The following is a 70310-nucleotide window of genomic DNA, read 5'->3' as shown; positions in this document are numbered from 1 at the left end:
AAACTTTTAGAAAAAAGGAAAATAAATAAATAAATAATCAAATAAAAATAATTTAAAAATAAAAAATATTTTTGAGAGCTAAGGCTAGGCAAAAATTTCTTAGATTTGACCAAAAGCATGATCCATAGAAAGAGAACTTCACACATTGGACCTGGAATAGAGAGATTACCCCAACCAGAGGTTTCTCCACCGTGAGAAAGCTGTGGGAGGGGTTAGGGGTGCAGGTAGGTCCCGTGTTCCATGTCCAGAGGGGCCTCGTCGCCTCTGGTTCTCAGCTCCGCCTTCTCGGTGAATGGCTCCCACCACAGGCTGGCAAGATGGCCAATGGAATTCCTGCTGTCATGTCCGAGTTCTAGAGAGTGGCACAGGGGAAGCAGAGGAAGACCAGATGTTCCCCGTCCCACCCCCAAATCAGCTTCCTTTAAGCAGTCTCCTGCAAAGCTGCACAAAACACTCTGCTTACATCGCACTGACCAGAAATCAGTTACCTGGCTAAATTTAGCAAGTGAAGCTAGAAAACATGTTTGTTTGTCTTTTTTAAATTCTAATGTCTGTGTTAGTAAGGTATTTGTAGCTTATTATTGGAAAGAAAAAACGATCCGTGGCTCAAACATGATATAAATTTATTTCTCCCTCTAAGTCCAAAATAGTATTCTTGATTGGCTGGTGATTCTTCCCTAGGCAGTGACTGAGCGCCCTAGGTGGCTTCTATCTTGGTCCTTTGCCATCTTCAACACTTATCTTCCCCCATTTTCTTACTTATCCACCCACATCAAACTGGAAAAGGGGAATGAGCATGGGGAATCGGCAAGGGAGGTCTCTGGGGGCCAGACCTGGGAGCAACACGTACTACCCCCATTCACCCACAGCCAGGACTGAAGCACGTGGCTGTGCATAACCACAGCGGGGGCTGGGAAATGATGTCCAGCACCACTTCCAGTGGTGCTCAAGAAGATGTGAGTTGGTCACCAGCCATCAGGGCTACGAGTCCAGCTGAAAACTAGGTTCTGTTATCAAGAAAGAAAAGAGGATGGACATTGGGAGACAGGGAGCAGTTTCTGTGACAAGAGACGAATTGCACTGAAGGGCTAGTAAGCAAATAGTTCATCTTCCAACAATGCGATGGCATGTTCTAGAGCTCTGAGTCGTGTCACAGGTCTTGTGTGCAACGATGACTTGCTGCAAATATCCCAAGGGTTTTTCAGCCCCCTCAAATGTCCTTCACATAAAATTACTATGTAGTTAAGCAATTTAATATTTTATTTTCTTAATGTTACAAAAGGCTTTTTAATGGTCTAGATATGCTCCACAGTCTGATGGTGAGGCTTTATAGAAACTGAGCAGCGAACAACAGAGACACACAGCATTAGTGACTTCACATAACTGTACAGCCAAATGAGGAGTTCCTGGCTGTGGACTTTCATATGTAAGTGTTCACTTTGAGATGCTACTTTTACATTCCTCATTTCGGTTTCCATTTTTAATTTTTTTAATCTTGCGTTTTAATTTACAAAATATTCGACTTTGCAAGAGAAAACAGTAAAGGCTGGGTGGGAACACTTGTGGGCTTGATGTATGAAACCATATACACACGCATCCCAAACAACCTAGTCTGATGGGCACTTCTGATGGGATTCTAGAAGGGTCTGATTTAAGAGCTTGAAGAATGGAATCACAGGCCTTTCAACTACAAAGGGAGAGAAGAAACCAAGCATAATTGACACTGAGAAAAGAATGAGTGGATGTTAATATTTACAAATCCACCCAAAAGTAGTTAATTTAACGAAGAGGTTGAGAGCATAGTTTTTGGATTATGTCTGGCCTAGACTTAAATTCCAGTGTAGCTATTTAATGACCACATAAACTTCGCCAAGTCACTCAATGTTTCCGAGCCTCAGTTTTCCTCCCTGTAAGAGTGGGACAGTAATGTCAGCCTCACAGAGTTAAGTGTATATAGAGTGTAGAACACAGTCAAGTGCCTGAATCATAGCATAGTAAGCACCTGAAAAATAGTGGTTATTATTGATGCCCAGCCTTGGGCTGGATGTTGGGTACAGCTGGGCGATAGGAAAGGTAGGTCATGACTTTCACAAAATTCTAGCAAGTAGCACACAGGACACAGTCAAGAAATCCCACGTGACACATGTAACCAAGTGCTGAGTTCTGAGACACCACCAACATGTACCCTGGGGGACCAGGGAGAGAGAGACCAGTGATCACAGGGCTATGTCATGAGCTTGGAAAGCAGTGCAGGACTGGCATGAGTCGTAACGGGCCATTTCGAGTGCATGGGACAGAGCAGTCCCTCAAGCTACGGAACACATTAGTGAGTGAAGGGAAGAACATGAGCAAAAAACAAAACCAGCAGATCGAGTGCCCAGGAGAGTGAAGGGAGTCCTCCCCTGTCACCTCTGGTGGGTGTTCATGGGCAAGGAGACACAGAGGCCGCAGTGGAGAGGCCCACCAGAGCCGGGCCTTAGAAACTGGGCTGTGAGGTGGAGTTTGGGAGCAGAGGAAGACCATGACGAAGCGGTGCTCAGACCCACCCTGGGGTGCTCAGGAGTCCTGCTGTGGGAGGAAGCTGGGATGCAGAGAAGGTGGCCAGGAGCCTCCCTCAGGACCTGACGAGGAGGGGAGAGGAAAGCGGGGCTGGCAGCGGATGGCCCGCAAGACTCAGCCAGGGACGTGGCGGGCGCGGGCCCTGGGGCTCCGCCGGGCCCTCAGAGAGGGAGTGAAGGGGGAGATGGTGGCTCTCTGATGACTACACAATTCGTGGTGATTTTGAGACAGAAATGGAGAGCTGACGAGCAGGGGGAGATGAGCTCCATTATGTCTTCTGGTTTTGAGCTGGTGATGAGACGCACAAGTGGAAACGAGTAATGGGCAGAGAAAAGGTCAAAGTTAGAATCCGACAGGCACAGAGATTTGGAAGTCATTATTATGAATACGGTGAACAAAAGCAACGGAATGGATGAGGTCTCTGAGGGAACAATATAAATAGAAAAAAAAACACTAGAAAACCAAAGACTAAGTCCGGGGCGATGTAGATGATTTAAAATACAGAAGCATTCCAGGAATACCCACCACGAGCGCATGAACCTCAGCGAAGTCAGCTTGGGGCCGTGGTCTGAATTCCGGGGTTCCTGGAACCCACAGGCATCCTCCCCCCCAGGCCGCTTCCTCCACTAAAAAATTCAAAATTACATCCTACTACTGCAGCAGTAGAAAGATGAATATAATCTAGAATGGATTATTATATATCCATTATTGTTATATAATTTCCTCCCTTCGGATTTTAAAATAAACTATTTTTATGGGTCCCTAAAAGTATCATGGGCCTTATCATGTCTAATGGTGTAAATAATCCAAAGTAGTGAGCGTTCTTTTAAAACATCAAGTACACTTGACTTCAGAAAATGTGTGTGTACAGAAAAGGCCACTCTTTCTTTTTTTAATGTTATAAGCTAATCTTTTAATTAACCTTGCCTTTCACAGGTGCCCAACCTTGTTCAGTCGGCGTGACCCCGAAGATGTGTTGCAGAGGGATTCGGGGCGAGAGAGAAGCAATCATCGCCACGGTTTGCTGTGTTTAAGGAAGGACTTCACTTTTCAGACGCGCATTTTTGGGTGCACATCTCAGAGAATGTGATTCCCTTGTTAAAGGGCCTCTTGTCCATCCCAGGAGGCGTGGTTTCCAGAATAACTGCGTGTGGTTTTGATGTTGCAGGGGCTTCATTCCTAAGCCTGTTTCCTGAATAAAGTGTCATTTAGACCTCAAAAAAATGACCCCCCTCAAAAAAAAAGTTGGAAACCTGAAACAGGTTAAATTTAACCACAGAGCATTTCAGCCCCAGATGAAGAAAAGCCGTACGGTAAGTCAGACACCCTTACAGGGTTTACCCCTGGGCAGCTGAGTCCAGGAGGAGCGGCGGCGACCCAGGGAAGCAGAAGCCCTTCGCCGCGTCGCCGTCTGAAGCAGGGCCCCCGATGTTTACTGAGCGTCTACTGCGTGCTGAGGGCGATGCCTCCAGCCTGGAGGGAAGGGGCTGGCGTGGGGGGTGATGGAGACAGAGCACACATTATTTATTAATAATGACAAAACACACAGAGGGAGTCCCGAAGTTCCGACTTCTTTGGGCTCAGTAGGCAGAGGGTATGACTTTCACAGCCCAAGGGAGGAAGAGGACCCATGGAGTGCTGTCAAAAGTGGTAGATGACGTAGGAAGGCCAGGAGAGATAAATCTCTCCCAGACGGTCAAAATGAGGGCTCTGGCCGCGCTGGTGGCAATGACTTCCTGGGGTAATGGGACACTCTGAGCATCAAGGGGTGCTCCTAAAGTGAGATCCCGGGTCTGGCCACGGACTAGGGCCTGCTTCAGCCCTGTCTGGAAAGACCGAATAGAACCAGAGCCAGTGTTAGCGGAGGGTGCTGGGCGTGCCTGGCAGTGTTCCAGGCACCTCGAATGTCATTCAGTCCTCCTCCCAAGCTCTGCAGTGACTACTCTCTCATACCCACTTCACGGAGAAGAAAACGGAGGCACAGAAAGTTGCAGTAACTTGCCTAGGATCACACAGCAGGCAAAAGCGGCATGAGAATCCTGGCGCTCTGCTCACAGGCCCTACGCTCGTAACTGCTGGGAGAGACGGAGCCACACTGCGTGGTCTCGGGAAGTTTTAGCAAGTCTCACGGGAATTTGGCACTTGCTTTTGATGTTGGTATGTATTAGTTTACAGAGGCAAATGAACAAAGCGCAGAAAAGCAATGTGCCTGGTTTACACAGTAACATGGCAGCAGAGAGAGCATGCACTGCTTTGCCACAACAGACACCTCGGAGGGACTTCCCTGGGGGACGCAGGAGGACCTGGAACACTCAGAAAAGGCTAACATTTAGGCACAGCCCAGCTCAGATCTATTTCTGCACTCCTGGCACCCCCCCAAGAGGAAAGCCTTACTTGAGAAGAGGTGACTTTGTTCTCTCTCTCTGACCATTAGAAAAGCCAGCTTTCAAAGCCTTTCTCCAACGGGCCCAGGTGGTCTTGGATACACAACCCCCTCTTCGGATAGATGGGATGGAAAACTCTTTATAAACAAGTAACGTATTACCTGACATTGTTTTAAACATATGTTTAAAAATATTATATGTTTAAATATGTAGTATAGGGATACTTAATAATAATATATTATTATATATAATATAGTAGCAATAAGAATGTGCACACATATATTCATACGCATTGGCCATCTCGGTTTTTGCTTTGAATTCCTAAGAGGAAAAACACAACCCAAACATAAAGGGCTGTAATTTGCTTCTTTTTTTTTTTTACCAAAAGCGAGTGGCAGCGCTTTGTCAGCATGGAGCGTGCATAACTGACCTCTTGGCCTCTTTCCGTCCAGCAACGAAAATTCGCACCTTGGAAATGTGAGCACACGACAGAGAGAACCGTTAGGATGATCGGGTGGGAAAGCGAGGCCCTGACTGCTGTGACCATGGTAACTGCTGCTTCTGTGATTGCCACAGCTGAAGGAAAACGGGGGCGGGGGGGGGTGCGGGTAGCCGGTCAGAAAAGTTGAAAGTGTGATGGTATTATCTGTTCAAGAAAAACAGTAATGTTAGCTAGCAATGGCTACACTGAACACAATGCACGCATCTTTAAAAAGTATATGCCTGGCTGGTGTAGTTCAGTGGATTGACCACAGACCTGAGAACCAGAGGATCGCGGTTCGCTTCCCAGTCAGGGCACATAGCTGGGTTGCAGGCCAGTTCCCGGCAGGGGACACACGAGAGGCAACCACACATTGATATTTCTCTCCCTCTCTCCTTCCCTTTCCCTCTAAAGATAAATAAATAAATTTAAAAGGAAAAAAAAGTATATGCTGGTTACATTTTTAAAAAACCTAATACTATTTAAACATTCTAGAGAAACTAGCATTTTTTTTTTACAATCCTTTGTTAAATTACAGACTTGATCAAGTGGTTTTTTTGTTGTTTTTTTTTACATTCTGAGTAACTTCTTCCTAATCTCTCTTTTCTAAGGGATACAGCATTCTCATAGTAGCAGATACAAATGGTTATGAGCAAAGAATGATGAGTAGTATAGAGAATTAACATGGGAAAATCAAATATTCCTTTCCACTATTTTGGAAGTGACTCTGGGTCGGGAGGAAGTGATGTAAAATCTCCAGGCTGTGCATTTACCGAGAAGTCTTCTCCTTGGGGGTCTGAAGCCAAAGCTGGGGGTGGGGGCGGGTCTGCGTTGCTCTGCAGCCCAGAAACGCTCTGAGTTCTCGACTGGCGAAGCAGAGAGCTGACCACAGCCATATTCCCTCCTGACCCATCTATTATAAAACACTGTCTACAGAGACTTGCAAACTGTTTTCCTTTCAGGACAACACAACACTCTGCCTCCGCCTGTGCTCCAGGGCCTGGGGTCGGGGTGGGAGGAGAAGGCGGCCCAGGCCCGGACTCCAGGCCCGGAGGTGGGACGTGGTGTGAGGCTGTCCCCGTGCTCGCCCCGCCCCGAGGGGCGCCTGAGGATGCTGGGCTGGCTGCGGTCCAGGTGAATTGGAGGCCGTCCTAGAAGTAAGAACATCCATCATGCTTAGTAAGATCTTAGGTTGTACCGGCTGCCTGGAGACTGCAGACATTTTTTATGAAGCTCCCGGTCATGAAGCGCTCCTTCCGCCTCTGCTGCCATATGTTTTTCCAGCTGGACCTCCACCAGTCTTCCGCTCTCCAGAAAGTTCTCATTCATTCAGCCCAAGGGTATCTCACTGGCTTTTCTGAAGGCTGCTGGAAGCTTCAGCAGGAGTCCTGGCCACATGGAAAATCAAGCCATCTGAGCTTATAGATGAAGGTCTCACATTGTGAGTCCCTGCCTTCAGAGGCTGCTCTTTCCTTAGTCAATTTAAATTCGGAGAAATGTAAACAAGCATACTTAACTATGTGAAACTGTGCAAGAAAAAGATTCTTATTAGCATGCGTTTTCTGTGCTTCAGACTTCCTCACCACATCCAACGGCAGGGAAATTTTACAACCGTTTTTTTTTTCCCAAAGACTGGAACCCACCCACTTATGTACTCCGATTAGCCAGCGACCTCCGAACCCTGCTCGTCTTCTATTCCCGTGGGGCACTGGGAAGGTTCAGCTTCTCCAGATGCTGTTTCTCGGGCTGGCCAGCACGGGGCTGGAGTCACAGCTCTCCAACACGTGTTAGAGATCTGGCCCGTGGGCCAAGGTCCGTGCTTCCAGTGCTAACCAACAGTTTGTGCTTTGTGACTCAGACTTGGTGGCTGCCCTGTTCTTCATTTTTCCTCTGGGTGAATCTGGGATTCAGTTCCTCGTCCTCAAAAGTCCTGACTGAGAAGAAAATGGGGTACATGTTCTCTGTGGTAAGCTCTCCTTGGAAAACCCTCCCGCAGAACTGGGCTGTGTATGTGTACAGGTCTCGCCTTATGGATACATTTGTATTTGGTTTATAGTAAACACTGAGCCCACTTCCGGATTTTAACAGTGTCCCCATTTCTTACTGGGAAGTCTTTGACTATACTCTCCCCACTGCTCCGCCAACTTATCACCCCTCCTCTCCACTACCATTTCTAGCTGTCCCCACTGGCTGTTGAGTGCGCCCAAATCCCTTCTGATCACCCTCACACTACAAAATCTGCAGGCAACATGATGTCTAGGATAATGTAAGGGGGTCTCAGATCAACTCACACTAGCAATGAGTGTAAGTTTGGGGAGACCAATTATATTCAGGCGTAGGTATGAAATTGTGCCATCTGAATTGGTAAAGCATTGTTCAAAGTAGGCAATGGAAAGCAGTATTATGAGGAGATTTTCACTTTCTTTCTGGTTTGCTGGTTTCACCAAATGCTTAAACAGGAATATAATTACAATATTTCTAAGCCGACTCTGTAACGGCTGTGAGTTTGACAATATACCTCCCAACACACACAATAATACAAATGGCATATATCAGGTAGGTTACCCATTAAACGACTGTGACAGATCGTATTTCTGGTTAATTGTTAGTTCCTTATGACCTTAGACTTTGCCTGTGTATTTAATAACACCACCTGCTGTCTCGGGTAGCAATACTACCTTTTACGTGAGGATTACTGTTCTTACTTCGTAAACAACAGTGCTCAGTCGGAGGTGTTGAAACTCTACCGTAGAATTGTTTAAATTATACCACTTATGGACAGCTTAAAGAAAGAAACCGACTTTCTTCCCTATGCCGGCTTTATTGGCTTCTCCCAAGATATCATAATTTATGTACCATAATAGAGGCATAAAAATGATTTACAAGTTGTAGTCTTGGTCTGCAAAATGCAATATTTCCAGAGAACTCTGACACTGTTGGGCCTGTCCTGTCTGTCTTCTTGCAGACTGGTTTCTCATGGTACAGACGCCTCTGGGAAAGTTCCCAATAAAACAGGCAAATAAAAAATAATTCCCACAAAGTGAAACGAGATGAGACCTTTCTTTTTTAACCATCACCCAAGATCATGCCTCTCTGGTGTGGGGCACGCTGAGAACACTGCTGGCGGTCAAGACATGCCGGAGAGGCTGCTCGCGTGCCCTCCACAGGCAGGCCTGTGCTGGCAGGTTTTTCGAGGGGGCTGCCTTTGGGTGGGACTCGAAGATAGTGGCGCCTGCACAGGGAACTCCTGGTGGTGGGAGGTCCGGGACAGAGTGTTTACTGCTAACCTAACCAGGCCTGTACTGTACAATCTAACTTGGGGCAACGCTCCAATCCATGAACTGCCTAACGACAGCGACCCTGGGCAGCGTGACACCGGCGTGCGTCAGACGCTCTCTCTCCTGCAGGAGGCAGAAGTGGCGTCCTTCGCAGTGAGGAGAAGGACCCCTGTTCACTTGCTCCTCCCCTTATCTGTCCCGTAATCCATAGCCTGCCTGTGATCAGTTTCCCCAGGCAAACGACAGCTCCAAAAACAGGAACGCTTTTTGCAATAACTGTAATGTTTCATTCCTTAGCATGGTGATACTGTTCACAAACAGAATGACACACTCGAGGTAACATCCGTCTGCCTTGGAACTGACTTTTGTCCTGAACTGTGGCAAGGCTCACAGACTTCACCCAGCACTCACACAAGCCGTAACTTTATGCTGAAATGTGGACACTGTGCAGAGTGCAGGGATTTTTTTTTTAATTACTTGGAACCGGAGAGGTTGGCCTGAACACCCACCACATGAAAATAATCAAGAGGTCGTCTGCCAACAGAAAGCAGTTTCAAAAGGACGGAATGCAGAATTCTGCGCCCAAGCCACTTGACAGCATCCCAGAAAGGCTTGTGTGGACACGTCTTCCGTCTGAGAGGACTCTGGCATTCCAGGCTTTGGAAAGAACGTCTCCTGTTACAGCTCGAAGGGGCTGCTGCCTGTCCTTCTCTTCCCTCCAAAATCAAGGAATCCGGAAGTCTTGCTCTGGAATACTCACTTAAAAATGAAGAGGAACCTTCACATGAAAAGTCATGAACATGGCTCTTTTTGGATTTTTATTTTTGAAGAATAGTTGAAATGACACATGACCAAAGTTCCCACCACCACTATTTTTGGAAAACATAGAATGTCACATACTCCATTGTTTCTTCATCATCAGACCCAAATAAACAAAAGTCAGAAGCTTATAAATATAAATTCACTGCAGTTAACAAAGTCACAACGAATTTTGAAACATTAGAATTCCTAGAACTTGCTCTCATAACATCCTTTGTAAACTCAGTATATAGCCAGCAAAGAAGCCACACAGCTATTAAGCAGTAGAATCCTGGGCGAGAATACCAAAAAAACCTCAAAACAAATTTCCACATCCTGCTGACCTATTCAGCCCAGTGCTTGTTAGTGTGTGGGACTGTTGCTTTTTCTCCTTCTTCTGCTGGGACTCTCTTAAGTAACAGGAAAGGCCTGTGCCTAGTATAGTGAGTCTTTACCCATGATACACACATATGTGTGTGTGTGTGTGTGTGTATAAAATAAGGTAATCTTCTTGTGGAAATATTTTCCATAAGCCTTGAAACACTTTACTTTGGCATATCAATGCTGATAACAAATGTTCCCACCCTGGCTAACTTGAACTCAGTATGGGCTGTGGTTCAGATATGCCAAGCCTATACTGAGCCCACGCCAAGCAGACACAGGGCTCTCAGAGAAGCTGACGATCTGGTAGCCATTTAACCTCATAAGGTGGCATGGTGCCCCCAAACAGTGGGCAGGCAGTTACTGGCCATTTTTCTGCATTGTTTTGTGATACCGTATATGTCAGAAGACTGTTGGGCTGGGTTCGTCAGCTTTTCCTGGTCTCCCACTGCCCCACACACCCCACCAAAGCTCACAGCAGAAATGGCGTCAAGCTCAGCCTCCCCCCACTCAAGGACACAGGTCCAGCCCTGAGCTGGGTAGCTCAGTTGGTTGAAGCATTATCCTGATATGCCAAGGTTGCAGGTTCAATTTCCTGTCAGGGCGCACACAAGAATCAACCAATGAATGGGTAAATAAGTAGAACAACAAATCAATCTCTCTCTCCTTCCCCTCGCCCTCTTTCCCTAAAGTCAATAAATTCAAAACATTAAAAAAGAAAAACAACACGGGCCAGAGTGTCCAAGGAACCTGCTTCAGGTCTCACACCAGGTGGGTGAAAAGAACCTCAGCTATCTCCTGTGCAGGTATTTATTTGCATGTGTGTTAAGAAGAACCTGCGAAGACACGAGAAATAGGAGGTAGCCCCCCCAGTGGGCTGAAGAAAGAACTGCAGCATGAGAAAAGTGAATTCTAGCTCTTAACTGCACATTTTCTTTGTCTGAAGGCGGAGTCCTTATTGTCTTGCCTCAGTTGACCAAACTCGTAAAGTAAGGCGACTGAGATGTTCTAAGTCATTGTTAAGAATAATGAATTGCTTTGATAATACAAATTAGATATGTTGGTGGAAACAATGAAAGCAATCTGAAAATGTTTGAAATCTAGCTCTCTCCTGAGTGCTAAGAGCCAATTGCCACTGCAAAGTTCACTGTGTGTAGTCAGTCCCCAGGCACGTTTCGGAACCAGCTTTCCTGAGTCAGGAATCTATCTGCTCGAAGGGCTGAGGGAGGAGGCTTGCCAGCACGTACATCCGAGTTCCTCTGTATTTGGATTTCAGCTGTCTGTGACAAGCTTTTTAGACATTTTAGGAAATCTATTTCTCTACCTCTATCCACCAGTAGTCTGGGCTGCGACTCAGACCCAGGCTGTCTGCCCCCATGTGCTTCGCTTCCTTCTTCCCTGTATGAACTTCAGTTCTGAGTGGGGACCTGCATTCTCTCAGTGGCTTTGCATTGCCTTTGGCTAAGGTATTACCATGTGGCTGTTGCATCCGGATATTCACTTCAATTAATACAGTACAGTCCACAATTAGTCTTTTCAACTTTCCTTCCTTTTCTCCTTCTGCAGGGAGCTCTCTGTTATATATAAAACTGACCCCCCCACACAAAAAGTTTAAAGAAAACATTTATTGTTAAAGGTTTAGATCTTTGGATATGATGGGAATACCACCTATACACATAATTGTTTTAAATGATAACACTACTTTATTTACTTATTTTGCTGGATTAGACTAGAGCAAATATGACCCCAGAACAGATTACTGAAATCTTACCGGTAAAGGCCAAATTTTCCTGCACATTGTCTTTTTATAAAACATACTTGCAAATAATGAAGCGAAAGTTAGCCCAGTTCACATTGGCTAATTTCTGTTTCATGAGAAATACAAACAATAACAATGAAAGTTTAAGAAGTCTTGACTGTTTTGCTTCTTAGAGCTCCATGAAGCTGTATCTGACTTCATGTGTTTTTCTCTTCGGTGCAGCCCATCCTGCTCACTCGTCTCCAGGCAAAGTAGCCAGGACCGGAGTCCTGCAGTAGCAATGAAATGATTTCATGAGAGTTTCCTCTTTGTTTTTAAGGAAATGGCTCATAAAGAGTTAGAGGTGTGGTATTCCAATTTGGTGAGTGCCCAAACCATTTTCTCCCCAGCCTACCGGTACATCCCAGAACTGACTCTTCGATCCCAGCAACAGCGTCGGGTCTTCTCTGAGGTCCATACAGACCAACACAGGATGGCTGTCACCGAAGGAGGGTGGTGTGGCAGCCACCGTCTCTCCCCTCCCTCTCTCCCTCAAATGCTGCAGACATTTCCTGGTCTTTGGATTGGTGCCCTACGACACACGCCAGGGGTTTCTTTTTTCCCTAGAAATATATTGATAGCCATATCTTCACACTCTTTTTATTAATACTCACAAATGTTAACACCCCTGTGCTAGGCCTCTATACTGTGCTTACATGATTTTTTGAAAATGCAAAATGCCAACAAAATGTTACTGTTAGACAATAGGACTCGCACCGAAATTTCAGTTCTGACACTCGCCTTTAGTGTTACCTTAGGCAAATCACTTAACCCTTTAATGCCTGCATTTTTAGTTCCTGAAGAAAGACGGCAAGATAAAAGAATTTATGCCTGAAATAGCTTTTTAAAATGTCCATATGGAAGATAACATAAATACAAAGGTATCATTTTATTTTTAACCTTTTAGAATTTTAACATCATTTTTTGCAGTTCCCTTGCTACTAAAAGTATAAGTAGGAAAGTTAAAATTTTAAGCTGAGAGAAAATGTACCACTTTAATATTTTCGAGTATGTGAAGTTAGTTCCCTATTTTGTCAGCATCTTCCTACTGATGTCTTTTAAAAGATTTTAGCAAGTGTCTTAAATATAAGTTAGACCCTAATCCAGATATTATTCCAGAAAAGTGCACTTCATCCTGCTCTTTCCAAAAAGTCAATTGGAGGCTTCTGGCATCAAATGGCTGTTGAATCCCTTCCAGTTCTGCTACAAATTTCCTTGCAGACCGAGCAAGTGTGTGACCTCAATCTCTCCTTTGTCGGTATTTTTTCCTCAGCTCTTTAAATTCTGACACAGTAAAGCAGTTAACTTACATCAAGACCCTGAATTTCACGGGGACCTGTACATATGTTTACACAGAGGCTGGTGACTAACAGCTTCTGTGTGTAACATGCGATGATCAGAGTTCCCTGGACTTTATTTGGCCTGATTCTTAGACCCTCCACAGAGAGTTCATCTCCTCCGTATGCGAACGTCTCTTTAACCCCTGAACACTTTCTGTGCATGGGGGGGGGGGGGGGCGGCAGGCTACAGGGAGAGGTCAGACAAAGGGAAAGCATTTCTAAAAAAGTATATATGCAATTTGAAAAACAGAATTATCTCATCAAACACTCTTAGTTAGAAGAAAGGCTTTCATACCTATTACATAAGGTTCATTTATGTCCTGACTCTCCATAGTATGTGTAGATGTATTCGTACAAACAAGTGTTCAAATACATATTTACTTTTATAAAGTGGAAAATCCCTGAATACCACACGTGTCCTTTTGGTCATATGGTACTTCGCTCAAGTACAAGGAGCCTAGGACGGTAGCCACAGAAATCCAAGGGCCGCGTCACTGCGTTTTTTTTCCTCCTTCAAATATGCCAAGGTCAGAGTTTAAGAAGCTTTAGCGTGGTTGCAACATCATGCTATTAATAGAGAGTGCTCTCTAAAGAATGAAGGTTGTGATCCCACATGTGGATATAGGGTAAAGGCATGAACTCAGCTGTCCCTGGAACACCACCTCCCACAAAGTAGCCGCCCACTCGTTGCGGGGGGCAGGGGGTGGCATCCTCCCCTGGCTGCATGTCCTCTAGTAAGAACCGTTTCTTCACAGGGCCTTGTCAACTGTCAGTACAGGAGGCCCTCGGCTGCAGTGAGCCTCGGGGAGCAGCAGGCTCAGATCTTAGACATGGAAGGTGCACATGGTGCAAAACCCATGGAAACCGGCTGGGAGGTCAGGCCTGTCCTTCCCATTGAGCTACTGCATAGAGCTGCTTCCTCTGGTTCACCTTCCCATCACTTCTCTTAACTCCTGCCTTATCGGTATCCTTCTGACTGGCTTTCCTTTTGTTTCTAGATTGTGGTTTTTACTTGTACTTTTAAAAATCTTAGACATTAGGGCTGGAAGAGGCTGTTGCTTCATCTAGACTTTCAGCGGGAAAGTTCCCCTTAGAACACTTCCTTTAGTTCTTAGGTCGAATTGCAGCATTTCAGCGTTCTGGTTAAAAGGCAGCCTCAGACCACTGTCCCATCACACCACACACGGCCTGGGCCTGCCTGTCTGTGTAAGAATAGGGGGGAGCTCACCGCAGCCACACTGGTAACCTTGACTGTGAACGGCAAAGATTATCATAATTCTCCTCTGAGAGGACCTGGGGCCTTAAGCAGGAGGGCAGAGTCTACGTGACTAAAACATACTGACTTCCTCTTTCATAAGTCATCACATGATGAACTACAATTACAATTACTGCCTTGTCTCTGCGAATTGCAGACGCATTGCCTCACCCTAGAAACCCCGCTCCTGTGCTCGGAGGAGGTGGTGACTGCTGCAGCCATGCTTTGGAAGGCATCCAGCTCCAGGCTGCGCTGGGCCGGGAGGGCGGGGGTGGGAGACAAAAACAAAGCTGTGTTTACTTAGCATACATCGATAAAGCTGCTTCAGAGCTACATGAAAGGCCAGGCAGCAGGAAAGGCCTGATACAATATAAGGTATTGCTGCTCTGGATCCCCCTTGTGCCTTAACCCCCTTGATGCCGGATCCTTTTATGGCCAGAGAGACCATCAACTAGCCTTTCCATTTTCCTGAGGGCATTTCATTAGGGAAGTTACATCAGCCCTGTTTCGACATTAAACTGGTAGTGTAGAATAAGAGGGAACTGCCCTCAATTTGGAGAAGAAAAGCTCTGTTCTACAGAAATCCTTACTTAATACCTCCCAAGGCAGAGTTTGCATGTCAGTATTTCTACTTTGGGCTTTCCCTGGAGGGTATTAGCACTGCTTGTAGGTAAATGAGTATAATTAGGCCATGGCTCTAACACCTAGTTTTGTAATGTTTCTGTTGCTGCCTTGTGGGGCCATCTCTTGGGGGTGGCCGAGATGGCTAATCTCTGCAGCACAAAGACTAGGCCTTATTCCCTTTGGGTCGGATGGGCCAAGTCACGTGGTAGAACGTGGCACACAGTCACCATGGAGAGTGACCAAAGGGACAGATCCCTGAAAGAGGTACTACCACAGGGACCACGAGTTACCAAACCCACTGTCTCCAGGTGCTTCCCCAGCTAGGAGGGCAGTGAGGCAGGATCGCAATTGCAAGGCAGGATCCGGAACAGGGGGTGACCTCTATGGCAGGCACACCTTCTCTGGAAATCCCCAAGAGGTTCAGCGTTAGCCTGAAAAATATTTAGGCCTGGCATTACGTTTTCTGTGCCATTGCGAACAGGTTTTTTCATGTGCTTTAAGCAGCTCCCTCCACTGTTTTTCTAAGGGTGTTTTTCCTCTTCCTTGTGGTTAATCCTTTGAAGCAACCTGGCATTTTCAACAGCAACAACTAGAGAGAAACGTCAGCAGGATTTTTTTTTCTCTCCACCTACCAATCCAGCGGTAGGAAAGATAATATAATTAGTACCCTGTTCTTCCCACTTAACCAGCTCATTCCAGTCTCAAGAAGCCATGTGGGCCGGTCTTCCAACAAAAGCGGCTGCAGAGGCTGCCCTAGTAGAGTTGAAGTGTCAAAGTCCCAACTGAGAGTGACTAAGCCTGCATCTATTAGTCAGTAAAACCAACGACCGGCCAAAAGTGATTTACTATAATACACACCAGCTCCTCCTCCCGATGCAAGTGTGAAACTCAAGTGCTCAGTTTAGCTGGGCAGAGCCTGGGGCTGCCAACTATGGCGGGCGCGTCGGGCTAGCTGTTCACGCCAGACGCGGACTCCCCCCACCGGCGCTGCGCCTGGCCCGGGCCGCGTGGTGCGCGCACATCCGTTCCGCCTCTGACAACGCCCGCGAGCGGCGGGCCCGGCCAGTAGCACACCCCACGGCCCGCGCCGCACGATCTCCGACCCACGCCGGGCTGGGGAGCTGGGCCTGCAGGAGCAAGGCCGCCGGGGGGCGGTGCTTCAGGGCGAGGAGCCGTCCGGGGTGGGGGGGCGGAGGCTGCGCAGTGACGCAACGCGCTGGCCGCAGACTCGGATCCCAGGAATGTGCGTTCACTCAATGAGGCCGCCAGCGCCAGCAGCGCCGAGTCACGTCCGCGTGGAGCGTGCGCACTCGGCAGCGGCGCACGCGGGCTTCGGCTCCGCGCCCACGTCACGCGCCCGCCTGAGCCCTACATAAGCGGCCTGGTGCTGGCGCTGTAAGCACTGCGCTTGCTGAAAAGGGGAAGCTGAGCGTTTTGGGGGCCTCGGTGTTGGGAGGTCGTTCTCCGCCCCCCCACCCATAAGGTCTCAGGCTTGGAAAGTCATTATTCAGTGTTAAAACTTCAGGGGGTTGGCGGCGCGTGCCTAGCTCCAAGACACACGAGTGTAAAGCACTATTGAACGGTCTAACTCCTAAAACCCTGTGAGCCACGTTGCTTTCAAGCAGTACAGTCGGAAACAAGTCACAAAGTGGCCCCGCTTTAAGAACACGAATATTAGCACGATTTTACCCCAACCAGGACGGAGGAATTCCGACTGGGTTGAGGTCGCCGGGCGAGTACAATAGAGCAGACTTGTAGCTCTTTTAGTTGCGACGCGCCATCAGCGCTGCGCAGAGCGGACTCTCCCGACTCTCCAAGGAGTCTCTGCGCGGGGGAGGGGCGCGCGCGCGCGCGGGGCTGGGCAGGCGGGCGCGCGCGCACGAGGGGAGGGAGCCCGCGCAGGCGCTGTGCGAGGCTGTCGAAGAATCAAGTCTGTAGAAGTGGAGCGGCGCGGCGGCGGCGGCAGCAGCAGCAGCGACGGCGGCGGCGGAGCTGAGGCGGGCTGGGCGCTGCTGACGCGCGCGCTGGAGAGCGGCGACGCCCGGAGCAGTGAGGGAGCAGCAGAGCGACGCGGGGTCCGTGCCGTGCCCCGGCTCCACGCCGCCCGGCCTCCGCCGCTCCGGCGCGGCATGCCCCACCGTTCCGGCTGAGCTTGCCTCGGCGGCCGCCCCCCGGCCCCCGCCCCCCGTCCTCCCCGCCCCCCGCCCCGCACTCCGCGCCCGCCGCGACCTGCTGCGCTCGCCCGCGCGGCCCATCTTCGCTCCGGTCTGGAGGCCCGCCGCGGCCCCGGCCGAGCCCCCGCCCTCGCGCCCGCCGCCCACCCGCGCTCGCCGGGGGGCCGTGCTGCCGCGCCTGCAGCCCCTCGCCCCGCGCCCGCCGCCCCTCGTGTCCCGGGGGCGCTGCGCGGGCGCCGAGCCCGCGCGGGCTCTGCCTTTGCCGCCGCCCCTGCCGCCCCTGCGGCCGCCGCCGCCGCTGGTGGGGGAGCCGCGGGGTTGGGGGGGCAGGAGGGCGCGCGCGGGGCCGGCGGCGAGCGGCGGCACCCCCTCCTCTGTGGGCTCCGCGGACATGGCTGCAGCGGTAGCGGTGGCGGCCGCGTCCCGGCGGCAGTCCTGCTACTTGTGTGACCTGCCCCGAATGCCCTGGGCGATGATCTGGGACTTCACGGAGCCCGTGTGCCGCGGCTGCGTCAACTACGAGGGTGCCGACCGCGTCGAGTTCGTCATCGAGACCGCGCGGCAGCTCAAGCGGGCGCACGGCTGCTTCCCGGAGGGCCGCTCCCCGCCCGGCGCCGCCGCCGCTCCGGCTGCTTCGAAGCCGCCGCCGCTCTCGGCCAAAGACCTCCTTCTGCAGCAGCAGCAGCAGCTCGGCCACGCCGGCCCGGAGGCGGCCCCGCGCGCCCCACAGGCGCTGGAGCGCTACCCGCTGGCCGCTGCGGAGCGGCCCCCACGCCTTGGCCCTGACTTTGGGGGCGCCCGGCCGGCCGCGGGCCTGGCTCAGCCGCCGACGCCGCAGCCCGTGAACGGCATTCTGGTGCCCAACGGCTTCTCCAAGCTGGAGGAGCCGCCGGAGCTGAACCGCCAGAGCCCGAACCCGCGGCGCGGCCACACCGTGCCGCCCACGCTCGTGCCGCTCATGAATGGTTCGGCCGCGCCTCTGCCCGCCGCGCTTGGCCTCAGTGGCCGAGCCGCCGCCTCGCTGGCCGCCGTGTCCGGAGCCGCAGCCGCCGGCCTGAGCTCTGCGCCGCCCGCCGAACTGGGCGCGCACAAGCGTCCGGCGTCTGTGTCCAGCTGCGCGGCCGCGGAGCACGAGCAGCGTGAGGCGGCGGCCAAGGAGAAGCCGCCGCCGCCAGCGCACCGCGGCCAGGCCGACAGCCTGTCCACCGCGGCTGGGGCCGCCGAGCTGGGCGCCGAGGGCACGGGCAAAGGCCGTGCGCCAGGAGAGCAGGACTGGGTCAACCGACCCAAGACGGTGCGGGACACGCTGCTGGCGCTGCACCAGCACGGCCACTCGGGGCCCTTCGAGAGCAAGTTTAAGAAGGAGCCGACCCTGACTGCAGGCAGGTTGTTGGGGTTCGAGGCCAACGGGGCCAACGGGTCTAAAGCAGGTAGGGGCGGCAGTGGAGTGAGGGGACCTAGGGGAGAAAGGGACCGAGAATGCTCCGCGGTGGGGTGGGGGTGGGGGGGTGTACTCTTTTCCATTCACCATTTTACCCTAACGCAGAAACAACAAACACCCAACTTCCTGCTCTGCCCCAGGCGGAACCACTGCTTAGTGGCAACGTGTTCTTGTGCTGAAGCAGCACAACAGAGATGAGTCAGAGTGGGTTGATAGGCACTGACACAGGGTTTTCCTTTCCCAGCACATTCTTGGATGGGAGCAGGAGGGCACCAGTCACCTTTTAACCTGTTGGGGGACCTTAATACTTACATTCACGGTTAAACCTAGGGACATGCATGCATGTGTATGTAGAAACTCAATTGTTTATGAGCCATTTTCTGAGGCGTTTTCAAAACTGCTGTAGAGCTTCAGAGCCAACCCATAAGTGTTTTAAGTTGCACGTGTATTTGAAACTCGTTTGTGTTTGGATACAGGCTTTTAGACGATAGAACTGTTCAGTGAGTTTTGTTTCACATTAATAAATGATCCTTTTCAGTGCGTGTTCACTTATTTCCTCTTTTTTCCCTTTATTTGCTTGTTTTTTTTTTTGTTTTTTTTGTTTTTAGTTGCAAGAACAGCCAGGAAAAGGAAGCCTTCTCCAGAACCGGAAGGTGAAGTCGGGCCCCCTAAAATCAATGGAGAGGCACAGCCGTGGCTGTCCACGTCTGCTGAAGGGCTCAAGATCCCCATTAATCCTGCGTCCTCTTTTGTATCTCCACCACCACCCACTGCCTCACCTCATTCCAACCGGACCACACCGCCCGAAGCAGCCCAGAACGGCCAGTCCCCCATGGCAGCCCTGATCTTAGTAGCAGACAATGCAGGGGGCAGTCACGCCTCGAAGGATGCCAGCCAGGTTCACTCCACCACCAGGAGGAATAGCAGCAGTCCACCCTCTCCGTCCTCAATGAACCAAAGAAGGCTAGGCCCCAGAGAGGTGGGGGGCCAGGGGGCCGGCAGCACAGGAGGACTGGAGCCAGTGCACCCCGCCAGCCTCCCGGACTCCTCTCTGGCAGCCAGTGCTCCCCTGTGCTGCACCCTCTGCCACGAGCGGCTGGAGGACACCCACTTTGTGCAGTGCCCATCGGTCCCTTCACACAAGTTCTGCTTCCCTTGCTCCAGACAAAGCATCAAACAGCAGGGAGCTAGTGGAGAGGTCTATTGTCCCAGTGGGGAAAAATGCCCTCTTGTGGGCTCCAACGTCCCCTGGGCATTCATGCAAGGGGAGATCGCAACCATCCTTGCTGGAGATGTGAAAGTGAAAAAAGAAAGAGACTCGTGACTTTCCAGTTTCTGAAAAACCCAGTCATTACCCTTAACTAAAACTGCTTGAATTGTATATATATCTCCATATATATATATATATCCAAGACAAGGGAAATGTAGACTTCATAAACATGGCTGTATAATTTTGATTTTTTGAATACATTTGTGTTTCTATATTTTTTTTGACGACAAAAGGTATGTACTTATAAAGGCATTTTCTTCTTTTGTTAACGTTATTAGCATATCTCTGTGCTTTATTATTCTGGTGACAGTTACCGTTCAATGTAGGCTGTGACTTGCGCTGCTTTTTTAGAGCACTTGGCAAAACCCAAAATGCTTCTAGCCGTGTTTGTATGCACTTACTTTAAAAAGAAAAAAAAAAAGCCAAATACATTTTCTGACATTGTAAGATTGCCTTACTGTCTGTTATTCCTTGTTGCTGCCCCTTTCTCAGGCTGGAGGCCAACTGGTGGAGAAGGAAAGGAAGTGAATGCAAGGGGCGCTGTTGCAAAGTGGGCATGCCACTGGGAAATACCAAGTTTACCCCCAGAACATTAGCTTTTCAGTCTTTCTGTATTTTGTTCTTAAAGTTCAGTTGTTGGGACATTAAGGACTGCCTGAGAGTTGCTGCTGAGAGATTTTTGGGACTGGTTTTGAGGGGAATCTTTTTTTTTTTTTTAAGGCAAACTTGATCACTGTTCGCTGCCCACGTAATCAGTTGTAAGATGATAATGCTGCATGCTAGTTGGTTACATAATACACAATTCAGTGACGGAAGGTGGCGATGATGGTGGCGTGTACGGCATGGCACTGCCATCTTTGACCAGGGCCTGGCTCTGCAGCGCCCCTTCATCCTTGTAAACACCCCAGAGCTCTGTTGTTGCTGCCATTGTCATGTCCCCGGGAGAAAGTTGCAGGAGAAGTTCCAGTCCAGGCGAACTTGGAGATTGTGGGGTCGGTTTCGTTTCTGTTTTGTGTGTTATTTTTTTTTATCATTTCCCTGTAGTGCCGTTGCTGTTGATGCTATCGACCACACCATTTCTCGTGAGTGCTAACTACAGTATGGTACAATGACAGCAGCAGCACAGGGTGCTGCCAGGACTGCCCGTGGGCATATTGGTGACAGCCCGGATGGGGTGGAGGACACCTGTAATTTCTTCCTTACATGTGTTTGAAATACCAAGTGAATAATACAGGTCTCCTGGGAAGAAATGATAAACTAGTGAAAACTAAAGAAAAGGTTTGACATCATAGACAGGTTCCACTTCTCAACTATTTTTAGAAGCCTTTTGTAAACTGATTGCTTTTGATCACTATTTTGCATCAGTAAAATGATTTTTTAAACCAATAAATCATCAGTTATTAGAAATAGTTGTCTCGGAGCGATACTGGTTTTTTGTTTTTGTGCTGTTTTAACATCTGCAGGAACACTATTTTAAGTCCTTTTATGTTCAGGTGTTTGTAACTTGGCCCTATAATTAGGCTGAATCATCGCTTCAAGGTCTATTACAACTTATGTGTATCGTTCACAATCCAGCTTCTATTTCAATTTGAAAATATAGATTGTTACCTGCTTTGGGTTATTTTTTAGTTCTGTTTGCGTCTTTTTAAAATTGCTCAAATATTTTATAATGGTCGGGTTATTAACACTTGAAAATCAGATACTGCACCAAATACAGTATTTTTCGTAGTGCTTTTAATGAGTGCACCTATGAACGCCATACAAGTTCATGTTACAAGTCATTGTTACAAAACCAGCAGACTTGCATGATTAACCAGTTTGTTGTTAGTTTTTTTAATTGGGGTAGCTATGACTCAGATCAGACTGGTTTCTCTTATGTAAATGTACACATGCAGAAACGGAGTCAGTTTTACATGCCCGTGAAGATGTTTGTAAGGAATTCAACTATTATGGTCTGTTATATAAACGTGCGTTTAGGCACTTGATTATAAACTGGAATTTGGCCTCTTAGATGGTACAAGTTTATCAGTCATTTGACCTAATTTGCGGTAGCTATCTGTATGTTTTGCAATCTTAATACAGATAGCTTTCCAAAAAGAATAACAAAGAACCATCCTGCTGTTTTGAATAAGTTTATCCAGCTGTGGAAAAGACAGCCAGTCGTTCTCTGTGCTGATGAGGGTTAAGGGGAAGAACGTGAACAGCTTTCAAGGCCTGTGTGTGGAGGTTACTCCTATTAAAAAATTAGATTTGCATGAGTCGGCCTGGCCCCTGGGTGGCCTTCGTGGAAGACTTGCAGCTGGAAAGTGTTGATCTGGGTTATTTTTCTGGCATCCTCCTAAGTTAAAAAGTTAACGTTGGGACATGGGTTTGATCTTCCGTTGTACCTGATGACAGTACAGAGATCCTCCACAGCTGGATAAAAATGTCAGAAAACTCCTTACTGTACATGGGCAGTATCAGGTTTCAAATCCTAATATTTCAGCTGTGCTTTTAATACACAAAATATTAGGGGATGGGTGTTGAAGCTTTCCCTTTTTGGCTTTACCCATTTATAGGATTTAACAGATGTACTGTCTTTCATGTGGCCTCACAGTAAAAGTTATGAGAACGTACACATGGTTTACAACTTTTATTCTATACATTTTCTTGGCCGCCAAGTATTTTAAAAAGTGTGCCACCTTTTAACCTTCACTTTATTTTTTTTTTAAGTTAAAGGTGATACTTTTTCTATATATGATGAAACTCATGTTAACTGAAGTGAGTGTAATCTCAGATAATCAACATTATTATATTTTAAAATCACGCTATGGAAATATCACCTGCATTCTGTCATGTGTCAGATTTACAATACTTTTTTTTTCTTTAACTTTTAGCATTAAATAAAAATAAAATTGGGAGCACTGAACATTTTCTGAGGCCTTTTTTAATTTTTCAAAGTAAGGTTAGAATGGCTGGCTATCCCTTGAATCCCTGAAGGCAGCGCGAGCGAGTAAAGGGTGTGTGGGGTTTGGGTTTGGGGTTTGACTTGGAGCTGCAGGACAGGAGATAAAAGACACAACAAAAAAGGCCAACTGGTGGTAGGAAAAAAAAAGGGCTAGGGCCTGGGGAAAGGGCAACTGGGTAGGGCAAACATAAAGTGAGGAGCGGAGCAAAGTCCGGGCAGAAAGCACTTGTTTATTGTTCCACTTGCAGTAGAGCCAGCGATGCTGCAATAGCGGGCTGGAGGGAGAAAACAGTGACGGCATCGCAGAGACTCAAGATGTGCTGCTGCTCTCTGGGCAGCTGTGGAGTGCAGCTCTGTGGGGCCCAGTGACCTGCACTGGCAACGAGAGGAGAAAAAGCCCGTCCTTCAGAAAGCTCTGGAATAGAGTCACAGAAAGCCGTGTGAGCTTTATCCATCACCTGAAGCCAGAATTTAGAAACAGATACAAGGTGGAAAACAGGAGCACACCACTGTCACATAGTAAGAAATTTCTAGGGGTTTGCAGCTTTTACTCTCTCTTGAGTAAATAAAGGGTAAAGTCTGCTAAGCACTGGCTTAGCAGACTATGAAAGGAAGTTGTGAGATTTCTAAGGAGTTAGAGGATACATAGACTTAACTATGTTTTCTTGATTATTATTACTATTATTATTTTGGAGAGAGAGAAACATTGATTTGTCTTTCTACTTCTTTATGCATTCATTGGTTGCTTCTTGTATGTGCCCTGACTGGGGATCGAACCCACAGCCTTGCCCTATTGGGGTGATGCTCTTAACCAACTGACCTACCTGGTCAGGGCCTAGACTTACTATATGTTTTAAATTAAACAGCAACAGTTGGATATATATTGATTAGGGGTGGTCCGATAACTTAGGGGCTCACCATTATATTTTAGTATTTTTTTAGTAGCCTGTTTAAGGCAGTTTTCAATAAACAGTATTCTTACTAATTACAGATTGCAATACACAATACAACACAATGTTTCATAATTAAGTTAAATGTTAACTTTTTTAACTTAAAATGCTAGATTTTTTTTCACTGAAATTTAAAGTAGTGCAGCTTGCAGAAGTCATTTTTAAGTTTCAAAAGTTCCTTCCAAAGTAAACTTACGATTGCATTCAGTTTCCAGTTAAAAAAGAAGCAAAAAACACAACAGACTCTTGATGTGGCAGCTGTCTTTGTTTATACCCTAAAGGGGAAAAAAGTTAAAGGGAAAATATGAAACAACTTTTAAATCCCTTTGTTACTCAAAATCGTTTTGCATGTGATTTATAGATGGTTTTATTTGGTTAGTGAAGAGGAGAATGTTTCTCTTCCTGATTCCAAAGTGGATACGTGGAATCATTCAGAAAAACATTCAGTTGCGTGCAGGCCACTAGAAGTCCTGAGTCACCCTCATTTGCTTGCCTTTTCTTCATGGGAACAGTGTGAGAAGACACGCCTTTCCTCTGTCACAAACCAAGGTCAGAGTCACCGGAGAATAGAACACGTATTCACCTACTTCATCCTCTGAGGTTCTAGAGATGAGGAGGGTGGGGATGCTGTTTAACTCCTTCAGTGCCACTGATTAGGCCTCTGATAGCAAGAGTATTGATTATAATACAAGTGATTACAGTCCAATAAAAATTGTGGGCGTGACTTCCCAGATTTTCAACTATCTCATTTCTGTGGACGGCCTGCATTTTCCTCAAAAGTTTTGAGTCCCTCACATTTAAAAGGCACAAAAAATGCAAAAAGTCAATTTGTGAGTTATTTAAGGGGTTGGAAGATAGAAAATGCCTGGATTTATGGGTTATCTCTGGATTTCTTTATTAATCCCCAGGTAAACCCATAATTGGGGATATCCACACTCTCCCTCTTTCCCGTTAACACATTAATTTGTGCCTAGTTTAACAATGAACTTTGTGTTAACCCATCAGTCTGTCACCTGCTCCTCCCCCATGACAATACAACTTAACATGACTGAAAACAGCTATTCTAACATTGTTTTTAGTTACAGAATATGAAATCTCCACCTGCAGTGGTCTTTATCACAGAATATTGTGAACTGCTTTTCTTTATGGCACTTTTCTTTATGAGCTGCATAAAACAACCCATACAAGCCACAGAAGGTTATTTTAGGACAAAAACTATACCATAGGCAAATCATTATTTGTAATCATTTAGACATTGGGTCTTAAACCTATTTTATTCTGTGTCTAGAAAACACAGAATTGAGTGAAATCTCCTTAATAGAACAACCCGATTATGGTGGTATGAACAGTTCCACAATACAACCGATTTGGAGAAAAGCCCTCCAAAACTCAAAACCATAGTATAACAAGTCTCTGGGGAATTTATCACAAAATTAGCCATGAAAATCCTTTAGGAGTTGACTTCCTGCCAGGGCAGACAAGGTCTGGAGACAGAACTCCAAAATTCCTCCTCCCAAGTTCCTGTATAAATCGTGGGCATCCACTCTCTGGTTGGTCTTGGCCTTTGAATGGACTTTAGAAGTTGCATAATCTGAAGAGCCTCCGAGCCATTTAGCAGAAGCCCTCAATACAGATAAGACAGCCTGCGTGGAGTCCTAGCGTCCCATTTGAATATTTCTAAATATAGTCGATATTTTGGCGGAAATGAGCAGTGTTACCTAATCTGTGGATCCCATCACCACTTTTACTTACTAATTACCATGTTACTATCCGTGAACATTCAGACGCCCGTGAGGGGACAGGCATCCTACACGGCACGTCACGCTGTGTTGTGTCAGTGCTCAGGTAGCAACTCTGGCCGATAAAGGTGAAGGTTACAGCATGGTTTTCTGCCATTTAGAAAACACCTTCCCTATGACTGTTCAAATGTAAGCAGCTACTGACAGGTCCAGGAAAAAAATAAATTCATAAACATTTCACTGGAAGTAAGGTTCTGAATTCCTTCCAGTGTATGGAAAGGCTATTAAAAGTGAACCTTGCTACTGCGACATACGTTCTTTTATTGTATGATTCAAAAACACTAACCAGAGGGCTGAGAGTTCTGCAGAGAAGTTGACCTTAGGAGTAGGGACTGGGTGGGCCTGAATAAATCAGAGTTTCTGTACACAGGGCCTTGGCTTAGCGCCTGGTTCTCCACAGCCTCCTCCCAGACTGTGTCAGCTGCCAAGCAGAAAAAGGCCTTTGGTGCCTTAACCCATGCTAAAAGCCTCCTACCCCCCCCCCATTTTTGTTATTTCTGCCTCCAAACTACAATTTCATTAGCTTTGTGTGTGTGATAGAAGATAAAGACTTACTGTACCCCACATATCATTGAAATCCGAATGTCACAGGAGGGTAACAGTTCCAGAATAATGCTCTCTCGATCAGCCCTACACAGTTGTCTCTGTGATTATCTGACACCTACATTAAGTGAGGCGAATCCTTTGGGCTTTGGCACTGAAGGTCCGCCACAGGTAGGCGTGGCAGCGTGTTTAAGGGCGCGTAGTGGCCAGGGTTCACCGCCTCCAAGAGTTTGTTTTCCTTCCAGGAGGCTGGGAAGCAAAGTTACGGTAACTTCTCCCACGGAGCACTGAGTCTTTTCCTAGTATCTGCACGTGGGACCCCGGTGGGTCTGCGAACTGGGAGCGCAGTCCCAAGTCCAAGGTGGTGTCACCAGGTTCACTCTGCATGCACCTATCACGCGGGAGCCACTATCTTCACACAAATCACCGGCTAGTTGAAAACACCGGAGGTGAGGTCGGAATGGTTAAATTGTAGTTTTCTTTTTTTTTTTTTTACTTGTCACTGTTGCTCAGAAGGGTTTCACCGCCACTCGCCTCCTCCCCCCCTCCCCTTTAAGGATGAAAACAGCTGCCAGCGCTGCCCAGCCCTGTTTACTGGAAGGGAAGGGAAGGGGAAGAGGCGATCTTACTTCCATCGCCTGCGGTTTCCAGTGCGTCCGGGACTGACTGGTTCTAGAACTTTTCCTGGGCTGCACGCGCCAAAACAGCGCCTCGCCCTGCTTCTGCTGGGGCACTTGGGGCCTGGCGGCGGGGGACTCGCTGGGTGGGACCCGGGGCCAACCCGCCCCCTCCGCCCCAAGTCCCGAGACCCGGAGGGTCCCCAAGCGCCAGCCGGGCCCGCGCAGCTGCCGCTGCTATAATTAGGGGACCACGGCCCGGAGGCACGTGGAGGCTCTGACGCCAGTCCGGCGGGCTGAACCAAATAAAGGCAGAGGCCCGGCTCCCGCCGGCGAGGCCGCGGGCTCGGTGCGCAGCAGCCCGGGGCGGAGAGCCCTGCGGCCCAGAAAAGATCAAACGCGCGTCAGCAGCAGCCCGGCCTCGCCTGCCAGGACCCTGACGCCGCCCGCTGTGCTGGGCGCGTCCACCGAGCGCAGAGGGCACATGACCAGAGCTGCCCCAAATGTCACTCCCTTTTTGGAAGTCATGATGCTGCTTCCCCGCCACCCCCTCTAAAGACTGTGGCTATAATAAGGCAAATATTCCGTGCTGGTGGAGTAAACAGACCTGTTTAAGGGACACCCGTCAGGGGAAAGCACGCTAATGCACAGCGCATGTCATAAAATGTATTTACCCAGCAGGCCTCAGGACATGCCCATATGGGACACCAAGCACTGTAGCAACTGCCTACCAGAGGGGAGTTGCCTTTTTTTTTTTTAATCGAGAAACCTGAATTTAAACTAGAAAAAAAGTTTTTCCCCCCACCTCATCATAGTACCATTGGGCACTCGGTGTGCCACCGAATTAATTAACTTATAATTAGTGTTGATTAGTCAGTATAATACTCTACAATAATATCTCCAGGACAATAACAGGCATGGCCCCTGTTCTTTTAATTTTTTTGAAATGACATTGAAATGACATTCATTACCAGCCTTGGAGTGCAGGCATAGGAGACTCCCTGTGGCCTGTGTTGTGTGATGGTTGTAGGCACTGTTTAAAAAGCGGCTGTGGTAACTAAAGAAATGGGAAGCTAAAATAAACAAACAAATAAATAACGCCTTTCACCAGGCTTGAGAACACCTAGACACAAGCCCACCAAAGACTTCCTTCGATAGCAGGCACTAAAAAAATTTTAGAAGCTGGTGATGGAAATCACGCAGAACAGTCTGCTCCTTGCATTGTTGTATCGAGGAACACGGAAGCCTTTCCAGGGTGCAATCTGATTCCCGGGAAGTTATTCTCGTTCCTCTCCTGTGGCTGTGTGTCGTGACCCAGCAGTGCGGCAGCCACCAGAGATCTCGGAGAGGGAGTTCTGCTGAGAGACACAAGTTCACGGTTCGTGAGAACACTCAGAAGGGTCCACTTCTGTTTGAGATACACTAAAACACTGGAATCAAGGTCAGGGAATCTCCAGGTGCTCTCGGGCTTTGTGTGGTCATTTCGGGGTATTCAATGCACTTTTGTGCTCCTATGCCTTACTCGTATGTATTTTTTAAAAAGTGACCGTGTACTTACGTCAGTGGGGCTAAGGAATCAAACCGGGAAATCTTTGGGACAGCTTTTCGGTTTCTCAGTGACCAGACGCAAGAAAGCACTGGGTATATGCAATACCCATCAGGTACTTGGGCGCAGTGAAACATACCACTGAAAAATACAGACTTTCAGTTACATTGAAAGGGGTAAGAGCCGACAGCTTGGACACATGGAGAGAAGGGGCTCCCCCTGCTGTCACAGAGAAGATGTGTTGTCTCTCGGGCCTGCATCTGGGTATAAAGCATCCCACCAGATGCTCTGTGAAGTTATCGTCACCTTGGAGGGTGTACAGTCCTATTGAAGATAAAATAAAAATGCAGGCCACAGAGAAAGGAAATGGGTATTTTTTTAAAAGGTTCTGGGCTCAGATTCATTTAGCGAAAGAGAGTTTGCGTAAGTCCCTTCGTGCTTTAAAAGCCAGGATGGTATTTGTGTAGCTGCTGGCAGGTAGGAGAGGGGGCAGGGGGTGTGAGGATATGTTTGATCATATGGCCTTTTTGAAAATAATTTTAAAAAGCTTATGTTTGATGAAAAATAAAGACATCTTCCCTGAATTTTGACCTCAGTAAAAATACTGGGTTTGTAAAAAGTCATTACATTTTCTTGTAAATCGCAGTTCTCTACAAGTGGACCCTCAGACACCATGAACACCGCACATTCATAGTGGTAGAAGGAACTCATTCAAGGTCTTGTCGACAAACAGTACCGAAGTCGAGGGTCAGCCATGACCAGGCTGGGCCAGGGATCATCCATCTGTGAGTCTGTGGGGGGCAGGGGGAAAGTTGAGGACTTCCACAGAATTAGGTCAAAACTCATCCTGGATGAGAAGAATCACAAGCAGGAGAAGAGATGGTGCATGCAAGAGTCAAGAGATTGGAGGGAAAAAAATTACACAAAGAGAACCAACAGCTGGTCGTAGTTACTCTCATTCACTCACCAGTTCACTTAATCTTTCTCTCACAAATTTCTCTCGTGGTAAAGCATGCGGGCTCTGGAATCAGAGTGCCCACGCTTCAGTTCCAGCTCCACCTCTTTTCAACCCTTGTGCTGACCCCTCTAATCTCCACTGAGTTACCTGTAGACCTCCCAGTGTTGCCGAGGGAATCAGTTGACAGGCGTATGTAACAGGCATACTGTGATGTGTGGCACATGTGAGGTACCTGTGAATGAGGTGGTCTGCCTGGTAGTCATCCTCGGGGCCGGGCGGAGGGCTGGAGTCAGGTAGCTGTGACAAGACCGTGCCTTTAGCTGGCTCCCAGAATCCTTTTCTTCATTATTTTGCCCCACTGGCCGCGCTTTACTGCCTCCTCATCTCACCTTTTGGAGTGCCCCGGGCTCTGTCCCATTTCTCCTATTTATTCTGTGACACATATTTTATGGAGACAGAGACAGGTAGATACTTATTTCAATAAATTGGCTCATGTAACTATGGACCTGGAGTGTCTAAAATCTTAGAATGGGCTCAGGGGCTAAAATTTCACGGATAAGTTGATGGTGTAGTCTTGAGTCTGAAATCTGCAGGCTGGAAGCTCAGACAAGGTGTTTGTTTGTTTGTTAATGCAGCCTTAAGAATTCCCTCTTCAGAAAACCTCAGTCCTTGTTTGTAAGTCCTTCAACTGATTGGATGAGGCCCACCCACATTGTGTAGGGCAATCTGCTGTAGTCTGATTTAAATATTAATTACATCTAAAAATACCTTAAAGCAACATCTAGACAGGTATTTGACCAAACTACTGAATACCCTGGCCTAGGCAAGCTGACAGATTAACCATCATGGTCCTTTCTAAGGTTTCTCCTCCTGCCCTGGCCAACCCAGATCGCGATGCTATCAGTTATGATGCTTTTAAGTGCAAAGTCACCAAACATCCCATTGAAGTATGCTTAAACTATAAAAGGAACTTGTTGGCTCTTGGGACTGAAAAGCCCACAGGCAGGCCAGCTTCAGGTCTGACTCCCTTCAGGTCTGAGCTACATCTCCCCCTGGTTCCCTTGGCCCTGCCTTTCTGGTGTTGATGTTATATGTTCACACAGGCCTCCCTGGAGATTTAAGATGATCGACACACTTCCTCATTCACATCCAAGAAGAAAGAGCCTAGGATCCCTTCTGGAAAGAGTGCCAAGCTTCTCTCTGATTGGCTTGGTCTTGACATCATCTTGTAGCCAAGGGAATAACCTCCTCTGATTGGCTTAGGCCTCCCCATGTTCTAACCAATCCCACGGAAGGAGGTGGATTGCCTTCACTGGCATCTAGTTAAGGTCTTCCCTAAAGCCAAGGGTGGGATCAATCCCAGCACAACTAGTGGCTGCTATAGTGACCGACGAGTGGATTAAAAGGTGGGAGATACCTTAGTGCTCCAAAGCAGGGCGGTAGCATTGCACAAACCAGGGACACCTGCAACATGAAATCCTATGGGGACAGTGCCATACACATGCTCACTGGGCTGAGTGGTCTCAAGGGCCACAGGCAGCAGTACTGACCCAAAGAGAGGACAGCTGCCCAGAAGGAGGGGTGCTCCCCCGACCTCCCGTGGATGTCAGGCAGGACTGTTAGTCCATAGGGAGGGATGGTGGCTGGTCAACTGGCAGACCTGTCCCCATGTCAGACTTCCTTGTTCCAGATCTGTTGGCCTCTCTGCCACTGAGGGAGTGACCCCCAGGGCTGAAATCACAGCAGCCAGCTTTACAGCGGTCATCAGGACAGGGCAGACTTTGAGCCACTCGACCCCAAGGGGGACAATGCACACTGTTCTGATGGGGAGGCTTGGCAGGGGCAAAGCATGCAGGAGGAAGGTGGCCGAAGGCACGCTGGGGCGGCCCAGGCGTGGGGTCGTCTGAGATTCTGATCTGTAGTTTGTTCTTATTTAAACGCGTGCACACACACACACGAAGTGGCAGGCCTTATTAACAAGCTGGAAAATGCCTCTTTTGCCTGCCCCTCCCCGTGTGCGCCACCTCCCTCTCCACCATGCTGCCACTGCAGTGACTGGTACAGGCATGTCACAGTGAGTGCCAGGGGAGGGGACCGCTGCACCCTCACGGAAGAGAACACGGGTTCTGTGAGCACAGTGCTCTCTTCACGAGGCCCAGCCCAGCACACTCACCCTCCTACCACTCACCCCTACCTGTGTGTGGCAAGGGTCTTCCAGCATCCGGGCAACGCGGTCAGTGAGGCACTGCAGGGACCAGCACCCCATGCTGGACCCGAGAGCACGGGAGCAAAAACCTGTGCTTTTTCTTGGAAAAGAGTTTCATGCTGGGCTAAGGGCAGGCGTTCGGGGGGCCAAACATTGCTGGGGCTGACAAACATGCTGCCCCTTAAACAGGCTGTAATTCTAAGTTGTGCAGAAAAGAAACATTCTTCTCTTGAACACACAGGCAATGCGTTAGGATGCACGAGGCCTTTGCATCTCCCAGGTCATTCATCCTCAACAGAGCCCACAAAACAAATGTGTTAGAGGCCCTTTCACAGGACAGAAAACTGAGGCAAAGAAAAGGTCAAGTGACTTTAGAGTTACAGTTACTAGAAAAGCCTCTACTTAAATCCAGGTCTTCTAGCCCTAAATCCCACGTTTTTACACACCCCACCCCGCCCCCCATTTTTTAGCATTTACAAGTAGTGCCCGGGCCTTCTCAGAGCAGGAAGTGTTAAGATGTGTCACAGAAAGGCTGAGACGCACCCCAGCCTTTGTTTACCCACCGTTCCCCTCTTCGCATCTCGCTCAGTTCGCTGAGGGAGGGGTCACGTGCTCTTGCCGTCTTCACTCTCCCGGTGCAATCAGGAAGACAAGCCAGAAGGGCTGGAATGATTAGCTGGGAATCATTAGAAGAGGGAAAGAATTTATATTCACGGTGACTGTATTTCCAGTCCATTGATTAGGCAATTTTGCTTTTATGAATCAATTGTGTTGATTGCTGTGCTGAATTAAATGTGGGCTTGCTATCACAAAGAAAACATAAATTATTAGCTATAAAATCCATACTGGCCATGCATGGAGCGGGACAGCCTGTGGAATACCTATTCCCTCTTCCTGATTTCTGTCTAGGCTTTCTTGAGGGGCGCTCATGAATTCCTCAGGTCTGTGGAGGCCTGTGGCAGGCTGCTCCAGCAGCAGGCTGGTGTGCGACATTATTAAACGTCCCTTGTAGGTGCAGGGTGGCATTCGGGGCACTTCGGGGCAAATAGCAATGACCACGCCCACCCTGAGTTTCTGCAGCTCCCATTGGAAGGCAAGGCGGTTTTTAGAAATATGGATAATCACCTTTGGAGACTCTGATAACAAAGGCACCAACAGCCTCATCTCTTACTAATGTGTTAAATTCTTCTCTGAGGGTATACAGAGGTCATTTCATAAATTGTGCATTTTTCACTGATTAATCTCAGTGGATCAACTCTTGCCGTAGCAAATATGATAATGTCCAACAATTGTAATTAATAATCAGGGACCTGTATTTCATAAGAGAGTGTTTGAAAAGCCAAATAATCACTTTTTAAGAGGAAACTACAGGATTGAATGGGGCTGAATCAGGGTGGAAGGAAGAATGGAAATAGAAAAACAACAGTGGATGAGGTGCTCAGGGGACTAAAACCTTGAAAGACTGGTGTTTCGGCATTAAGAACAAAGGGGAAGGTATTTGGCTTTAATACGCTGGGATTTTAAGGATTCTAGATACCAGAAGTTCCACAAATTAATTCATTAATTAATTCATTGGACAAACATTTATTGTATGCATCCTGTATGTTGAGGCACTGAGGAGTTTAGATTATTATAATTTTTTAAGGTCTAGCAGTCTCGTGGTCTACAGAATGAGAACTGGACCACGAGGGAGAGATTTGATGAACGTGGCAGAAAAAAAGAAAGTGGGGGAGAGAGAAAAAGAAAAAATGAAAGAAGTAGCAGCAGCCACCGTGGGAAACAAAACCCCCGTTGCAAACCCCGATTTTCCCAAATGAAATATGTATCATATTTCTTAATTAGCGCTTGTCTAGTTCCCTCCCCAAACATCAGTCACACACAAGCCTGTCACACAACCTCTGTGAGTCCCTGCCTCAGCTGGTGCTGTGAGGAACACAAGAGGAATACGATTCGGACCCCGTTCTGGAAGAACACAGAGTCTGTCTGGAAATTCCAGGCTGAAGCACACGCAGCGAGGCTGCGACCTAAGGCAGCACGGGAGCAGAGGCAGCGAGGCCTGACCCACACGGCGGGCGCAGGCCTCCCAGAAGGGAGTGCGCAGGCGCAGAGGGAGAGGAAGGCTTCGTGCAGAAAGCTGACCGAGGGAGGCTCGGAGGGGGCACGCCGGAGCGGAGATGGGTGACGTCAGGTAGAGCAGAAACCAGCGCTGTATGCTTGGGCGCAAGAGGAAGAGTGTGGCTGCTCCAACGGCGGACCGTCACTGCGGGGGAGGGGGGATAAAGCTTAACTAAATGGGGGGAGGTGGGACTTCTGGGCCCAGAAACTCATGCGTGGGGGGGCTGCGGGGTCTGTGATGACAGCAGCTGGTCAGGTGGCCCTGGCAGAGGGATTGATAAAGAATGGAGCAAGGCTGCTCCTGGCCATTCTGTCAGTCCCATTCAGGGGCACTGGCCCAGGAGGGTGGCAGAGAAGGAGCTAGCAGATGAGACATTTCCAAGGAGTTGGTAAGGCTTGGAGACGGAGCTGAGTTAGAGCAGGGATGAGGGGTTGGGAACTCCAAGGCCAAAAACATGAGCCATTGACCTGAAAGGGCCAGATAAGTAAATAGAAATGACTTGCTGTTGAACTGGGACATACCTCAGGGCAAACACAAAACCACCCCCCCCCCCGCCGGCCCCATCCTGACCCCCAGAGTGAGGCAGGTGGTAAGGCCCCAGGTGCCAGGTGGTGGGGGCGAGGAGCCCAGGAGGTGCCGTGGTCCTTCACCCTAGGGTCCCTGTGTGGATCTGTGGGGCAGGAGCCCCCCTGTCCATCCCTCCATGGCTCCCTGCTCAGTGTGCGCACCTGCTCATGTACAGGCACCAGGCACTGAGCTAGGGGCCCTGGCATCAAGGAGGAAGACATAATCCGGGTGGCAAGGAAGCTCAGCCCCCTTGGCTGAGCAAGGGACAGCACAGATCAATAGATTTTCAGAACTGGAACCAGGAGCGATAAATCCAAGGAAGGCGCCTGAAATGGCCAGTCAGGGTGTTTATTCCAGGCTACTGGTTGTGCCGGGGTTGAAGGCAGTAAAGATTTCAGAACTCTTTATTCCCTGCAGGAGCAGAGATGGCATGATTGAGGGCTGGACGTTTGTGTCTCCAAGTCCAGCAGTGTGGAGTCGCGGCTGGCGTCCCAGCTGCCGGAGGATGCCAGCCAGCACGGGCCCCCAGGAGGCTGAGCCCCAGAGCAGTCTCCTGCCTTTTAAACTGGAGGACAAAGTTGAGCAAAAGAGCACGGGCTCATGTTTATCTTTACTAGTTTGGATACTTTTAAATACTGTTTCATGGGTGGGTAGACATGCCAGCAAGTGCAGATTTCCTTTCCGTGGCTCTACGGCACCGAGAGGGAGTCAGCTCACCTCTCACACGGGCTCAGTGGCGCCAGGCCCAGGCAACCTTCTTCCCGGCACCGAGTGTCCAGAGGGACCCAACGCGTACCCGCTGCGCCAGCGCCAGCGTCCACCACGCACGAGGTAAAGGCAAGCTCCTGCCTCAGCTCTGCTTCCTGCCGTCCACGGGCCCACGTGCCAGGAGTCCCAGGGCATGGAAGCCTGGACCCCACGGAGGAGACCCGGCCTTGAGTCCACTGTTCAACTGCTGCCGGTCTCTGCCCCGCGGGGCTGCCTGGCACTTACTACAGCGCGGACTGGAGCCAGGGGCCTCGCCTCCAGGGCCAGGCCTTAGGTGTGTGTGACCTGCCACCTTCGTCCCCACGACTTCTCTGACTTCACCCTCCCCCAGAGACATCCTTGAGTCCCAGATGCCTTGCTGTCAGACTGAGGGTAAGAGGCATGGGACAAGGGAATTTAGCAAAGTCAGTATTAGTCTAGATTTAAAAAAAAAGATTTTATTTATTTTTAGAGAGAGGGGGAAGAGAGGAAGAAAAAGAAAGAGAGAAACATCAACTGTGAGAGAAGCATGAATCAGTTGCTTCTCACACGCTCCCAATCCAGGGAGGGACCTGGCCCGTAACCCAGGCATGTGCCCTGACTGGGAATCGAACCTGTGACCTTTCAGTTTGTAGGACAGTGCCCAACGTACTGAGCCACACCAGCAGCGCTAGCCTAGATATTAACATGAAAAAGTGTGGGTTCAGATTCAGCCTCCACAGTGTACCTAGGTAGGTAATCTCGAACAGTTATTCATAAGGCTCTTCTCCCTGACGGAGGCTGGGCGTGAGAACAGCAGCGGTCTCCCCCGGGGTCTGCGCACACTGGGATACATGTATAAAGGGCTGGGCACGGCCTCAGCGACCGGGTGCGTGCTCGGTGCACGGTCCTCGGCTCCAGAGCGGGGCCGCCCCCGAGCTCTGCTAGGACCAGGCGGTGCTGCCTGCGCCTTCTTTGCTGCTCTGCACGGCAACCTGACTCAGACACCAGCTACTGAAATACTAAACCTCACTGAGGGGGAGAACCCCCTCTGGGGTGCCTCCAGGGCACAGCGTGGACCCCACTTGGCCACCCGTGGTTTTGTTTTAATTTTTGGTTAGTCTGACGGCTTAAACAAGAGTTAACCCTACAGTACCCCCGCCCCCCCTCCGCACACACACAAACACCACCCACCAAAAGATGGAGGTGGAGGAGGGAACATGGCAGCCAGAGGTAAATCCCGCCCAGCAAGCCTGCAGGAAAGCCCACAAAGAAAGGGGCTCTTGGCCAAAGGAGATTCTATTTTGCAGTTTCCAAAGGTAAGGGAACCCTTCCAACACTTTTTTTGCTTACAGGCTCAGAATTTAAACATAGGACACTGAGTGGCCAGAACCTTGGCCCACCCCTGACAGCCCGGGGCGTGTTGCCAGCGCCAGGAGTTCGAGTTTCTGCCCAGTAGGCTTGTAACCTGAACTATTTCTACAAACCCCGTTCTCAGTAGCCAGCACATATTCTGAGCCACAGAATTCTGAGAACTATTGCACTTGTCAGCTGCTCGGTCACACGGCCTTCGGCCTGAACGCTTCCATGGAAGACGGGGTAGTGCTCGTGTTTGAGCTGGTCCATCTCATCGTCTTGTAACAATGGGCATCTCTGGGTGGTCACCCAAGGCTTTGTGACATCACCCAAGGCCTGCCGTCATCACCCAGACACACACACACCACCAGGCCTGCCTCCATCGGCCAGTTTTCAGGATCCGTCCAGGCCGCCACTTAGAATGACTGGTAACGAATTCACAGATACTTTGGATCATTTCACACAACTTCACCAAAGAACTGACCGCACGAGGAAAATGCCGTTTAATTAGGATACTATCCCACGCTTAGACACTGCCTCAAAGGAAAGAAGCCCTGAGATTGTACCTTAATTTTCAAAGCGTCACAGGCCCCTGAGGCCAACTGGGAGTGACCGGCTGTGTTTGTCCCCACTCACTGCAGGTCGATAAAGAGAGGGCTGGGCAGAGCTCGGGGACTCGGGCCACGAACCCAGAGTTCAGGATTTGTACTTCAATACTCACTTTCTTTGCTGAATTTGTGCCTACTAACAACTACCAGGGGCACAAAAATCTATGTGGAATGGCTTTCTGTGAGCCCCGATTGGATGAGGAGGGCGCCTGTGGGCGCAGCCGGGCCGTAAATAGATGTCGGTAGTGGACAAATATAGAAGGGGCCTGTGCTCAGCGAAGCCGCTCTCCCACGCGGAGCCCCTGCTGGTATGCTCGCTGCTCTGTTTGGAAGCTTTCTTCCTTTTTTTTTTTTTAGGTTCAGTTGCCTGATAGTACAAAGAGTCCTGTGTTATGTCTCAACACTACTATTCATACCCTGTGACCCATTAAGCACTGATTCCTTGGTTGGGGTTCTCCCAAAATCTTGAGGAAAAAAAAAAAGAGGGAAAAAATAGCCCGGCTGGAAAAAAAAAAAAAAGGGTTCTCATTTACAATCCTGAAGTCAAGAATTTGGAAACATGACCCCAGCCAAAGCCTTCAGAGGCCTGGTATCAAATGCTGTTATTTTTGGGTGGCTTGAAAATAAGGCCGGTTGAGGAGTGGACAAGGTGCCCCAGGGGCTGTGGCAGGAAGCCGGAGCCGGGTGGGCGGGGGCTCTCTCGGGAGGCGTCACTGGCTGGACAGCCAGCTGCCGGGCTGGCCCCGGGCCTCACCAGCGCAGTTGGCATCCAGGCCAGAGGAGAACTTCACCTTCCCTCCGTCCGCCCCTCTGTCCACCTCCCGCCTCCTCAGGAGGACAGAGACGTCAACACTTCCCTCTGGGCTCCTGCAGGCAACTGGGCGCCCCTTCCTCCCTGGGACCCTGGGAAATGAACCTCGGGGAAGTTAAAAACCCAGCCTCCTCCAGTGGACACAGTCTGATTTAAATAGGCAGCATTTAAAAGTGAACTGCCTCCCACTTTCAGGAAAGACGCCTGCTGGAGATATTTTTATACTCTGTCTGCTGTGGGTGAAAGGGATTCCTGGTTTAAGATGTCACCGGTGCTGCGTCCCCGAGTCCCGAGGGGTGTGTCAGTATCAGAGCTGAGGCACTGCCTAGGTTTGGGAACACAGCTCCCTCGCCCTGTCCCGCCAGGTCCCCCTTCCCAGCACATGCACGAAAACACACACAGGAAAGCGCACGTGCACACACACGGACACAGGCATGCTCACGTGGGTATGCACACGGGCACACACAGGCACACATGTCTGCCTGGCTCAGGGGCCAGATGGCTGTCTGCTGTGTCATGGACTTCCAGTACGTGCTTGAAAATTGTTTCGGGGGGAGCATGAGAGAGATGTGGGTGAGACCCTTCTGTGCAAGTAGTGACCAAGAGAGATATCGACCAACCTTCTGAGCATACTCTGGAGGGAGAGGCAGGGAGCTTAAACTCTGTCCTTGCATTACTCACATGCCCTCAGAGTTACCTTAGATGAAAAGGTCTTTAAACTATTTAGACTTGACCCCCCCTTTGTAAGAAAATGGATGTGTAACTGCCTATGAACCTTGTAAAATATAAGATTGTCTATCCCTGCCCAAGTGCCAGGTGTAGGCGTCTCCTAGACTGCTTCTGGCCCAGCTGGCCCTGCAGCCTCGGCGCCCACTGGCCCTCCCACGGCCACTCTGCCCGTCCTGAGATCTGGCCCAAGCGCCAGCATCTCCACGGGCTGCACAGTGAGGGCGGCCCGGCCCCATCTGAGTGCTTGTGTCGGAGTGGGGGCTATGGGGGTGGGTGTATGCGGGCACAAGGAGGCAGCGCTGCTCACCGGTGGGGGGCACCTTAGAAGGGGGTGAGAGAAAGGAAGGGAAAGTGGGGAGCGATGATTAGGAAAAGTACCAAAGCTGGACTTCAAATGTTGTGATAGGCCTGGTTAAGGGCGTTCATTTTAAGGCCTGTAGGAGGCCGTGACTTTTCGTAGAAGAGTGTCCAGGTTGCTTGTGTCCGAAGCAGTATAATGAACCTGGTGGGCCAGAAGTGTTTGTCAACGAACGACTGAATGTCTGTGGCCAGGCGACTGTTGCAGAGGGCTCTGGTGATTCTGCTACAGCGTTTGTCCCTGGTACATTTCGTCCCGCCCCCACCTTCACCCAAGGAAGCCCTCACCCCCTGTGGGACTGAAGGTATGTGGAAGCCTTCGGAGGTGATTGGATGTCAGTGGGGCCGTGGGGGTGGGACCCCAAGGAGGGCATTGTCGTCCATGAGGGGAGGAAGCGAGACCACTCTTGGCCACGTGAGGACACAGTGAAAAGACAGCCCCCAGGTGTGGGCTACCCCAGGATCGAATCTTCCAGCCCCCAGCACTGGGAGAAGCACATGTCTGCTGTTGAGGCCACTCTGTGGCATTTTGTTTCAGCAGCCGGATGAGACTAACACAGAAGCCACCCAGAATGTGTTACTGTAAATAAAGTCATTGTCTGTGCATAGCTCAGTTCCTCATCAGAGGCACAGTGTGAGCGGACGTGGACCTGATGACCCTCTTGGAAAGGGTCCTTCTCAAAGACAGGCTCTCTGCCCACCCCCTGCCCCAAACAGAGGCGTGAGTCTGCAGCCCGGTCCAGAGGGGCAAACAGTTCACAGTACGTCCTACAGGGGCTTAGGGAGGCTTCGGATGGGTTCGTGTAAACGTAACGCACAATGGTTTTCAACAATGCTGTGCTTTTCTGCCTTCACGATGCAAAGTGAGCATTCCGTGGGGTTTTGACTTAGCGTAACGTGGGCTCACAAGTCCCTGGGGGTGGACGTGCAGCCGCATCCCTCCAGGAGCAGTGCGGTCTGTCCTCCTCCCACTGCTGGGCTCACTGCCGGGCGTTTTCAGATGCTCCCTCTCCTGTGCCAGGCCGTTCAGTTTTCTCAGGAATTTCATCTTGGACTTGGCCCTTTTGACTGATTCTTGATGGTCTGTACATAGTTTGGAGAGCACAGCTGTTGGATACAAGAGATGGGCACTTTATAAGTTGTGTTTTCATATACTAGAAGAAAAAAGAAACTCACTGTCTTTATTTCCATCCAGAGCAAATGACCTTGAACTCTTTCTGCACCTGCCAAACAGTATCAACTGTGCTGCAACATCTAAGATGTCAGCGCAGTTGTTCCCCCTTCTCCTGAGGGGGGATATGTCCCAAGACCCCCAGTGGATGCCTGGAACCAAAGCCAGTGCCGAACCCTGTCCATGCTGTGTGTTTTCCTGCACACATACACATGCATACATATGTACATACACACACGTACATGCGTACAGACATATGGAAGATAAAGTTTGTGTAAATTAGGCATAGTATGAGGTTAACAAGAACGATGAAGCAAAACACTTGGGGCAATATTCTGCAACAACAGTTATACGAAGGTGCTCTCTCTCCCATAACTGGGCTGACGACGGTGGGAGTGTCTGCAGCGTGGATGCGCCAGACAAAGGGGGGATCCGTGCTTTGGGCAGGATGGGGAGAGACGGCATGAGGTTTCATCACGCTATTCAGGAAGGGGTGCAATGTAAAACTTATGAATTGTTTACTTCTGGAATTTTCCATTTAACGTTTTCACAGTAACTACAACCTCAGAAAGCCAAACCGTGGTTAAGGTTGGGGGACTAGTGTGTATATGTAATTTTCTATGGAAGTAAGATGTAATCTTTGTCTACACCTCTCCCTCCTGATAACTTTTTAAAAAGTTACCTTTTACATAGAAGGGAAAGGAGGGAGAAAGAGAAGGAGAAAAACATCAGTGTGTGGTTGCCTCTGGCGCGCCCCGTACAGGGCACCTGCCCCTCAACCCAGCCATGTGCCCTGACTGGGAATCCAATCAGCGAGCCTTTGGTGCGCAGGCCGGCACTCAGTCCACTGAGCCACAGTGGCCAGGACGACCCTCCCGATAACTTCTAATGTCCAGTGTTGGTTTCCACCCAACGCAACAACGGAGCAGAGAGCTGAGAGGAAGGCAAGGCCTCCGGTCACGAGGCCCCCGGACTGTGTCTGGGGAATCCTGGAGACTCGAAGACTATGTGCCTTAGCCTCCAACTCCCAATTTGGACACTCCTGGCACTTCTTGACACCATTAAGGTCTGGAGCTCTGCCAAGAAGTGAATAGCCTTGGTCAAAGCTCTGAAATCCTTTTTATTCCTGAATAAAAAGCATCCTTTCTGAAACACATGTATTGTCTCAAAATTAATACATTTTGGTAGAGGGAAGGCCAACCTGAACGAAATTAAGACTTCCTCCTCCAAAACCAGAATCCTGTAATCCCTAAGGACCCTTCTTCCAGTAGCACCAGTGATCCCGGCTCGTCCCAGCGCCCTCGAAGGCCTCCTCTGCTTTGCAGCTGAGCAAAGCACCTTTGTTTTGGGGGCAAAGCTCGGGAAGTGACTTGGAAGGTATGTTGCGCTCTGCTGTACTGACCAGGGAGGCCAGTTTGCTGGGGTCCAGGCTGCCTGCTGCCAGGTGGACATTTGGGCCCAGCCCCGCTCTTCCCCTCCCCTCCCCTCCCCTCCCCTCCCCTCCCCTCGGCAGGAGCCCGGGTTTACTTCCTCTCCTCTCTGCTCCCCGGCCATCTGTCCCCCTCCACAGAGCCTCCCAGAAGGGACTTTCCAGTGTCATAGGCAATCACTGTCCCCTGACTGAGCCCGTGGACCCCATGACACTCACATATACATGTGGGTGATATTTGTCAAATAAGCAAAAATAGTTTCGAAAAGTGAAGTGACAACGCCAACCCCAGTCTTACTGTAAGCGCATTATAAAGCCTTGGGCTTGCCTACGAACACCCAGGGGACTGGTTAAAACCCAGACTCGGAGACCATAGGTCTAGGGTGCAGAGAGACAGCCTGCATTTCCCACAAACTTCCGGCAACCCCAAGACCTTACTTTCAGGGGGAAAGTACAGACCTCAAGGTCCCTGAGGCCCATGCCTTAAGTTGAACTTGTGTCCTTGGTGTTTAGCGTGGTAGTTGGTACACAGAAGGGAGACAAGGAGAGAGAGTGCAGATTATGGGTTTCCCACTGGATAAGTCTTCCGTGCCCTTGATGTTCAAAAGCGAGACCTGCACAGGAGAAATGGGTGTGTGACGGAGGCCATGGCCAGTGCTCTTAAAGAGGGCTCCATCCCAGCTCCTCCTGAGGGTCCTTCCTAGCTCTCCACAGATGGCCTCCTGGTCCTCGGGGCTTGCTTCCAGTTTGGCACATCCCTGGGAGGCGCCAGGATCCTCTCAAAGGCTTGGGAGCTGTGATCACGGGCGAAAGCAGGCCTCTGATCACACCTCCTTTTATCTCCAGTTCCCTGACCAAGTGGGGTGTCTCCCTGTCCTTGGAGAGCTTCTGATGGGCAGCGCTGCCTTTGGAAAGGGATAGAACTCTTCTGGCTGCAGAGTTTGCATTAAAGCCTCGAGACCCTCGGTGCTTTTCATGTCTGCTCCTCCTAATTTATAAGACAAAGCCCCCAGTGTTTGATCTCTAAAATACATCTCGCCAACAGCAAGCCGGTCCAGGGCTCAGCTCCTCTGACAGGAAGCTTTCATCCTAAAGAACTGTCGGAGCCGGGGAAGTCGGGCGGTGTGCCAGTCCGCAGGTCACAGGAGCCGGAGCCTGCGTGCATCCTTACTGGTTTCAGGAAAAAATGCTGTCTAAATAAGCAGCGCTTCCCAGGAGGAAACTCCCCTCGTCCCAAGCCACTTTAAAAATCATAAAATAAAACAAATAAGCCGGAAAATTATCCTAATACAATGTTAATACCTACGGTTAAACTCAACTCAATAATAATATTTGTATTATTATTCAGTTGTATTTTCTGTCTTTTTCCTTTAAATGTGTCTGCTTTCACGTGTATACTAATTTTTACATAATTCTGACGAGTGATATGTATAAATGGCATATGCTTCTTTTTTCACTTGATATTTTATCTGTCATGGGTATTGTCCATGTTATTATAGCTCGTATCGTCATCATTTTCGTTTCTGCATAATATTCCATTAAATGACTAGGCAACATTTATTAACTCAGTTACTAATGCAGTTAAATGTGTTAGGTCTTTTAGTTGTTTCAAAGGTTTTACAAATACACTTATGCCAATCATGTAATTTAGCAAGTATCTCTACACACTGCATCTTTATTTTATTTTTTTTGCATTCAACTCATTTTTCTTTTTTTTTTTTAAAGATTTTATTTATTTACCTTTAGAGGGGAAGGGAAGGAGAGAAGGAGAGAAACATCAATGTATGGTTGCCTTTTGTGCGCCCCCTGCTGGGAACTGGCCTGCAACCCGGTATGTGCCCTGACTGGGAATCGAACTGCGATTGTCTGGTTTGCAGGCCCGTGCTCAATCCACTGAGCTACACCAGCCAGGGCTCATTTTTGTTTTTTTAATTTTTAAGAGAATTTCTTTTTTTAAATTTTATTTAGTTATTTTTCAAGTACAATTTTTTTGTCTATTTCTCCCATCCCAGCCTCCCCCGCCCCTTGCTCCCCACCTCCCTCCCATTTCCACCCCCCTACACACCGCATCTTTAGATTACCCAGTGAGCTTGAAACATAACAGATTTATTAATCCTGACATTTTAAAAGGATATAAACAGGGGACACAATGATAGCATTTACCAAAGGGTCTGGGCAGCAGGCAGGGGACAGACATGGCCTGGGGCCTCAGCCGGGGAAAGGGGACCAGGCGAGAGACTCCCTCCTGGGGAGTCCGGCCGTCTCATCCGCCGCCCCCCCCCGACAGTGCCCCCTAACAGGATGGTGGGGTGAACAGGGAAATCCCACGAAAGCACTCAGTAGGCGCCTGTCCCCAGGGGGCACTCAGTCAAAGCCAGCAAACACTGCGGTGGCAGCCATCAGCATGGGCCCGAGCTGAGCCCAGGGCTCCAGGGTCCTGTGTCCAGGCATCCGACAGCCGTCTACTCGGATGCATCTGCACAGCACCCACCAGGAACACACCTGCAGAGCTACGGCACTTCTACGACTGAAAACTAGCAAAATGTCAAACGGGGAGGAGTCTAATCATTCGTAAGCCTGTCTGGGCTATTGTTTGGCTAGCAATGTCTGGATGAGTAATAAGAATGAACACATACATTTAAAAATTAGATATTCATTTAATAAAATTTATTTCTTGCCTTTGTTTCAGCAAAATAATTAATTACATTCCTACCATCAAGATGGTGACTTTCTGTGATTCATTGGTAGCCATAATCTAACAGGTTAAAAATAAATGCAATTATATGAAAATGTAGAAAACTTGACTATATTTTATCAATATGTTAATGTTACAAGTTAAAATTTAATTATCTTAGGTATGTTTTCAGGAAAGCTATTTTTCTCCCCAAATACTCAAAATGATCCATGGCCACCAAAATGCAAAATATAAATTACTTAGTAAAGATCAAAAGTTGACATGAAAGCATTCAAATAGATCTGAAAGGTTTTTAGATTTTTAAAATGATTCAATCCCACCTTATTGTATGTTTTTTTATAAAACTGAAAACGACTTGCAATTCTAGGAAAGTTTGTTTAGTTGTTCATGTCGAAAACTGGTTTTACGCATCACTGGCTACACCTAGAACTATATCTACGCACAAAAGTCAAAGGACTATGAGTGAGGCTTTCAGGCCCCCAGAGCCCTGCGTCACGAAGGACACGGAGAGAACGAGAGGGTGGGCCGGTGGGCCTGCTGGGGAATAAGCAATCGCGCCAGACCTCACGACCTCCCCGCTGCCTGCTGCAGAGGAAAAGCCTTGCAAAGTAGTGAGTGGTCTTTTCTCTTTTCCCAGCACTGCCGCCGCTCAGGACCTCTCTCCCCAGCAGAGCTGTGGTCACTTCTGAGGGTGGTCGTGGTGCCCACACGTATTCTCCAGTGCCTTCTAGTTCAAGGACAACAGATGGGAAGAGGGGCCCTCAGGGCCCGCGCAGAGTTGGCCACAGGAGTGTGTATTCAGGATGACAGGTGGCTGCGTCTGCGCTGAGCACTACTCCTCAAGTGATGGCGTGCCTCTGTGTATTTTGGTGCGTGTGTGTGGGGGGAGCCCTTTAAAAATGGGAGGCCTGGGCCAGGGCCTCCCTCGACCATCTGTCTGTACAGGCAGGTCTGCGATAAAGACACAAGTGATGCTATGGACAAATATTTACCAGGGTGAGTTTTCTGCAGCGCGCAAACCTTCTTACAGAGGCTGCTATCCACATTTGTTACTCATTGACTTTGAATTTGTTCTAGAGCATTTCTCAATACTTCATCCCTCCTGGGTGGCTTAACTTTAAAACACTGGTCCTGCGCCAGTTTTGACATTGAGTTATGGGAGAGTGTAGAGGAGAGAAGGCCACTCCTTTCTCACCACCTGGACCAGTTCCAGAATCTGAGAGCCAGCCCTGAAACAGGGCTGCCCATCTGGGATGAAGTCCCCTGGGACGTGGCGGGGAAGGACAAAAGACAAGCGGAGGAGGAATAGGTCAGCTGACCCAAATGCAACTCAGGCCACCGCTTTGCATACTCACACACCCTGAATCTCGCCCCTTTTTCTCATTGTCTCTGAAGCTCAACTGAGCTTTACTTCCTATCAGAAGCCTCCAGCCATTTGTTAAGGGAACTCGACTGCAAGGGATTGGGGTGGAAGTGTCTTTGAATGGGAGACGGCTATTTTTGCTGCCTGATAGTGGTATCGCTGTCTGGGCGCTGGGACTCTGGATGGGGGTGGGGTGCAGCAGCAGCCTGAACTGGTGGGGAGGGGCGGTCAGAAGCCAAGGGGCCAGGCCCCAAGTCCAGCCCCACGAGCCAGGAGGGGTGGTCGGTAGCCAGTGATCTAGGAAATGGCAAAAGGTGGTGAACCCTTTCAGTAAAATATTCCCCTTTCTCTGCAGAAGTTGTGTGCACATTTGGCTTCTGTTCATCTCTGATTTCTAAAGAGCGTGCCCTGTGTTGCTTTGGGGTCCCTCTCTACCTCCGGTTTAGTCCACTCTTTGAGTATCATCATTTCAAAACTGCGACTTTCTTTCTTGTTAGGGCTGAAGCAGGGACCTCATCTTCCCTCTGCTCCACCTTAGGCTTTACATCCTTCTTCCCAGCACATGTTTCAGGAAGTGTTTATTATGACTGGATAATTACATTCTGTGACATCGATATCTGTGGATTTGGGGAATATAAAGACAGGTAGGATGGCAGGGAAAAGGGGGAGAGAATGACAAGGGTCCCCCTGGGAGGTGACAAATCACTTTAACCACTCCCTCGTGCAAGCCCACCGTGTATCCGAGCTGGCCTGGTGCTGACATCGTGGTGCAGCTCCTCCCAAGCTGCTTACAAGTTAGAGGGAAGCGAACCAGGCACGCAAAGGACTGTCCGTTAGGGGAGGCCAGCATGAGGCTGGCGGGGGGTGCAGCTCAGGCTGCCAGAGCTCATTGTCCAGGTCAGGACTCGTTTCTGGAGCCTTTGAAGAAAAGAGTGAGCAGCATTACAGAGGCCAGAAAGAGCTGGCTGCCCGGTAGCCAGGCACGGCCTGCAAGGACCTCAGCCATGCCTGGGGGGGGGGGGGTCGGGGATGCTCGGGCGAGACTCCTGTGCCCCACCCAGCAAGAGGGTGCCAGGAGAGCTTTATTTAGGAAGATAGATCTGCCGGCAAAGTGTACAGTGGATTAAAGCGCAAGAGACAGGAGAGGAAGAGGCCATCGGGCTTTGTGGCGGCACCTTGGTGTGGGAGAAACGAGGTCTGAGCTGAGGGACAGCACGGGGCTCTGCCGAGGACGCGGTCACCTACCGATGTGAGTAGGACGGCATCGAGACCGAAGGTCCTTCGGGCCCTGAGCACGCCCAGGTCTCCCGTGCGCGTTTCTGGGGTGCCTGTACCCAAAGGCCGTGACGTCGAGAACAGGATCTGCCTCGACCGGGTGCCAGGCTGGGGCGCCCTGAGGCGTGGTTAGGGGTGGCGGACGTTGTGTGAGGAGAACACAGCCTGTTGTTGGCCGAAGGTCGAGGTGACTCCCCTAGGCTTGGTTAATGAATAGCAGAAAACCCCAGCGGACTGCAGGAGTGGAAGAAAAATGGTCAGCACGTGGGTGGCAGTGCCAGAGCCTGGGTGGGCGGAAGGAGGGCGACGCTGGGACTGGTGGGACGGCACCTGCCCCAGGCCTCGCTGCCACTCAGTGCACGAGGCACGGAGAGGTTCCACGAGGGTCTGTGTTAGCAGAGGCACCTGGAGCCCGAGTCTGGGGCTGCAGCGTGCGTGCCGCACACCCACCGGGGAGTCCGCGGGGGTCCAGCACCTGCTGGGGAGTGGAGCGAGCAGAGCGGGAGGTGTCCAACTGGGAGGCTGCTCAGAGCCGAGCCTCGCCCCGTTCCATGGGAACACTGGGATGCACGGCCCTCGGGAGTCGGCCCTGGCGAGGCCAGGCCGCTGGGCCTCTGCGCCCCGCAGTCACCGGGTGTGGCCGCTCCCAGGAAGTCGGGGGAGAAGGACCGAGGCAACTCCCACCTGCGGAGGCAGGTTCCAGAGTCTCAGCCACGGGCCCTCAGCAGCCCTGAGGCCCTGAGGGAAGGAGGGCCTCCATCCTGAAGGAGAGAGTTGGGAGGCGCGTCTACTGAGCCATTAGATTCTGGGGGGTTGCCTCCTCTGTTCTGAGACTCTTGGAGTAGAGGCTGGCGGAGGGACTAGTGTCACCTAGGACTCTAAGCTCAACGCAGCTCAGGTGCTGCAGAGCCAGCAGGTGGTACCAAGGCCCATGAATCCAGAAGGGACATGCAGTCAAGGGCCTGGTGAGAGGTAGGGGGGTCTGCAGCCAGGGAGGTTGCTTTGCAGCCTGCCACTTACCAGCAGGGGACTTCGGGCAAATGACTTCATCGCTTTGTCCCTCAGTTTCTTCCTCTGTCAATTAGGGACAAAAATAGTGTTTACCTCATAGAGCCGTTGGGAAACTAGGAGACATGATGTGTGCCAAGTGCTTAGTGCTGGCTCAGACCGAGAGGGCGGCTGCTATCTCCACCCTGGTGCTGACAGTTGTTTCACCAGACCTGAGGGAAGGCCTGAGAAAAATGTTGGGGGCTGGAGTTTTAACCCAAGAGGGAAGTCAGATCCAACTCAGAAGCAAGAGGAGTGTGTTTGTGCAGAGCGGGGAGTCTCAGCAAATGCCCAGGACAGGGCCTTTCCTCCTGATTTCTATGGGTTCCTAACTATATGACGTATGGCAGAACCATCCCTATTAAAAATCCAAGAGTCACCCTGGCTGGTGTGACTCAGCGGATCGAGTGCCAGCCTGCAAACCAAAGGGATGGCAGTTTGATTCCCAGTCAGGGCACGCACCTGGGTTGCAGGCCAGGTCCCCAGCGGGGGGCGCGTGAGAGGCAGCCGCACATTGATGTTTCTCTCCAGCTTTCTCCCTCCCTTCACCTCTCTAAAAATAAATAAATAAATAATCTTTTTTTAAAAATTCAAGAGTTTTCTCCATTTTACCCCATTCCTATAGTTACGTTTAATGACAAACTAGTCCTTCTCACTCTGGTTTCTCGACCTTAAATCCCAAGTCCTGGCTTTACCAGCTGCGTTCCCTTGCGAAAGTCACTGTGACCTTCAGTCTCCTCTGGAAAAGAACGAGAACAACACCTGACCTCACTTGGTGGCACTTGGAAGTAGTTTGCAAACTGCAAAATGAAGCGCAGACGCCGCTGTGACCAGGGTGCTCTGCGGATGGCTCCGTTCTTTGGGCTGCGATGGCCGTGACCAACAGGCTGGAGAGGACAGCCACTGGTTAGTCAGCACGAAACGGTGCGAAGACCCTGGTGAACGCTGTCTTTTGTCCCTTCACGCACTAAGGGTCTTGTGAGCGTGTGTCAGGCCCGGTCCGAGGCCCCAAAGGTGCAGACGAACACAGGACATGCTCCGCTTCCTCCGGGCGCTCGCGGCGGCTGTGTGGTCGTGGGTGTCAGGTCCCACCGGTAGCGGAGGGTTTGCAGGTGCTTGCCCACCCTCTATCCCCCATCCCCTAAGGCACCCAGGTAAGGCCCTCGTGGGGACATTGAGGTCCTGCCAGGTGTGCGTCATCCCGACCCACAGCATGCTGGGCGTGGCCGGGGCATTTGGCCCAACACCTGCCCGTGGGTTGTAACTCCAAACGCGCCGGACACCTGTGCATGCGCAACCTGTTCGCTAAGTCGGCCTTCTCCTGAACAGGAATTTGAATATTTAACAAATTTTAATGTGTCAATCTTTTATTAGTATTACTCTGGTTTTAAAAAAACCTCTCTCCCCATTCCATGGTCAGAAAGTTCGAGAAGTTTTGTTTTCACTTTTAAATAGGAAATTTAACGAAAACTGGCTTCGAGGTGTTCTGTGAAGTGAGCGGCAGGGTCTTTTTCCCCAGCTGTGTGTGTGTTAACAGAGCATATTTCCAAGAGGAGAGGAAATGCGACCATGTTAAAAGAAAGAACGAGCAGACAGAACTGGGTTAGAGATTATAAAGGGTTAAGAGGAATCAGCCAGTCCCCAGAGTTTATTAAGGTGACGCCCTTCAGGCGGGGGTGAGGGTGCACACTCCCCTGCCACCGTGTCCCTCTGGGCACGTGTCACTTTGGGTTGAAGTCAGTGTCTGCGCTGACAGGGTGAGCCTGTGGGCTGGGCTGGGTCACGGTGGTGAGGAACAGCGCTCAACATAAACCCACGCTGCTAACCTGCCCATTCACCTGAACAGCACCTACTGGGTGTCTGGTGCCGGCGCACAGCAGGGATGAGGGCGACCCCCATCCTCGGGAGCTGCCGGCCTGAACAAGACACGGCTGCGGTGGTTTCCTGACCAGGTGGGAGCCCCCCGCCCTCCTCACACCTTTCCAGGGTGCACCGTTGACACCCCATTCACACCATTCACTACGTGCTCACGCCCCTTTGCGCGTCCAGCGGAGATTCGGCTCCCCCAGGGCACACGGCTGGTGAACACAGGGCCAGAAGAACAGTCCAGAATTTTCTCTTAGTCCAGGGTTTTTTCCACCACGCTGCCTCTCGGTTTGATCTCGGACTTGGAAAGGCTTTTCTATCAGACACTTCAATCTTCCCCTCAGTCTGCTCTGTCTCTCCATCTAGGGATGGGTGTCTAGTCATCCATCTACCCAAATTGATCGGTTCCCTGCCCGCCCACTGTGCACACACCCATTTCTGGGTGGGTTCATCAGCCCGTGTCCGGGCTGTCTGAGTAGCAGAGTGGGATGAGGAGAGGACCGGGGGAAGGTTGAGGCGCCTGAAATTGGCCAGGTCCTCTGCTTGAGGCCTGACGTCAAGCAAGTCACCTCATCTACTTGTACATCCAGTTCCATATGGGTGAAATGGGGGTTTGGACCAAATGCTTCATCTAAAATCCTGACCTGAGGATATGTTTTTAGTGATTTTAGAGAGAGAGGAAGGGGGTGAGAGAGAGACAGACAGACAGAGAAACATCGCTCGGCCGCCTCCCGGCTGTGCCCCGACTGGGGATCAAGTTCAGAACCCAGGCATGGGCCCTGACCAAGATGACACTCCAACCAGCTGAGCCACCTGGCCAGAGCTGGGCCAAATGCTCTTTAAAGAACAGCCAGGTTTTAATATAATTTCCTATGAACTTGATTTTTCAAAGTGGTATCTCGCTTACCACTGTTTTACACACTAACAGGTAACTCACCTCAGCTCCGGGCCCCTTTGGTCTGCAGCTACGCCTCGTGCTCCCTCCGCACTCGAACGAGGGCCCTTCTTTGATTGCAGGTGAGAAAAACAACTCACACTCACGCAAACATGAGACTCTGCCGGTTTACGTAGTTGAAGCACTGGGTCCGTAACAGATCTGAAGCAGTAACTGACAGGACCGGGGCCTCTGGACTGGAGCCAGGGACTCCAAGTGGCCGAGTGCACTTTACTTCCGATTACCTCTTTCTGTTTCTCTTTGTCTGCAGATCTCATTCCCTCCGGTCAGAGAAAGGCCCGGTCCGCCTGCAGGAAATACGGCCCCCGGCAGCCCTGGGCAAGCCACTCCAGCAGGAAAAGTCTTCCTCTCGTTGTGAGCGCAGCACTCAAAGCAAGGACTCTGGCCGACCGTCCTCTGCTTGGGCCATCGCTGCTGGGGGCTCAGGTCCTCTCATCCACAGTCTGAACGGAAGCTCCTGGAGTAAAATAAGGCCGCGTCTCTCCCCGCAAAAGTGCTGAACGGACGAGGAAAAACGCCCTTTACACCCACTGATCAACTAATAAGGTTTCTGTGGGCAGAAAGGCCACGTGAGGGAAACTAAGGCAGAATGATGGTTAGGATCGCAGGCTCTGGAAACAGCATGCCCGGGCGAATTCCAGCTTCACGGTTACATGCTGTGGGACCTTGAGCAAATTATATATCCTCTTTAAGCCTCAATGATTTCGTCTGTAAAATAAGGAGAATACGATTGCTTGTGTCAATAAGTTACTGTGAGGATTAAGTTGGTGTAATTGGCAGCGCAGAAAATAAGGTCGGCTGTTACCACTGGAACTACTGCTACTACCACTGGTATTAAGTGCATACAGCAAGTGTATAATAAGTGATAGACTCTGAACTAACAATGCCTTTGACCCCTGACCTAGAACGGTCCCACCTCCCCAAGAATTAAGGGCAGGTGAACACTGGAGAGTGGCCCGTGGTGTGGCTGGCCGTGGACTTGAGCTGATTATGCTGCTGGTATTCCTGGCTCCTCCTCTCTTGTACCTATGATGGACCCTATCTCACAGAACAGGAAACTGAGGCACAGAGCTATGAGCTTGCTGGGGAGGTCACATGCTGGCACCGGGGGGTGTGCTCTCCTCCAGGGGGCCTGCTGGGGGGTGGCCCGGAGGAGCAGGCCCCAGGCTCCCCTGCCAGACAGATGAGCCTGCTGTCTCCTGCGTCGCTGCACTGGCCTGCTAGGCTGCCGGGCTCACAGCTGGCACCCGCCGTTTCAAACACTCATGGGCAGATGTCAACCATGACAGCTGGTGGAGAAGAAAACAGAGGAATGCAGAATTCAGACCCCCCAGATGGGGGCGAATTTGAAGTCCTCTAGATGAGGTTTCGCAGGCTGTGCCATGGCCCACTTCCGTGCAACCTTACGCCTGATTTTTGTGACGAAGAAAGAGTGAGTGTAATCTACTCAAAATGTTTCCACTGCCTTTTTTCACCATCCAGGAATTGCGCAATGCTTGGGGTGGGGTGGGTCGCCCTGCTTCTCTCCGTCACTCAGCCCGCAGTCTGGCAGCCGGCACTGGATTTCTGCGGGTGTCTCACTGCACTAGCAGTACAGCTGTGACTCAGCCGGTGAGCACTCCCTTTTCCACAGTGTGACATGTCAACCTTCTTTCCTTGCTGCGACATGTTTCTGGCCCTGTGGCCGATAAACAAGGCAACCCAGTCAGGAAACCAAAGCGCATTCCCCAGTTCTGAGTCAAAGTGGGGAGTCCGCCGACGCTGACCAGGAAGACATGCTCTCACACCTCGCTCAGTCCTCTCTGGGAGTTTTCCCTTCTTCACCCGCCCCCCTTCCCACCCTCCTGGCCCCTGAGAAAAGAGGGCAGCACTTGGGAGCTCTTTTTACCTGATGCATCAATCCAGGGGCAAGGTCTTTTATGCTGCATGTATCAGAAGAGAGAAGGTCTCCATCACCGATGTGTTTTAAACGGACTACTTGTTTCTGCAAGGTTTGACACGTCTTGTGTGGACAGGAGGGGGCTCTGGGGGGTCTCACCGCTGGGGTGACGGTCATGGAGAAAACGTGTCCAAAGGATGGAAAGGCAGAGATTTGAGCTTCACTTTCCTTCTCTGGGAGTGGAATGAAAAATAACTCCGGTCTGGTTTGCTGTGAGAACTAGGTAAGCGTGTACACCAAGTACACAGCACTACACCCCTGATAGACGGCAGGCAGCCCGTCTCCCAGGCCTGCATCGAAGCCCTCCCGCAGGGCTGATTTCTGCCTCCATGGGCCCAAACGGCAAGACAGAGGCGGTCGTGTTTGCCACTAAGTCATGCTTTCAAAGGCTTGAACTGGGGAAAGTAGGAATTAGCATGACGTTTCCGGAGGCACTATAGCATCATCTATCAAATGGGTATATACCCTTTAATATAATTGCATTCCTGAGAATTTGCGATAAGAAGATAACCAGGTGTTATTCATGCACATGATAATCATAACATTGTTTATAGCAGGAAAACTTATAAGCAGTCTAACAAACCCCACAGTAGGAGGTGGGCGAGGTACATTATTACACCTTTATACTGAGGAGTACTATCGAGGCAGCCATTAAACACCAGACTGTAGAAGAACACTTATTTTTATGAAACATATTTATCCTGTATCGCTAACTAAAACTGCAAACAGCAAAGCAGGATGTACTGTTCGATATTTTTAAAATTATTTTATTTATTTATTTTTAGAGAGAGGGGAAGGAAAGGAGGAAGAGAGGGAGAGAAACATCAGTGTGTGGTTGCCTCTCACACGGCCCCCACTGGGGACCTGGCCCGCAACCCAAGCATGTGCCCTGACTGGGAATCGAACTGGCGACCCTTTGGTTCACAGCCCGTGCTCAATCCACTGAGCTACACCAGCCAGGGCTGATATTTTTAATAAATATAAAAAAGGCATATATACACGTGGAAAAAATACTGGAAGGTACATACCAAAACATTATTCATAGATCCCTGTAGCTGGAATTCACGTGATTTTTGTCATTTTCCTCTCTGCTTTCCTATGTTTCACAAGTTTTCCTTACTGAGTATACTTTATTTCTTTAATTAGAAAAAGGCAGGTTTAAAATATGGCTACTAAACAAATGAGCATTTGGTTTTCAAATGAGCATTGTTGTTTAATCCACGACTTCTGTCTTTGAAATGCTTGAGAAGCACTTAGAAAAGAATGTGCAAATGTGTGCACAGAGACAGGCCCAGAGGACACATGTCAGCGTGTGAGCGGTGGCACCGCGGAGTGGGGGCTCCTGGGCGGTTTCCACCTTCTGCTCTGTGGCTTCAAAGTTCCTACAATCTGCACGTGTTATTTTTATAAACAGGAAATGCTGTTCCATGTCTGTCAAATGATAATTGTTTATTAAGAGTAATATTTCACTTATGCCTTCTATGAGTGCTGGTTTGATTTAAGCTTTTCTGTTGGCTGAATTTAATTTGTCTTGCCACGAAATAGATTGGCTCTGAGGAAGCCAGTTCTGTAATGTCCAATTTGAACAAAGTCTTATTTTTTTCCTTCCTAAACTCTTCCATTCATATTTCAGGGTGATTTTCATTTGTAACCTGGAGTTACTCAGAGCCCGGGACCTAAGATGCCTGGGGGGAAGGCAGCCCCTGCTGGGCGTCTGGCCCCACAGGACGGGCAGCCTGACTCCAGATCAAAGGGCCGCCAGCGAATGCATTCACTCTGGACGACTTCTCCTCCCTCCCCAAGCCTCGGATCCACTGGACGCGTGCCCATCCGGGCTCAGGCCTGTCGGCGGCTGTTTTTGGAGCAAGGGTGTCTCGAGGTCACATTTAGAGCATAGATTTCCACGTCTGGTGAAACAACCAGAGTGTGTTTACCAACGTGAATGATATTTTCAAGGTCAATGCTGGGTTTCTAGCAAGAGAAAAAAGCAATTGGTATTCAGGACAGAAAAAAGCAAACAAAGTCACAGGTCTGTGGTGGAAGCTGTGCCACCCGCAGTGTTAGGGGTGCCTCTCTCCACCCCTCTTCACTGCGCGCCCCACCCTGTCACCAACGAACCGGCTTTCACCCTGGAAACACACAGGTACATGAATTTGGGACCAGGTTACCTCCCCCCTGCCTTTCTTAAAGGAGAAGAGTTGTTTTTGTATTTGGAAAACAGCTCTTCTTGCCGCACGTGAACGATGCCGGCATGTTCTCAGCGTAAACGCCATTGCAGATGAGAAGATGGAAAACCAAGGAGACAGGAACGTAGTCCTTTCAGTCAGTGGAGCACAGCGACAACGCGCTCAGGCTACAAAGCTGCCAGCCGCCCTTGACTCCCCTCCCCTTCGTGCGCACCTCCCCGCCCACACCCTCCCCTCCCGAGTCTCTCCGCTGCCCCTTCTCCTGCTGCCCTTGGTGTCCTCCCAGCCTCCTGCTCAACCCCACAGCTGCGTGCAGACCCACTTCGACCAGAGGGCTCCGGGTGGAATGCAAACCTCACCACTTCATTCCCTCTCCACGCCCTCATCCTCTCCTCTGGGCTAAAACCCGAGCTCCTTGGCGTGTGCACTTGGGCACCTTAGCAATTTAGCCACTGCTCATCTCTTTAGCCAGCTCTACTGGGTCCCCTCAAGCCCAAACTTCCTGTCCTTTCCTGGACCCCAGCAGGTTGGGTTCGTGAGCGGCAGGACCCTGTGCAGAATGGAACAACAGGGCCCCGTGTTCAAACACAGATACGAAGATGAAATTAAGAATTTCAAAATGAAGACCACAGGGCATTCGACTGCAAGCACGGGGCCTGTGAGACCACGTGGGTCGCCTGAGCACGAAGCACGTTTTGTCAGTGTCCTTGCTCCAGTGGGGCTTGGCCCAGAGTGTCCCGCCGTCCTCCGCTTCTCTGCTGCCCCTCCTCCCTGTCCCTGCCCAGAAGCCTTCCCAAGTTCCCATTCCACCACCCTGCGGCCCCACCGTGGAGGCCAGTGATTCCACAGGACGATTCCCCTGACCCCCGGACCCCTACCAAGGAGGCACCGGGGGCAGGGATTTAGGTGAATCTGTCCCTCGGGGGCCTGGGCCAAGGCATCTGCGAGTCCCAAGCAGATCCGTGTGCACAGAAATCACTGAAGTCTGCCCTCTGCCGCCCACCCCCAGCCTCCGTGTCGGGCTCTGCCTTCGGTTCCGTTCCCTTCACCCCCAGCCCAGCGTCCTGCACTGTGTCGAGGCCGACAGTCATTTGTTGGCTGAAGCCCATTCCAACCTCAGGGCTGCCCTCCTCCCACCTGAGCTTCCCGCTGTCCTCACGGCCTCGCTGGCTGGGCGCAACCCGCTGGGGACTGTGTGGCTGGCACCGTGTGGACAGAGCTGCCAGGTGGTGCGTGTTGGGTTTTGGCCTCCATTATCCTGAACCCCAAGGGAGACCCTGAGCGTCTGCCTGGGCTTCCTGAGAAGCTCTGGAAGGAGAGCGAAGCGCTCGCTCCACAGCTGGGCACGTGAGTGAGAATCTCATTGTCTCTGGTTGAGAGCCCTCGAGTGAGTCTCCAGACCGTGGGCCAAGGAGCCGGTGAACGATGGCACCACGAGGCCCCAGCCTGCTGGCACCTCCTTCTCTCACAGAGTTGGCACCGAGACGTGAGCTAAAAGCCAGGGCCTCGCGCTGGCCCCTGCGGGGCCCAGAGCTGGAGGGAGCAGGGCACTGTGGCTGGGTTTGCCCTGGCCCTGGCCCCGGTGTCGGTGTCGGGAGTGTCAATCAGAAGGCTCCAGACCTGGGCTCAGGCCTGGCGGAGCTCGGTCCCTGCCCCTCCAACCCCAGGCTCTCAGAGAGCGCCCAGGACACCACAAAGATGCAAAGACAGACCACCGCAGCCCGGAGGCCTCACGCGGGGGGTCTCCCAAAGCACTGGCATTTCTTTGCAGGGAGGGGGGGAAAGAGGCTGCCTGGGGTAGGGGGAGGTGTGCAGAGGACTGTCAACGGGCCCCGAGATCTTCCACTGCTACTCAGCCACCTCTTCCCCGGTGGGAGGGAGGGGGTGGCCAGCGCTGGCCCTTGAGCCACCTGAGTCCTCTGTGCGGGGCCCGCCCTCCACTCAGCGCGCATGTCCAAGACCACCCCAGGGCCCAGTGTAGTAATCAATGAGCCTCCTGCTGGTCCCCGGGTCCCCATGGCCCCCCCTCCAGGTGTCTGGGCACCCCAGCACCAGCCTGTCTCAGTCCTGTTTTGAAGCAAGAAGCTGGAAGACCTCCTCATACAAACTTGGCCCTCTCCCTCCTGTTTTGATGAGACACAAAGTGTTTTTCCCTTGTTTAAAAATATTTTCAGTTTATTTTATGACTGTTGTTCCAAAAATTAGCTCTTTCTAATGAGGAGCATTGTCAAATTTGGATTCCGTGCCAAGCAAACCAGGCAAAATGTCTGGGCCTCGAGGAAGCTGTCTGGGAGAGAGGAGCCCCGCGGTTCCCGCGGCAGGAAGGGGACAGGGCCCCCGCAGACCACTAAGCAGCTGTCTGTGAGCCAGTCGTCTGGTGGTCTGCGTGCAGCCGCCTTAGTGAGCCCATGTCTCGCGGACCATGGGGTGGTTGGGGCCAGTGTATCGAGTGCTTCAGCCACATGCATTTTCTCACTCTTCTGAAATGTCCTTCATCACCATCATCTTCACCCAATATTACAGCTTAAACTTTTTGAGCATTTAATGTGATCAAGGCATCGTCTCAAAGTGTCTCATACCCCATCGTGACCTGGAAGTACTGCAGCTATAACTCCACTGAGGGATGGAGGCTCAGAGGTGCAGGCACCCTTGTCCAAGGTCATAGAGATGCACAGAGTTCTATAGACCTTGGGGGTTTTTTTGTGTGTGCAGTAGAAGCGTTATTCATAGCAAAGCCCTTTGACCATCCCTGTATTTATGCTAATGAGACGACTCCTAGGGGACCCCTGGGAAGCAAACACCTGGTTAGGAGGTTTCAGCCCCACCTCGCCTCATCCTTACCTCCAGAGAAGGGAGAGGGGCTGGCACTTGAGCTCAGTCCCAATGCCCAGTGAGTTCATCAATCACGCCTCGGTAAGAAACGCTAAACTGTGGTTTGGAGGAGCTTGAGTTGGTGAACACCTTCGTGCACCAGGAGGGTGGTGCACCCCAGTTCCACAGAGGCTCTGATGCTGGGGACCCTGCTCGACCTCCCTCTTCATCTTGGCTGTTCATTTCTATCCCTTATAATCAACTGTCATTGTAAGGAAAACGCTTTCCCGAATTCTGTGAGTCCTCGTTCCTGGACCTGCAGGCAGGTCGTGGGCACCCCTGAACTGGCTGTCAGCCGGGCAGAGGATCGGGCAGCCCGGGGACCCTGTGGCAGCTGGCGTCTGAAGCCGGGTCAGTCCTGTGGGACCAAGCTGTTAGCTGGTGGGGCCTGCCCTGACTCCAGGCGGTTACTGTCACAACTGGATGGAACCGTGGGATACCCACTTGGCGTCAGAGAATTGGAGAACTGGTTGGTTGTTTCAGAAAGACCACAGTGCCACCCACTGAACCTCATCCTCCCGGGGGGTGGGGAGTGCAGTGGGGGGCTCACGAGCATCAGGAGCTCAGCACGGTTCCTTCTGCATCTGCAGCTGCAGCTCCCAGCCTCCGGGTTTAGCCCCTGAAACCTCTCTGCACCTTCGGTGAGTTAATAAATCAGATGCCCACTGGCTTTCATGTTCGGATGAACATGGCCTTCATGTGATGGGTGTCAGTTTCAGGGCCCAACACCAAGGTCACCTTGATACCCTGTGACAGAGCAAGGACCAGACGTCCCACCTTGGAACTGGGACACGGTCCCTCTTCCTCTGTCTTCCAACTTTCCGCAGGACGTGCAGAAAATCAAGTCACCAGGAGGCTTTCGTGACTCGCTGTAGGTAGGACACACAGTGAACGTGGTTTCCAGCTGTTTCACCCCCTCCGCACTCCACACCGGACCTTTTCCCAGCAGGCAGGATAACTGACCCGAGTGTCCCCACTCTGCCCCACCCACCGAAGGTCGTGAATCATAGGCCTGTTCTCTGAAGACTGAGAGCTGAGGCCAGGTGGGGAGGGAGGCAGTTTCAGAAGGGCCCACAGCCGTCAGCGGCTTGCGTGTCGGAGAGGAGTCACCGGGCCCTGCCGGTGCTGAGCGTGGAGGGCAGCCGAGTCTCAGTCACCAGCTCCCCCCTCTCCCAGAACCGGCTCCTTCAGCAGGGTCCACGGCAGTGGGTGGGAGGCCTCTTCGGAGCCTCCTCGCTGATGGGAGGGGGGGGAGGAGGGAGGGGTGCGGAGGAGGCCTAGAGAGCCGCCACCGAGCAAGGCTGATGACAGGAGACTCCATCCATCTTGCGTGCAGAGCCAAATGTGGTGCCGGCTCAATAGGTAATCAAGCATGGTCACACTGTGGCTAGACAAGGAGGGACACTGCAGACCGGCGCCAGGGCAGGCCTAACCCCCCCTTCCCCCCGTGCGTGGTCGCAGGCGCCTCGGGCTCTGCAGCTCAGCCTGGCCGGTGGCGACCCCACCTTCGTCCTTGCGGGCCCCCAAAGAGATTGCTTTGCTTGGTGTGTGTGCTAGACGAAGGGGGGGACCGAGGCCCATGTCACGCTGTGAAGATGTGTCCTGGCACTTCCCCTAGGTCAGCAGGCTTCCCGGGGCGTGGCGCCCATTCAGCCCTGTCTCCAGGTTTTTGGCACCTTTGGCCACGCCCCCCACACACAGCCGCTGGGCTCTTGGTGGCAAGGAGAGCAGTTGTCATTACTGGAAATAGCCAGAACGGGAAAGTCTTTAGTATAAACGGTTAAACACACATTATTAAAATTTGAGTTCTAGCCCTGGCTGGTGTGGCTCAGTGCGTTCAATGCCGGCCTGCAAACCAAAGGGCCCCTGGTTCGATTCCCAGTCGGGCCACATGTCTGGGTTGGGGGCCAGGTCCTATGTAGGGGGGCGCACCGGAGGCAACCACACACTGATGTTTCTCTCTCTCTTTTTCTCCCTCCCTTCCCCTCTCTCTGAGAATAAATAAACAAAATCTTTTAAAAAACTGAGTTCTAGATATTCCAGGACAGCCATTGGTAAGGGGCTGGGAGCACACAGAGACCTAAGCCTGGCCCTTCTCACAGCGCTGATGGCAACTAGGCTGGTGGACGAGTGCTCACATGCAAAAACACCTTAGTGGAACACAGGGTTTCCTGGCCCAGGGCCGACTGGGGACACAGGCAGCGGCGTCTCCCTGCCCACCAGGCTCAGGCATGGGCTGTGTGAACGGCAGGACCGCCTCCTGCACCCATGCCCGTGGGCATTCAGCTTTCCTTCCAGTGGGGTTTATCTGGGCCTCGTGCCCTGTACGACCAGAGGGAAGGACAGCTGATGATGGAGGCGGTGCTGAGTTGTGGTGAGAGGAGCACGGGATTTTGCCAGAAAGACCTGGCTTTCAGTCCCAGCTGTGTCCGCCTCAGCCACTGAGCTTCCCGTTATCCAAAAAATGGGGTAGTCTCTCCCACTTGGCAGAATTCTCATGAGAGAAAAGGTCAATAGATTCTTGGGAAGTTGTAGTTGCTACTGAGATGAACCTGGGTCCTTCTAAATTTAAAATAAAAACTACCTGGAAGGGGTCAATTGCCAGCTACTCGCCCGGCATACGTTTCTGAGGTTCTGAGCTCCTTGGAGCAGGTTGTGGCTTTGAGGGTGTGGGTGCCTCTGCAGAAGAGAAAAGGCTTTCGGAGGAAAGGCGAAGGGCATCCTGCTCTGATCTGCGCGACTCTGTCTGCACGCTAATGCCAGCGCTCCGGCCGCAGCATGCTGAGCAGGGGTCCGGGCCGAAGAACTCTGCAATGCCACGGCTGGCCTGCCACGAGGCCGGACTACAGCAGTGTCACTTTCCCGACGGGAAAAATGCACCAAGCTTTCGGGAAATGCCGGGGCGTGGTCAGCCACCCACAGTGTGAGAGCCAGAGGTGGGGGTGGAGAGGACCCGGCCCCTGGACGGCCCAGGACGGGATGAGCTTTCAGGCAACGTGGCTGCCACATGCAGGACGGATGGTCGCCACAACACTTCACACCCTCATACGTCGGGCCCGTTCCTGCTTGCTCTCTGCGCTCACTGGCCAGGTGGAAGCTTAGGAAGCCCAGATGCATCCGTTTCACAAGGTCCAGGGTGGAAAACCAGCACCCTTTGTCACAGAAGGGTGGCAAAGGGAATTCTCTGTGAGGCCTCCGTCTGAGCCGTAAACGTCATGGAGAGAGAGTCCCGAGCTGCGTGAACTCCGATAGACCAAAACCACGGTGAGGTGAACGAGGTGAACGAGGTGAAAACGGGAAACGAGTAACGAGGTCTAAGGAGATAGGCAAGCCGGCACTGACACGGAATGAGATTAAACCTAAAACACTATTTATCAGTTTTACTTGTAGGTCTGCAATTCACATTTCTCCCACAGCGAAGCCATAGTAAGAGCAGTAGATTAAATAAATAAATAAATCATCAAGGCTAATGGAAGAACGTGACGATTGTCCTTTATCGCTCATAAAGGCCCATGTTTCTGCTCGGTGGCAGCAGAACCAGTGATGTAAATATTGACAAGCTGAGCACATTATAAACTGTCATATATTGCTACCACCGTGAAGTCATTACAACAGAAACATAAAGCCTTTCTTATTTTAGCTATTAATATTCATCAAATGTTAATGAAAATACCTAACAAATAATTATGAAAAACACATTGCTTCAGTAATAAAGATGAAAGAGATGGTAATTGTTGTGAATATTTAATCTGTAAAATAAAGAACCTCCACCATTAATAAGACTTAATTATGTCATTAAATATTTAATTTTACTTGCACTACTAAATTTTATTTTCATTTTGCATATTTTGAGTGGAAAAAGCCTCATAATAAGATTTGTAGTTTCAGCAGCATCAGATGCCAAAGCATCTAAGTTTGACTTACTGTCTTCATCAAGCTGGTACATCATCATTTTGTTTATCATTAAGTGAAATCAACAACCCGCCTGACGGTTTACAAGTTATGCTTTATCCAAAGAGTTTAATAATTGATTCTAGGCTATACCCACAAAAGTAATGTTTTCTAATAGTGAAGAAGAGTATTTGCTTTCCCGTCACATTTTTTCCAGCGCACATCACACAACTTCCCCCCTTTCTGCTCTCTGCACAGGGGGCTGCAGTTCTGAGTCCGCCTTAGCTTGCGGTAGAAGCAGCCCACCCCTTTCTCACCTAGATCCACCCAAATCCTCAGAGTCGATCCCATCACTTATAACTCGTGTTTCTGGATCAATCTCATTGCACAAGGTTGAGATACTGAGGATAAGCTGGGTTTCTGGACTGTGGAGGGGCTCTCGACCCCTGCCATCACCTTGGCACACAGTGCGAGCCCCATTGCAGGGGTCCCGCGCAGGGCTGCCTGCATCACAGGCTCTGGGTGCAGCTACGCACATACACACAGGACAAGGACACAGCTGGCACTGCTCACAAGAGTCAGATGTGTGCATCGGTCCCCACTTTCCTTGATGATATCACATGGGTAAAGTGGGAAATCAGCTGTGAAGCATTTACACCAAAGAAATTGGCAAACGCTGCCCACCATGGCTCCACCCTGCCCCAGAGAGGCAGCTATTAGATGTTACCAGCCCACCACTGCGCATGCTTGCAGGGCTCAGGACACGGCTCAGGACACGGGCAGCACATGACGCCCCACCGCTCTCCCACCACCTCCCTCTGCACCCCTCACTGCCTGGGGGTGGGGGTGGGCACAGACACTGTGGCTGCCAGCAGGCCAGGGCACCACCCTGACTCCAAATAACCTCGGGCAGGTGCAGCTGTCTGTCCCTCGGATATGGGCCTGCTGACCAGCTCCTTCCTGGTCGGCGCTTGGCTATTCCTTGCTAACTAGGCCGTGGAGGGCTCTCTGTTGTGAGAGGAAGGCCCTCCTCTGGCGTAATTGCCACGGTCTCTCCATTTGGCTCTGAGTGCCAGGAAGGAAGCTGGACGAGGGTCCAGGGACCAACTGTCCCAGTTGGCCCAGGAGTGAAGGCTTTCCTGGAATCTGGGGCCAACTGGTACTAAAACCAAAGATGGTCCCCGATAGCCGGATGGTTAGTGACCCTGGGGGCCTCTCCTGTCAGTATTCTCTGTGAGACTCAGAATAGTGCAGACAAGATGTCGGCTGGCAAATCACCTGGAGGACAGAGAGGTCTGCTCGAGAAGGCGTGTTCCTTCTCTGACATCTGGAAACAAGAGGAAAGGCGTGGAGAAACCAGAGCCCCAAGGAGAAACATGCATTGTTTCCGTCCCTGGGCGTGCGTGAGGGGTCTGAAGCTCAGTCCTGCCTCCGTTTAGGAGCTCAGTTACCCAAAGTCCAGGGCTGTGGGCCCGTGCGATTGCGGGTCTGGCCCTTTTCCTGCCTGCGGGCTTGGGCAGGCTTGTCGCTGGTCCAGGCTGTAAGTCCGGTCAACAGCTCCTGGTCACCAGAAACACGCTCGGCTCAGTTTCTCTTCCCACTTGCCTTGGGAGCTGGGGCACATCTGGTGGGTCCAGGGGGCAGTAGGCCAGCCAGTGGGAGCATCCGTCTGTCCCCAGCAGACACACAGGCGCGTCCTCACGAGGACACGCTGATCCTCTGCAGATGCGAGTCGGGGCACATGCCAAACTTTCAACGGTAGAAGAACCAGCGGCAACCAGAACAACAGCAGAGGAGCGTTCCTGCCTCGTCACGCTTGCACGCGTCTAGAGTGGAGCCGTTTTTTGCGATCTACCACTTTCCCACCTCGGAGGCGAGGCAGGGGGTCAGGCAGGCCCCAGGGCTGCTTGTCCGACGGTGTTGTTGGGGGCTCTGCTCACTCGGGGGACTGAGGCCCAGCCCGAACCTGGTCTTGTGGGTCAGCAAGAGGCTGCCGGACTGTGTCTGGGGATTCAGAGGCTGAGAGAGTGGCCCCGGGCCGGATCGCGGCCACTTTGCCTTAGTCCTCCCGCATGTTCCCACCTTTTAAGGGTCTGCTCAGGGACCACCCTCCACACGGCCCTCCCGGCCTCCCAGCTGAGTCAGGGCTCTTCTCGGGCCTCCTCGCGCTCTGTGCAGACCCGCTGTTGCCCGCACTCCTGTTGGTACAGCTGGTCCTTCTCCTCCTCTAGACCCGGGCTGTCCCAGCATCTCTGTGTTGAGAGCAGTGCTCTGCACACAGTGGGTGCTCCATAAATGCCCGCTGAGTGCTTTGAGTGAATGTGTCTGTCATGTGCCAGGCACAGCGTAGGCAGTTTATTTTTTAACCCTAAAATAAGCAACTGTGTGATCTAAGAGCAGTCCCATTTCACAACTGAGGAAAAGTCAGAAAGGTTCGGAAGCTGTCTCAGAGCGGGCAGCTGTGTGGCTGGACCTGGCTCTGTCTAATTTCACTGCTCCAGGGACTGTGGCTGCTCAGCGGAAACTCTTCATCTTCATCACAGGCCAGTCACTGTTCAAGGCAAAGAGGAACATTGAGACCGACCATCTGCTCCGTGTGTGTGTGTGTGTGTGTGTGTGTGTGCGATTGCTTCCACGGTGACGTGGGCAACTGGTTAGAATCAGCATGTGAGCCCGACAGACCTGTGTTCTGGTCCTGCTTTGTATCTCTCACGTCCTTGATGGAAACTTCCAGCGCCGTGCTGCCTGACGCAGCTGCCGTCAGACACACGCGACTGCAGGCCCTGAAGGTGAGCCACTGAGATGTATTCTCCGTGTAAAACACACAACAGCTTTCAAAGACTTAGTAGGAAAAAAGGATACAAAATATCAAATGGTCGTATTTTGTATATATTGGGGTGCTATCAGTTGCATTGAAATCCATGTGGTCTGTTTCTCTTCTAACTGGCCGCAGGACAACTGTGAGTGACGTCTGTGGCTCACACCGCATTCTGTCGGCACGCACAGATGTCCGCGTCTGTGAGCCCCGGATGAAAGACGAACGACTTGTTAAACCCTCCTCGGGCTGGGCAAAGGCTTTCATCTCATTAATACCCACACTGAGCTCAGTGAAGCCGGCTAGGTGTGAGTGCAGCTCGGGCCTCTGTCCTTGTGCGGGCCCTGCCGGGCGCGGGCACTGGCTGAGATCACACGTCTGGTCCAGGGGACCTGGAGCTCTTGGCGCTCAGTAATGTCTCTGCCTCAAACAGCACTATGACTTCTTTCTTGAGCAAAGTGCTTCGTCATTCCTCTCTGGGAGGAGGGTAGGTGATGACCAACCAAAAAAAATGACCTGCTCTCCAAGGTCGTTCCCGAAAGCCATGGCCAAACCCTGCGGGGCATGCAGTCTCCTGCGTATTCCGCCCCCCCTGAGCAACCTGAAAATGCTTTTTCTGCCTAGGGTGTGAGCTGCAGGACAGCAGGTTCCAGGGCCAGGCTGGTGCGGGAAGGATTACAGCCTCCCCAGGATGGCAGCATTCAGCTTCTCTGGGCTCAGTCACTTTCTCTCCTTGCAGGAGAGGAGAAGTGCCTCGTATTCCTCTTTGATGGTTGAAGTGTTATGTGCCTTTTCCTCTTTCCTCTTTATATACAGCCCTCTCCTTTCTCTGAGCTTCCTTTACACTCGTTTCCATAGTAACCACCTCTATTGTATCCCTGACTGTGAAGAGAAATCTTGCAGATGTGAGTAGGGATCCAACACCTTCCAGCAGCTATTTTGATTCTCAGGCTCCTTATCTCCCTGCACTAATTTTCTTGTCCTTTCTTCCCCCTCCAGCTGCCCCTTCCTCCAAGTACCCCCAAGCCCTTGAGGATGGCTCTGTCTCCTCCGCATGAGCCTGGGGCTGAGCAGGGAGGAGGGTAGTGCGGGGGGCCCGGAGGCAGAAGTCTCAGGTCTCATTACAAATCTTAATTCTTCAGGTGGCTTCCACACAATGTGCTGAATGCAAAAGCTGGGGCGGGGGTGGAATCAAAGCCCCAGAGCCCGGAGCTGCAGGGCCAGGCTGTCCAGTCGCCAGGAGAGGAGCATCTCCAGCTCATGGCCTGCAGCCCGCAGCATTCAGCAGTGCCTCCCACCTCTGCCCCGGCTTCAGGAAAAGCTCATGACCACACCTGCGCCTGTGGTGGTGTTTAGTGACTCTCCTTATTGGTGAGAACATGCAACATACACCAGGGCTTTGAACACCCCCAATAACCGAATCCCGCTCCCCCCACCAGGGCCAGGCTCAGCTGCCCGTCCACGGGGGAGCAACGGGAATGGGGCACCCGTGGCCACCTCCCGAAATTGTTTGAGGGGTTCTTTGCGCCCCGTTTTTCCTTGGAATTGAGCATGATTTTACTGATGAAATGAGCCTGACAGCCTGATCATAATAAACATCCAACTGAAGAGAAGCTCGTCCTTTCCTGGGGTTATTTATTCACCTAAAGCAAAGCCGGGCTATTTTTAGCATATGATGTCAGCGGGTTGTTTGCATTCTTGGAAATTGGCAGGAAGCCACCGCTCACATGATCTATGAAATCACTGATAAATGCTTCTTTTCACCAAAAGAAAAACAGCTTAATAAACGCAGCCCTCTTCTGCTTTCATCTTCCTCCGACGCCCTCCTCCGCCGCCCTTCCTCCCGGCGGCCCTGGCCCTCCCCTCCTCCCGCCCCTTCCGCGTCTGGGATTTGTCTTTCACGGCAGAGCCTGTGAAGTGGAAATGAGTTGCTGGGTATCACAGATCAAAATGAGGCTGTTGGGATGCTCAGGATGGTTTTTTCCTCTCCCGGAGCCTGGCAGGCTGCCAAGGCGCTAGTGAGTCAGACACACACGCACAAAAAGGCGAATCTATATGGCAGTGGCTTTATGGGGCCCCGTGTTGATGGCAGGCTCCAGCTCGGGGCTGCTGCTTTGCAGGCGAAGATGGGAAAGAGATAGTGATTCAGGACTGCCATTAAGGGTGAGAGCAGCCCCTGTGCAGATTGTGTGAATAAACGAAGCGCAGAGAAGAGCCGAATGAAGCTCCGGATTTGCCACACTGTGTCCGCCTCGAGGCCCACGGAGTTCAGGCTCCTGATTGGCTTGGCGGTTAATACCTGGTGCTTGGAGCAGATCTGTCTGCTTTTTCTCCGTCTTCCCATCATGCACCCTGTCCACGATCCCAAGCTGTGGGAGGGTTAGGTGGGGTGGTGCCAGTGGAATTAAATTAATTCTCGCCCTTCTGTGGAGATCAGTTTATGTGGCCTGGAGCCCAAGATTTAATTACCCTTATCTTAGCTCCTGTAAAAAGGAACACCGTTATGGGTCACAGGTGCACCCAGTCCCTCTCCCGATCCACTGTAACATCGCGCTCACTCAGTGGCCCCCAGCAGAAGCCAGTTAGTCTTCCTGGCCTGGCCGTTCCCCGCGGGGCCTGTTTATATTTCTTTGTCCTCAGCTGCGTCCCCGTGCCCCCTGTTCGGACACTGGAAGGCGTTGTGAGAACCAGAGAAAGGTTCGTTTTCGGCCCTTTGTTACTTTGGGTACCTTGGTGGCGTTCCCTTCCATCAGATGTTCTGTCGGGCCGTCCTGGCTGGTGACAGCCATCACAGGTGTGTGGGCAGCTTGGAGAGTTTCAAAAGCACCACGTGGCACTGGCCACCCCCGGCCTCTGTCGCACAGCCACAGGTGCTCCATGCCCCACTGTGACGCTCATGGAGGTGGGAGGAAAAACGGCAGGGACAGAGGAGAGACTGGGAGCAAGCCACAGCTGCGATCTTCGTGCAGCTGCCTCGGTTCCTCCCTGAGTGAGCACTAGGTGAAGGCAGCGGCAGAGCACAGAGGCCCAACAGTATTCAGTTGTGCTCAGCTGGATGGACCACGGCAGGAAGGACAAAGGGCAGGTGGGAAAGCGTGTCCACAGCCCTATGTCCCGCCAAGAACGAGCTGGGGCTTGTTCGCCTGGAAGTGCCCTGCCTGGCCTTGAACCAGCCGGTCAGCCCTTCTGAAGCCCCATGGGGCTGTGTGGGGGTCTCTGACCTACTCCAGGCGGTCACTGGGTCCTGGTTTGGCTGAGCCCCGGGAAGGAGCTGCAGGGCCCACAGCTCCAGGGGCTGGAGATGGCTCCCTGACCCCAGGGAACTGATAAGCTCAGTGAGGAGCAAGGTATAGTACAGATGCTCCTCCACTTACAATGGGGTCGTGTCCCAACAAGCCCATGGCAAATCAAAAACGCACTAAATGCACCTACAGAACGTCAAAGCCTAGCCCAGCCCACCTTACACGTGCTAGAACCTTCACACCAGCCCACAGTGGGGTAAGGTCATCTGACCCAGCAAACACGCCCAGGGTGTCCGACCTGCGGCCCATGGGCCGCGTGAGGCCCAGGGCGGCTGTGAGTGCGGCCCACCATAAAATCGTACATTTACTTAAAACACGATGAGATGTTTTGGTGATTACATGTCACAATGTGTGGAATGTGTGGCCTAAGATGATTCTCCTTCTTCCAGTGCAGCCCAGAGACGCCGGAAGTCCGCACACCCCTGCATCTGTCGGTGACCGTCGTGACCGATGCCCAGCATCACGAGTGGGCACCGTGGGCACACACGCCACTAGCCCAGGGAGAGATGGACATTCAAAATTTCGAGTACGGTGTCCCCTGCATGCGTACCAGTTTTGCACCAGCACACAGCCGAATCTGTAGTTGAATCACTGCGTACGAAGCAGTCCGGCCATTGGCAGGAAGAAGGACCAGGTGCCGGGCAGTGTGGCCTCCAGGTAAGTGCAGACAGGTGATGCAGGGACGTGTCCATGGCAGATTTGCAGGTCAGGGAGGGTCGTCCCTTCCTGCCGCTGAACGAGGTACAGCTGCGTCCACAGATGGTCCACGGGCCTCTGTCCTTCCCAGCACCGCCACACCGGCCGCGCCAGCCTGGAGGGCCTTTTCCCGTTGCCTCCACATGAGCTCACTCAGGCTCCCCTGAGAGGGATTCCATACTCAGCTGGACCCTGCCTCATCTTCACTGTCCTCACCCATCCTGGATTCAGACCCTCCGACTTTTGGGGTTTGCCTAAAACCACCCCAACTGACTCATGCAGTGAGGGGGGGATAAGACATTCTAACAAGGGCTTGAGTGATGGGGCTGCCCCGCACGAGGCTCTTCAGACAGCAGCCCACTGTTTCTGCCGGAGCCGGGGAGGTGCGGTGGATTCTTCGAATGTGCTTATTTGGTGGCTTGCGGAGTTCCTTAGCCTGCTGGTCAGTTTTGAGGGCTGCTGCTTCGGAGCTACACGGGGCCTTGGTGCGTGTCTATTACAGATGCATTAGCCACATGCGTGACCCATCTTCCTCTTCATTGCACGCGGTGGGGGTGATGGAAACGTGTTGTTTCAAAACCCCAAGCAAATTACAGCAAGGAATCAGTGTAGAATCACCATCCTCTCCTCAAAGTTCTCTTCTAAAAGGCAGGCGGCAGCGCCCAGGATGAGTGCTGGCCTGTCAGACAAGCCCGTTCAAGCTTGCGATTCCACTGTCATTTGCCTGGCGGGCTGACGATAACGAGTCCGAATAAAAAATCTGCCAGGTGTGGTGCCACCAAGAAACCTCCACGGGGGCACCTCGGGGCCAGCGCCGCCCCTGCTCTGCTCTCCTCGGGGATGGCGGCAGCGGGCTCCTTTTGACCCACAAGTCACATGACCTTGGATTTCAGCACCAGAGAGACCCGGAACCTAAAGGCCGCAAAGTGCCACGTCTGTGAGTCCCGAGGAAAGGGCAGGGCGCACAGAGGTGACAGGGAAAGCCTTGACTTTGCACAGAGCAGGTCGAGACAGCCCCAGCACAGACAGGTTGGCAGCAGTCCTGGGATTCACTGAGGCGGTGGCAGGGGCCTGGAGACTCATCTAGAAAGAAAATAACGAGCCTCCTTCTCCCTGGTGCCCACGGTCCTCCCGTTTGTGCTGTTTCTGGGCCCTCGGCTGCCCGGGGAGTTGGGGCGGGGAGAGGGTGTGCCCCTGTGCAGCGGGGAGCTGCGCAGGCCCAAGAGAAATGAGGCAAATCTGTCGACTGCGAGTGACCGACAGCCCACACCACTGGAGCCAGCGCTCGGGCTACGGGGTGGGGGGGTTATGGCGTTTTAAGGCTGCTGAGCTGTGTCACGGCTCTTGGGGAAGATGGTGGGTGGGGGGGCAGCCGCTTTCTGGGCTGTGCCCTCACTCCCAGGGATGAGGCAGGCGGCTTCCAGAACCCCACCTGCCGGGGGACCGGGAGATTCAACACCCTTGGAGGTAAGAGGTCACACCATATACTACAGGTTCAGATTTTGCTGTTTCAGCTCACATTGATTGCGCTACCTGAGGTTACCTCTTTCTTTAACTGCCCCTGAACATCCTGACAGGTAGGTCAACAACTCCAGCTTACGGGCAAGGCCACTGAATCCCACAAAGGTTAACTGATGTGCCCCAGTTCACACGCCTAGGCAGTGGCTGAGCCAGGAGTCAAGTCCAGGGGCTTCTGCAGAAGGCATTCATTCACCTGGCTGCTTCAGAGGTGGCGGCTCCCACACACCTGGGGGTGTCCTGTGGCCACTTTCACCTCCATGGTGTCACGCCTCCAGGTACAGATTTCCCCCATCTTTCTGGTCTTTATGTCCCACCACCCATTTGCTCACAAATAAACCAGATTTTAAAGCAGCTGCAAATACCTGACAACCATAAAACCTGATTTGCGTTTTGTTTAAAATACCCAAAATAAAACAGGCGGTGCAGGTGAGGGTTCCTCAGGGCTCCCCCGCCTTTTGCTCAATAGGCCTCGCCACCCACGGTGACAGTCGTTGTTCCTGTGGTCACCCTCGTCATCACTGCCGAGTTCGCGCCTGCGCACTGCTCGTGACAACGGACTGAGTGGAGCTCACCAGGACCTGGGCCCCGCCCTCGCTGCCTGTCCTCCAGGTGGCTCACAGCAGCCTCCTGCACGCAGAGCACCCCCCGGGGAGTCCCCCCCGGAGACCT

General features: G+C 51.3%; 1 protein-coding gene and 3 long non-coding RNA genes across 7 annotated transcripts; 2 read left to right on the top strand and 2 right to left on the bottom strand.

The window, feature by feature from the left end:
• Window positions 1-16313: 16313 nt before the first annotated feature.
• IRF2BP2 (interferon regulatory factor 2 binding protein 2) lies at window positions 16314-21192 on the top strand. 2 transcript variants are annotated; one of them, XM_037136749.2, is made up of 2 exons: window positions 16314-18454; window positions 19122-21192. In XM_037136749.2, exons 1-2 carry the CDS (start codon window positions 17464-17466, stop codon window positions 19835-19837), a joined length of 1707 nt encoding a protein of 568 aa, XP_036992644.2. In that variant the 5' UTR covers window positions 16314-17463; the 3' UTR covers window positions 19838-21192. The 2 variants fall into 2 exon arrangements, with proteins under 2 accessions (XP_036992644.2, XP_036992643.2); XM_037136748.2 differs by having other exon boundaries at window positions 16314-18502.
• Window positions 21193-22400: 1208 nt separating this feature from the next.
• Window positions 22401-27025, bottom strand: LOC119042928 (uncharacterized). 3 transcript variants are annotated; one of them, XR_008392136.1, is made up of 4 exons: window positions 26652-27025; window positions 26040-26452; window positions 23877-23955; window positions 22401-23145 (listed from the first exon to the last, which is right to left on the bottom strand). It is a non-coding gene; the product is annotated as an uncharacterized LOC119042928 (long non-coding RNA). The 3 variants fall into 3 exon arrangements; XR_008392137.1 differs by having other exon boundaries at window positions 26035-27025; XR_005081325.2 differs by having other exon boundaries at window positions 26040-27025.
• Window positions 27026-35208: 8183 nt separating this feature from the next.
• LOC119042943 (uncharacterized) lies at window positions 35209-46722 on the bottom strand. The gene is made up of 3 exons (XR_005081328.2): window positions 46523-46722; window positions 41679-41833; window positions 35209-39726 (listed from the first exon to the last, which is right to left on the bottom strand). It is a non-coding gene; the product is annotated as an uncharacterized LOC119042943 (long non-coding RNA).
• LOC128627830 (uncharacterized) lies at window positions 46261-56368 on the top strand. Its single transcript, XR_008392138.1, has 3 exons — window positions 46261-46526; window positions 50671-52582; window positions 53993-56368. It is a non-coding gene; the product is annotated as an uncharacterized LOC128627830 (long non-coding RNA).
• The last annotated feature ends 13942 nt before the right edge of the window (window positions 56369-70310 follow it).

Source organism: Artibeus jamaicensis, unplaced genomic scaffold (genome assembly GCF_021234435.1).
Source record: "Artibeus jamaicensis isolate MK-2021 breed Jamaican fruit bat unplaced genomic scaffold, CSHL_Jam_final contig_473, whole genome shotgun sequence".
Taxonomy (NCBI): Eukaryota; Metazoa; Chordata; class Mammalia; order Chiroptera; family Phyllostomidae; genus Artibeus; species Artibeus jamaicensis.
The sequence above is the reverse complement of the archived record's forward strand: the minus strand, read 5'-3'. Positions and strand labels throughout refer to the sequence as shown.

Excerpts from the sequence above, each read along its gene's own strand:
- IRF2BP2 (XM_037136748.2), top strand. The coding sequence starts at position 17,464 with ATGGCTGCAGCGGTAGCGGTGGCGGCCGCGTCCCGGCGGCAGTCCTGC. Across the intron at positions 18,503-19,121 it reads GGCCAACGGGTCTAAAGCAG|TTGCAAGAACAGCCAGGAAA; the intron begins GTAGGGGCGGCA and ends TTTTGTTTTTAG.